Source organism: Nymphaea colorata, chromosome 8, assembly GCF_008831285.2.
Source record: "Nymphaea colorata isolate Beijing-Zhang1983 chromosome 8, ASM883128v2, whole genome shotgun sequence".
In the NCBI taxonomy this organism is placed as follows: Eukaryota; Viridiplantae; Streptophyta; class Magnoliopsida; order Nymphaeales; family Nymphaeaceae; genus Nymphaea; species Nymphaea colorata.
The window spans coordinates 13,754,153-13,824,425 of record NC_045145.1 but is presented as its reverse complement, the minus strand read 5'-3'; the positions used below and the strand labels follow the sequence as shown (position 1 = coordinate 13,824,425).

The 70,273-nt window shown below is 39.7% G+C and overlaps 6 protein-coding genes across 7 annotated transcripts; 3 read left to right on the top strand and 3 right to left on the bottom strand.

The window, feature by feature from the left end:
* The first annotated feature begins 10,876 nt into the window (after positions 1–10,876).
* On the top strand, positions 10,877–25,040 carry LOC116258997 (ferrochelatase-2, chloroplastic). The gene is made up of 11 exons (XM_031636573.2): positions 10,877–11,085; positions 11,956–12,064; positions 12,632–12,953; positions 14,033–14,176; positions 15,993–16,094; positions 16,343–16,446; positions 16,551–16,677; positions 17,418–17,570; positions 23,684–23,784; positions 23,924–24,125; positions 24,640–25,040. Exons 1-11 carry the CDS (start codon positions 11,037–11,039, stop codon positions 24,862–24,864), a joined length of 1,638 nt encoding a protein of 545 aa, XP_031492433.1. The 5' UTR covers positions 10,877–11,036; the 3' UTR covers positions 24,865–25,040.
* A 642-nt stretch (positions 25,041–25,682) lies between these two features.
* On the bottom strand, positions 25,683–29,144 carry LOC116258466 (uncharacterized). The gene is made up of 7 exons (XM_031635633.2): positions 28,930–29,144; positions 28,790–28,853; positions 27,782–27,919; positions 26,876–27,106; positions 26,308–26,347; positions 26,136–26,233; positions 25,683–26,047 (listed from the first exon to the last, which is right to left on the bottom strand). The coding sequence occupies exons 1-7, from the start codon at positions 28,977–28,979 to the stop codon at positions 26,030–26,032; spliced, it is 639 nt and encodes a 212-aa protein (XP_031491493.1). The 5' UTR covers positions 28,980–29,144; the 3' UTR covers positions 25,683–26,029.
* Positions 29,145–30,309: 1,165 nt separating this feature from the next.
* On the top strand, positions 30,310–36,127 carry LOC116259309 (protein WEAK CHLOROPLAST MOVEMENT UNDER BLUE LIGHT 1-like). 2 transcript variants are annotated; one of them, XM_031637060.2, is made up of 4 exons: positions 30,310–30,467; positions 32,799–32,880; positions 33,046–33,766; positions 33,975–36,127. In XM_031637060.2, exons 3-4 carry the CDS (start codon positions 33,089–33,091, stop codon positions 35,808–35,810), a joined length of 2,514 nt encoding a protein of 837 aa, XP_031492920.1. In that variant the 5' UTR covers positions 30,310–30,467; positions 32,799–32,880; positions 33,046–33,088; the 3' UTR covers positions 35,811–36,127. The 2 variants fall into 2 exon arrangements, with proteins under 2 accessions (XP_031492920.1, XP_031492919.1); XM_031637059.2 differs by lacking the exon at positions 32,799–32,880.
* A 4,895-nt stretch (positions 36,128–41,022) lies between these two features.
* On the top strand, positions 41,023–50,737 carry LOC116258907 (uncharacterized). The gene is made up of 7 exons (XM_031636356.2): positions 41,023–46,878; positions 46,998–47,269; positions 47,343–47,484; positions 47,884–48,085; positions 48,165–48,509; positions 48,611–49,308; positions 49,590–50,737. Exons 1-7 carry the CDS (start codon positions 41,647–41,649, stop codon positions 50,271–50,273), a joined length of 7,575 nt encoding a protein of 2,524 aa, XP_031492216.1. The 5' UTR covers positions 41,023–41,646; the 3' UTR covers positions 50,274–50,737.
* Positions 50,738–51,462: 725 nt separating this feature from the next.
* LOC116258959 (photosystem I chlorophyll a/b-binding protein 5, chloroplastic-like) lies at positions 51,463–53,388 on the bottom strand. The gene is made up of 6 exons (XM_031636491.2): positions 53,107–53,388; positions 52,843–52,975; positions 52,223–52,335; positions 52,045–52,149; positions 51,838–51,926; positions 51,463–51,760 (listed from the first exon to the last, which is right to left on the bottom strand). Exons 1-6 carry the CDS (start codon positions 53,307–53,309, stop codon positions 51,618–51,620), a joined length of 786 nt encoding a protein of 261 aa, XP_031492351.1. The 5' UTR covers positions 53,310–53,388; the 3' UTR covers positions 51,463–51,617.
* A 1,024-nt stretch (positions 53,389–54,412) lies between these two features.
* On the bottom strand, positions 54,413–58,136 carry LOC116258958 (protein CYPRO4-like). The gene is made up of 2 exons (XM_031636490.2): positions 56,111–58,136; positions 54,413–54,920 (listed from the first exon to the last, which is right to left on the bottom strand). Exons 1-2 carry the CDS (start codon positions 57,734–57,736, stop codon positions 54,639–54,641), a joined length of 1,908 nt encoding a protein of 635 aa, XP_031492350.1. The 5' UTR covers positions 57,737–58,136; the 3' UTR covers positions 54,413–54,638.
* Between the last annotated feature and the right edge of the window lie 12,137 nt (positions 58,137–70,273).

Here is a 70,273-nt window from a genome sequence, read left to right as displayed (position 1 = left end):
GATTACCATGTACCTATACAAAGCCTGCCTAATTAATATTTGGCTTAACTATTACATATGTAAACCCCTCTATATCAAAGAACACAGAAGAAAATATGAACAAGTATACCTGATAGCGTCTGGTAAATCACATGCATCGTCTTCCTTAGTTTGGTTTTGAAATGTAGGCGTATTGATTGCTATGATCAGTACATTCGACAAAACGTACAAATTCAATATACATTTGTTTAAGAGAGCGAGATCGTGTGCTGGACACGTATCATTATTTCATTATGCACTTGAGTTATTTTAAATTCAACTCAAGAACTTAGTGATTTTAGGTGAAGGAGGATAATTAGGCAAAATAATAACTAGATGGCCTATGGTAATAGTAAAGGAGGTTGATTAGACAACAATAATTAGAGGAATCTTTTCATTCGCTTAAATTGTACTGACCAGCTGGCCTCATGGGGCTCACGATCGAGCACCGCCTCTTTCGTGTTTTTGGGGCCCGAGAGAATTTTGGACTCGTGTTTGTTATCCATGTTCATCAAACTAGATGCATTGGAAACAATAATGTGATTGAATTGTCCTTGATGTTATATATGTGTGTGTGTGTGTGGAGAGGGGGGGGGGGGACCCATTTGGCCCAACATAACAAATCGGACTCCATGTCAAGTGGACCCTGGTTTGGAGCCAACATGTTGGCTAGTACTGAGCGTGGAATAATACGAACCTCCGATCCTGTTCCAACAATAATTTTGGCCAGGGCCTTGGGTAACACTGCATCTAGTCATGCTCTTGGCAGTCAGCAGGACGCAAAATGATGATCTCCCTGCACCAAACGCGTGATTGATGATGGCGATTTGGCAGATCATTTGATCTATCTAGCTAGTACTTCTCAGTCTCGATCGGCTCATTGGTATCTCGTCTCACCCTGCGTGTGAAGAATCTGCTTTCTTTCTGTGTTCAAAAACAGGAATATCCAACTGTGTGGTGCAGATCTGAACAGGAAGCAATGATCTCATATCACAGCCTCCGGAGACTTGAACGAAAAATATCCAAGCTCATACGATGTGATTGCACCCCCAGGAACAGAGTTTGCTAAGGCGATGACATAATAACGTGAACGGTGATCCACCAATTGACAATATGATGATCTACCATACCCTCCAACTTTTTTTAGGTTTTTTAGATTGTTCTCTGGATCTACAACAAAGGCAGCAGCCAGTATCTCATCTAGAAGGTAACTATAGTTATCAGGAAATTAATCTGCTTCCTTTCCCACAATTTTTGGCTTTCCTGCTTTCGAAGTACATAAAGTTTTCTGCTTCATGACTCTGCTTTTTGGAATCCTGCACAGGTGGGTTAGAAAATTGACTTGTATTTTTTAGATGCTTGTTTACAAGGTTTGAGAAACCTTTCGCCTTCTGGCCGTTCGTGGCCTCTGAATCTCATCATCTGTTCTGGACAAATGGGTTACAGACATTATTTTCATAAACCTAGGTCGACATCCTCTCGGGCCATACTCGTCAACCAAAATATATGTACAGCTTAGAGAACTTAATTAACAAAATAATCTTTTGGTGACATGATATATCATATTAGCTATTCACTCAAAGAGTTAAAGTAATGGACATTCTAGGGAAGTGAAAAGTTCAGCTTGTTGTTGTGATTAATTATAAGGAACCAAGGATACGTAACTTCTTAGAGAGGAAAGTGAAGGCTTTTGAGTTTATGGATCTGAATTGATCTTTGCATTTCTGTCGTCTGAACTTTCCTTTTACGATGAAGTCCTCGTCATGAGGCTCGGTATTCAGAGGTTAACCTCACAAAAATAGTTATTTGAAACGATATAGGAAAAGCAAATAGAGAAGAAAAAACGGAGCTGCTTTTAATTCCATGGTTTTGGAAGAACATATCGAACTGAACCATCTTTATGTGTTCCAACCAATTTCTCTAAGGCTCTTCCTTTCCGCTAATTTTTGTCCATTGCTTTCAGATGACAAAATATAGTGAACGATGAATGCTTTTTCGCCAATTCAAACGACGACAGAATGGCTCTGCTTTTAGCTCAATCTACTTAATCAGACATGCTGTCTGTTAGGAGCAGTCAAACTCCTTCTTTCCTATATATATCCAGAAAATAAAAATTAAAGACCGCCTAAGTTGTCCTGCTCCTGCAGTGAATCTCAGTAAGTGTTACATATAGATATATATACACAGACAGACACGGAACGGAAACATTATTTTCAAACATGGAGTTACACATATACATGATACTTATTCCCTTGTTGCCGCTTTACAATAATTTTATCATGTAAAACATTTTCAGTTGTTACCTGGATGGTTGTGTATATATACGAACACGGACAAGTTGAACTCGTGTTTTCCCCATCCGTTTTTCAAAACACGGAGTAACATATCCACCTTAAGAAGAGGAAATTAAAATTCCTTTCTACCCAAGTATTACGTTCAAGAGAAATGCGTATGTTGGAATGATCAAATTAAGGTTTAATTATTTCCATAAATACTATGGAAAAACTTGATATCCAATCCATTTCACGCCTAATTCGATCCAAACTGAGGGTTTATTAAGCTCTTTGATCAACAAATTCCATATTCATCGTAATATCTTATAATTCGGACAATTAAGGCAAAATCAACAGAACTAAGGTCACCAAAATTTATTGAGTAAATCAAAAGGTGAAAAAGAATAAGAAAAGAGCAAAAGTAATTATGTTCTACAGAGTTCAGTTACCAGTATTAGAAAGATTTGTGCCATCAACTGTTTTAAAACAAAAAATCGCAAAGTTATTAGGAAGAGACTATAAATGTGACTATAATAGTCACTAAAGAAGAATATGATAGAAAAAGGCACTAAGGCCACTTGAAATATATCAATCTTATTGAATGAATGTCAAATGGATGGCTGTGTAAAACAGCATACTTTGTACTAGAGGCAGCCCAAGAATATATATAACCAATTAGAGTGAAGGAGAGAAGGAAGAGAGGGCTGTTCTAGCCGTTGGAGGTTCCAACGGCTCATAAAGGAGCCGTTGGAACTCCCAACGGCTAGAACAAAGGGGAAACAAAAAGAAAAAGAAAAGGAAAAATAAAAGAAAAGAAAAAGAAAAGAAAAGAAAAGAAAAAGAAAAGGAAAATAAAAGAAAAGAAAAAGAAAAATAAAAGAAATAATAAAATACATAAAAATGAAAATAAAATGTAAAAAATGTAAAACCTAATCTAGCTATGATATCAACAAGATATCTTATTTCCTAACACCCCCCCTTAAACTTACGGTGCTAACACCGAAAGTTTATCTAAAAGAAAGTTGAATCTGGGAGAACATAGAGGCTTCGTGAAGAAATCAGCCAACTGGAACTCGGAGGAGACATATGGAAGTTTGATTGTCTTGTTCAAAAATTCTTCACGAACATAGTGACAATCCATCTCTATATGCTTTGTTCGTTCATGAAATGTTTGATTCTTGGCAATGTAGATAGAACTCTTGTTATCGCAGCACAAATCAGTAGGTTCTTCTATTCTTGTTCCCATATCAAGAAGCATTTGACGAAGCCACACAATTTCCATAGTTGTAGAAGCCATGGCTCGATATTCAGCTTCAGTAGAGGATAGAGAGACTTTCTGTTGTTTCTTGCACTTCCATGAGATGAGTGATTCTCCTAAAAAAACACAAAAACCAGTAGTTGAGTGTCTATCATTTGGATCTCCTCCCCAATCAGCATCAGTATAAGCAATCAAGTTTAAAGGGGAAGAGGAAGACATAAATACTCCCTTATTTATTGTTCCCTTGATATATCTAATGATACGAAGAACAGCTCCCATATGAACGGTTGATGGAGCATGTTGGAATGAAATCACAGTATGAACTGCATGAGTAATGTCAGGCCGAGTGATGCTAAGATACATTAAGGAACCCACAAGTTGTCGGTAAGGAGTGGGATTTGTAAGTGGAACTCAATCATCAATCTTCATTTTGTTTCCTACTGCTTCAGGAGTTTCTATGACCTTATCATCTGTTATGCCTGATTTAGCAATGATCTCTGCAGCAAACTTAGTTTGTGATAAAAAAATATCCTCTAGTATAATATGCAACCTCAATACCCAAGAAATACGTTAGAAAACCTAAATCTTTCATTTCAAAAGTTCTTTGTAACAATTTTTTACATTCTCTAATACCTTCCTTATCACTACCTGTAATGATCATGTCATCAACATACAGTAGGAGGATTATGATACCTGCATTAGTATTCTTAACAAACAAGGCAGTGTCAGTTAAACATGAATGAAATCCATAATCAGAAATAACAGAGTAGAAACGGTCAAACCAAGCTTTAGGAGCTTGTTTGAAGCCATAAAGAGCCTTATTAAGTATAAGAACTTTTCCTTGAGGAACTGACAACCCTGGTGGTACTTCCATGTAAACTTCTTCCATAAGATCTCCATTTAAAAATGCATTTTTAACGTCCATTTGGTAGATATTCCAGTTTTTAATAGATGCTAAAGCAATAAGGGTCCTAACAGTAGTCATTCTAGCTACAAGAGCAAAGGTTTCCTCATAGTCAATACCATATTCTTGAGCGTAACCTTTGGCAACAAGTCTGGCTTTATATCTTTCTAAAGATCCGTCACTTCTAGTCTTCACCTTGTAAACCCACTTGCATCCAATAGTCTTTTTTTCCTATAGGTAGGTCTTGTATTTCCCAAGTTTGGGCTTTTCTCAAGGCATCTAATTCTTCTATCATGGCATTCTTCCATTCAATATATTTAGAGGCTTCATTAAAAGTAGAAGGTTCAAAGTGAGAGTGAATGACATTAATTCTAACTCTATGAGTTGGAGTGAAAGTTTCATATGACACAAACCTATTGGGTTGTCTTACATTTCTAATAGATCTTCTAAGGTTTTCTTCACTTTGTGGAGTTGGTTGGAGATCAATAGTCTCATGATGTTCTCCTTCATCAACATCTTGTTGCCGGTTTCTTCTATAATATGTGATTATATCCTTGGCTACTACGTTATCGTTATCATCAGTGTTACTATCATCAACATCATGCATTTCATCATCACATTGAGAGAGATACTTAAATAAAAATGAATAATCATTGTTGTGTTGTGATTTTTCACAAATTTTGAATCCATTTTCGTCTTCACAAAACTTTACATTTCTTGAAACTATGATCTTGTCTTTGACTGGATCATAACATTTGTAGCCTTTTTGTGTTTCAGAATAACCAATAAAAACACACTCAATAACCTTTGAACTTAGTTTATCAGCCTTGTCATTAAGAACAAAACATTTGCAACAAAAAACACGAAGCCTTTTCAAATCAGGTTCATATTTGAATAATTTTTCAAAAGGGGTTGTATTATTTAAAGCTTTTGAAGGCATTCTATTGATGAGATATACAGATGCTAGGGTTGTTTCGGCCCAAAAGTTTTTAGGCACATTTTTGGCAATAAGAAGAGTTCTAGTTGTTTCAACTATGTGCATATGTTTTCTTTCAGAAAGTCCATTTTGTTGAGGTGTTCTTGGACAAGATTTTTGATGGACTATTCCATAGTTTTCTAAATATCTTTTGAACTCATTTGAAATGTATTCGCCTCCAGAATCAGTCCTTAGGATTTTTAATTTAGCATTAAACTGTGTTTGTACTAAGTTGTGAAAATTTTTGAACATCTCAAAAACCTCAGATTTGTATCTTAAGAAATATATCCAACAATATCTAGTGAAATCATCAACAAATATCACATAATATGATAGCCCTCCTTTTGACATGATAGGAGAGGGTCCCCACACATCGGAATGAACAAGTTCAAAGGGAAAAGAGGAAAAGAAGCTTCTTTGTCCAAAAGATAAGGATTTCATTTTTCCATGTATACAATCATTACATTTGAAATTCTCAATACAAACGTCCTTGGTAGGACTCATCATAGACAATTTTCTAATGTTTGGATGACCTAATCTTTGATGCCAAACATTAATGTCCACATTTTTCACATAGTGACAAAACTTTTCCTTGGGGATGCATAAATTGTCCATGTAGTAAAGGTCCCCTTTTCTAAAACCTTCCCCAATCAATCTCCCGGTTTGGTGATCCTGCACCAAACATTTATTTGATGAGAAAACGATGTCAAAACCAAGATCTGAAATTTGAGATACAGAAAGTAAGTTAAGATTAAGTCTAGGGACATAACTAACTTTTGGAACAAAGAACTTTTGTTTTCCAAATTCTTTTTCAAAATCCCCGATCCCTTTAACATTCAAAGATGTTCCATCGGCAGTAACTACATTAGATTCTTTTCTTGCTTGTTCAAAATTGGTCAAAGATAATATATTTGGTGTCATATGAAAAGATGCACCGGAATCTAAAAGCCAAGAAAACATACCGGGAGTGTTGGAGGTAGATGCCGTTGTTGCTAGTGCTCCGGGATTCGACTCTTTGATCATAGGTTGAAGCACCGACATGATTTGATTCAACGTTGTGGAGATTGAAGAGAGATCACATCCTTCATTTGCAACATTTGCAACCCTCCTTTGGTCAAATTGTCTATTATTGTATTGCCCACCTTGTGAATATGAAGTTCCACTTCCACGGTTGTGTTGCCCTCCTTGAGGATATGAAGCTCCTCCTTTGAAAAGATTTCCTCCATAGTTTTGTGGTTGTCCTTCATTGTTATTCAACTTTGGACAACTAGGTTTAATGTGACCCGGTTCATGACAAAAGTGGCAAACAACCTTAAATTCCCCTCTATTTTGATTTTTAAAGTGAGGAGGTCTAAAAGATTTGATGTTGTTCCCGGGTCTAGAGGCGGCTAAAACTTTTTCTTCTTGTTTGGAAATAAGAACACTATCTAATTCTTTGGATAATTTCATTCTAGTTTCTTCACCGCTTAACTTCGTAAGAAGTTCATGAATGGGTGGAGGAGAGGCTAAAGAAAGTAGGGCTGACCTAATTTGTTCAAATTCGGGTCGTAGACCTTGAAGAAATTGAAAAAACTTAAATTCATCGATTTCTTCACTTCTAATCTCATGACATTTACAATCTAATCCTAGTTTGGGAGTAAGTTGATCTAACTCATTCCATACACTAGAGATTTCCATAAAATAATCTCTAACATTATTCTCACCTTGCTTGATACTTTGGGCTTTTTGAATCAAGAGATATTTACGGGCCATATCTTTTTGGGTAAACATTCCCTTGAGATATTCCCAAACTTCACTTGCTCTTTCATAATACATGAGATTTTGGGCAATTCTAGGTTCTATACTTCCGTAAATCCATTCTTTAATTCTAGAGTTTTTGGCCTCCCAATCATCTAATTTTTTATAGTATTCATCCATGGCATTTTTTCTCTCTTCTACATTCAAGTCTTTCTCAACTCCATTTTCAATTTTGGTCAACTTGAGAGAAGGAGGGGTAGACGTACCTCTTATGAAACCCCATAAATATTTCCCTTTGATATGCATCTCCAAGCATTTTGCCCATAGAGTGTAGTTGGTTCCATCAAACTTGTACGGAGCATGATAACTTCCTCCTTCGATCAAGACTTTGGAGTCCTCCATAAGAGCAAGATTTTAAGTAACAATCTCCAAGAGAAACAAAGAGGAAGTCCTCCTAGAAATTTCACCAAACAGTTGGTGAGCAGCAATAATAAGGTCTTCAAGAAATGTTGATCAGCAACAATGGCCTCGTCTGAAAATTTTCTTCAACAGTCCAGTAGCATAAACAGCAAAAAAACAGCTTATAAAAGCTTTCCAACATGCAGCCCAATGGCTCTGATACCATATAAATGTGACTATAATAGTCACTAAAGAAGAATATGATAGAAAAAGGCACTAAGGCCACTTGAAATATATCAATCTTATTGAATGAATGTCAAATGGCTGTGTAAAACAGCATACTTTGTACAAGAGGCAGCCCAAGAATATATATAACCAATTAGAGTGAAGGAGAGAAGGAAGAGAGGGCTGTTCTAGCCGTTGGAGGTTCCAACGGCTCATAAAGGAGCCGTTGGAACTCCCAACGGCTAGAACAAAGGGGAAACAAAAAGAAAAAGAAAAGGAAAAATAAAAGAAAAGAAAAAGAAAAGAAAATAAAAGAAAAAGAAAAGGAAAATAAAAGAAAAGAAAAATAAAAATAAAAGAAATAATAAAATACATAAAAATGAAAATAAAATGTAAAAAATGTAAAACCTAATCTAGCTATGATATCAACAAGATATCTTATATGGAACTTCTCACAGCATATTATAAGAGGTAAATAGAAATCCTAATGTTTGAACAAAAATGAGAAAGGAAAAACATATGGTCTTCATAAAATAAAAGAAAATGTTGGCAGCGATTTACATAAGGATATTGATGGTCCCTAACGTCGTGCCTAAGGAATTCCAATTGAACCGCATCTCTTCCAATCTAGGGCTCTTACAATTTTACAACAATATAAAAGTTATAAATTTTTCTAAAAAACAAATTAAAAAAATAAAGACATTGACCAAAAAAATGGCAAATAGTTCCGTGGAAAATAAAAAAAGGCAACATAGGGGGACAGATATTGTTGATAACATGTTAAAACTAAAAACTTTTTGTTTTTGTGCAATCACCATGGGGTTGATTCCCTCTGGATGTTATAAGACTTGATATACAAAGATATTGCTTGATCTCATGGGATTTTTTAGGCATAGAAATATGTTACAAGAGATTTTACATGACCCGAAGGATAACCATGCATTGATGCCGGCATATGCATACGGATTCTTCACAAGTAGCTGCTCATACAGCAATATTTCCCAAAATGAAACAATATTAAGAATCAACAATAAATCCGCAAGCCTCAATATGTCGCCTGTCATTTTCATTTTACTGGTGGGTATTCGATCCCCAACCGAATTATAAGAAACTTATGGTCTAGCTATTTCGAATTAATTAATTGATCAGCAGGAGTTTTGCACATGGGTCTGGATCCAAGTTCTGAAGCACGCATGGCAAGGTTCCATCCACGGGTCTCCATGTAAACGGGAGATTCCAGTGCTAGTCGGTTCCAGGTCTGTTTACAGGAGATGAGATGCTTGTTCTATCATGGTGACCATGCATTAATTCTGAAGCTGCTGTTTTAAGCTCAAAGATCTGCACCCAATATGTAATTAATGGAACATATATGCGATCAGCTAATGTGATATTTCATATGTGCGACATTGATTTTCTGGTAGTCCTGAATTAGCATCAATCCGAGTTATAGAAATGTGTAAAAAAGGAAGAATTCATTTCCCTAGGAGAGAAACCAACACCAATGTTCCGAAGAAGTTATATAGAACTCAGCCCGTAAAAGAACACTTTTTTTCTTCAGCGATTCGTGAAGATGGGATCATTTCATACTTAGAGGCAGGTCTCAGGTCTGGGATTTGCAACCTAGACGGCGTAACAGGTAACATATCCTTTCCACAGGCTTTCTTGGAGTGAGGGCAGCTCACAGTCGCAACCATTGGGCAGAAAGTACTTTGAACGCCCAATGGGGATTGTTCATAAGGTAGTGTTTGATTGCCCACTTTGATTCGGAGGATGAGCTTCACTGGTTGAAAGTTCCCTTGGTAAAGGGTGGAAGAAGGGGAATTTCACATCTTCCTAACAAATGCTTGGGAAGGACTCCTTAAGGAATGGGGGGAGGCTACTAGTCACCCCATTGTACATTTTGCTTTGAATTATGTAAGAAGAATGGTCAATGTCTCTTTCCCCGGAAAGAGATTATCTTATCCTGTGGAGCGCATACGGAAGAAAGCATTTGATATGGGATAGACGATCATCATCAATCTCCTATCATATGGAGATCAGCGAGGCTGTAGGAACCAGAAAAGGATGGGGATGGATATATTCTGTACTGTGTTTTTCTTCAGAATTTTGTATATTATTATAGTACCTTAGACTTGCCTACTTTTTAAGAAACTTTATCAAATGCAATTAGTAGGTTAGGTTAACAAGGAACCATTTACAGTATTTATCCACCCTCATCAAACGGTGGTAACTCGCCTGAATACCAAGAGATTTGGACTTCTTTGATGGGGGCGGGAGAGACCGTAGTTTTTTCCATCTCATTTACAGTATGCCTTATGAATCTGCCCATCTTTAAGATAATGAAAAACTTACAAATAAGCACTCATGTTTTCAGCCTATAACAAATCCATTCTTAAGTTTTAATGCCTAACAAAGTGGCCCTTAACTTTTATTCATTAGTCACGAACCAGTGAACCACCACCTGTGCTTTTGCATTATTCAAAACAAATGGTGGTTAACGTTAGAAGCAGCACCATAAAAGTAAAGAAAAAAACCCAATCACCTATTTAATTCTGTTGGTCATGAAATCGAACAAAAAAATTAAGTTGTTATATTTCCTTTTTAACAAATTGAAAACAGTTAAAATAAGAAAAAAAAAAAAGCCATAAATAAATATTTCAGAAATAAGAAAAGACGTAAACTAAACTAGGACTCAGAAAAACAAGATGCATCACAGTAAACTAAACTAGGACTCAGGAAAACTATCCACTCGATCAAAAACAAAAAGCAAGAAACAAGACTTCCTTTAGTTGCCTAACTTTATCCAAATTCAATTCATGCCTATTATTGGTTTCTCTGTATTGCATGATGATCCTACTTACTTCTATTGTAATCAAGTACCTATTTTGGACCATAAGATTTACTGTGGAGGACCTTTTATTGCCATCGTATCATCGTATCAAAGCTCTACAACTTAACTTGATATTTTCATATGTCAAATTACAAGTGTAGCCCTCTTAAGGGTATATGTGTAATTGCACCATAAAAGTGCACTCCACCAGTCGTTCAGGATTACTCCCCTGCAGCTATTTAAAGAGCCCGCTTTTCGCCACCCGATCTTTCTTGGGCGCTCGGCTCAGTGCGAGAACGAGAGAAGAGAGAGAGCGAGACAGAGTGTGTCCACTCCTCCGATCTCCCTCTCTCTGGTGCAGGGGCTTAGGGGCAGTTCGATCGCTGAGAGTCTGGGTTGAATAAAAGACGGGCGCAATGGTGGTGGAGGTTCTTGCGCTTTCCCTTCCGGCTCCGGCTTCTCAATGTATGATGATCTTCTTCTTCTTCTCACCCTTCCATTTTTGTGTTGAAACGTCATCTCTTTGTTGATTAATCTCTTTTTCGGCCCTAGTTTCTTTCTCTTGCCATTCACCGTTGCTCTGGCGACTTTATTGTGTGTTTCGTAACTTTTTGGCTTAAACTTATTTCGATCTTTTTTTATGATAGCCAGCTTGTGTTCCTTCGTCTCTTTTTCTCGCTTGATTCGTTTCGTTATTGGTTATTTTTTTAACCATCATTTTGTTGTTCTGATTATGCGTAGTTCTGGGTTGGTACAGTTGAATGTATGATGCGTAATCTTTTATCTTCACTCAAACCAAATTTCTTCGTTGATTGCTGGTGCCTCTACGTTTATGTCCTCTTTTACTCTATGGTGCTTCGCTTGTGGATTAGTTTCTTGGTTTGAACCTCATTTTATCATCTGACTTTCCGTTTTGTCTCTCTTCTCTCTCATTTTGGTTTTGTGTAGTTTTAAGCCAAATTTATTCGTTGATTTCTGCTTTCTCTGCGGTTATGGCTTCTTTGCTCTTGATATTTTTGGTTACAAGTTCCGATTTTTCTTTTTTTGGTCTAAACCTCATTTTACATGTTCGTTGCCCCTCTTGTTTTATTCTTCTTGTACCATATTGTGGTGGCGTTGGTAATTTTTTTTTTTTTTTTAGTATTTTGTTTGCCTTCTAACTGAAACCAATTTTTGTTGACTGCTGGATTCTCTGCGTTTATACCATCTCTTACTTTGGTATGAATTGGTTCCTTTGGTTTGAACATGTTGTCCTTTGATTTTCCGTCTTATTTTCTTCTTCTTGTCCTTCATTATGGCTTTGGAGAGTTACTTTTTTGTTCTGATGAACCATAGGGGAGCGAGTGTCATCGTCACACCAGGCCAGCACTCGAGGAGTGATGGAGATGGCGGCCCCAGAGTTAAGAGTTGGAAATATTGCCTGTCTGGGTTTTTCTAACAACAGGCGAGCTACTTTATTATTATAATTATTTTTAAATGGTTTTCCTCCTTCATATGTTCCTTGCTGGGTATTTGATCATGCTACTAAATCATCATGCTTCTGGGACGACTGGGTGGCTTTTCTGCAACTACGCTACTTTTTGTCAGCAAGGGCCGTGGCTTCTGCCAGCAGACATAAGCTTTAAGTTTCTGTTTTTTTGTTTCTTCTGTTTCCAATCGAGTGTAATTGTAATTCAGAGCTTGAGGTTCTGCATGATTGTATAAATACATGCTCCCTTGCGTGGTTGCATGACATTCAGAATTTGGGCTACTTTTCTAAAAGTTGGAATAGATTACATCCTTGCGGTGGATTCGATGAAAACAATGCACAGCCTCACACACATTATAGACCATGAACCTTGTCATTTCTGATCTGTAAGTTTAGTAGTGAAGTATGATTTTAGATAATGTAGTAATTGAAATCTCCATTCCCAGTAGTTATTGTGGTTTTCCTTCTTTTTTATGATGTAATATATCTTATCAGATAGTGTGGCATGGCTCATCATCTCACAGGAAATATATCCTTTTACAGGTTGTTCCCTCGATTATTATGTACCACAGATAAGCTACTGCAAACTACTGGTTTTCCAAGAGAAAGCCACCAGAGATCCAAGAGTTGCATCAACCACAGACATTGCTCAAGCTGGCTTGAGCCGTATTCTTTGTTTGAAGGAAAGGGGCCACCTGAAAAGTATTCCTCATGTGTGAAGGCATTTGTAGCTACTGGAGCCCAGGATTCAGACAGGAAGCTTTTGGTTGCCAATGAGAAAATTGGAGTTTTGTTGCTTAACCTAGGAGGCCCTGAAACTCTCGATGATGTGCAGCCTTTCTTGTTTAATCTTTTTGCTGACCCAGTAAGAAATCTTCTGTTCTTGTATCTAGTTGGTCCCCTTTCCTGAATTGTGAATACATTTGTGTGACTCATTAAGTGTTACCTTAAAGTTAAACCCGTTAGTTTTTTAAACTAACCAATTTCAAATTATAGCTTGAATTATTATCACCTTTATGATTATGGAATTTTGGGACTTGATATGTGATCAGCTTGCCTCAGCTTCTTTGTTTTTCTGTTTATGTTTTTATGTGGATGTGACCTTTTTCTAGAAGGTGTTTGGGGGCTTGCAATTACCTAAGATGGTTGTGGGATCAGGGAGGCACATGGAAGCAAACTGCATTTGGAGGGCAGGGGTTTTGATTGAACCCTAAGCCATTAATTGAGCCCCTTTCCATAATTTCTTTTTAGGAAAAAAAAATAGAACAGAGGATAGCTTTGGCCCTGAACTTGGCTTGACTGCATCCCACTTGCCGTTTACACAAGTTGTATGTGCGTTGTGAAATGGACAGTTTTGGCCTGGTGTGGCTGACCACACCGGACACACATTGACGGAGGCCAGTGACAAAGGTTAAGCCATACCTCAAGTACATGAAGAATAATTCGCAACTAACCACGTGATAACAGCTTACAAGAAGCATCACAGAAAATGGGACTGAATCCCCAACACACATGCAACAAGAAGGTGGAGAGGCTGTTAGGAACTAGCCAATAGCAAGCTCAACAGAAACAGAGAAAAATGTAAAAAATATATACAAAAATATATATCCCAACAACATGTATATATGTGTATTTTGTATAGACGTAGATACATACACATGTCATGCACACACACTTATATATGTATATGTATATCATATACACATTATATTATAATCCCAGTGCTTGATTCATTATGCTGTTCAGTTTTTTGTTGATAGTTACCCTTTCTAGTTGAAGATCTAGCAAACTACTTAAAAAGTGATATCCTGTTGTTCAATCATAGAATGCCTTCATTCTTAAGAATCCAAACTAATTGAAATCCCTATCAAATACAATTTAATGTTTTTTCTAATGATTGAATGTTTTTGTTTAATGCCTGTAATACTTGTGATCAATATGCAGGATATTATCCGGCTACCACGGTTATTTCGATTCCTCCAAAAACCATTGGCACAGTTTATATCTGTTGTCAGAGCTCCAAAGAGCAAGGAAGGCTATGCTTCTATTGGAGGTGGTTCTCCCTTAAGGAAGATTACAGATGCGCAAGTATGAACTTCTGCATTGTCTCAAACTCTCAGAATCTTCTTCAATGATCTTACAAGAATTTTTCCTTTCGCACTACAAAATTATTCTGGAGCCTGTTTGTTATAAATAACCGTGGCAGGAGCTTTTCTTGTATGCCTGCCAAAAACTGTATCTAGAAATTTTACAAGCACAATGAATTATTTCTTACCATGTGTAAGATATGCCTCCACTGGTGGCTTCTGTTTTTAGCTTTATGGAATCATCTTTTTATTTTATGTCTATGGACGTCTATATCTATGATTTCATTGTAAGAATTCACTTCTTTCTCAAATTTCATTATTATTCACACATTGTAGCCTCCACAATGCATGTCAAAGTGTTTTGATCTTTTGTAGTTTCAAACTTCCGTACACCCAAAGTTGTAAAGGGCATATCGTATGGCAAATTGGTCAGACCAACGTATACACAGTAGTGTAACGTCTCGTAACGTATGACAAACGTATCATAAAATTATTCTTAATTCATAAAAAGTAAAAAAATAGTAAAAATAGATAAAAAATCATAAAAAATGTTTTCTATATAAAAAAAAACCCATCACACATAATGAACATTCATGATTCATCATTCATAACTCATAAGCCATAATATGTTTACAACACATTAAGAATAACTAGATAAGTATAAATTGTTTTAGATCACATCACAACATATAATTTCTCTCTGCAAAATGAGAATTGAAAATATGTTTGTGATTAATATCTTGAATCCATGATTATCATCAATCAATACGTATTGGTCTCCCACACACAAATCTTCCTTCAAAATGGGTGTGTTCTTTCTCAAATCCACAATTTATCACTCAAATAAGTAATTTCTCAAAAACAAGCAAAGACTCCCCCTCCCAATGCTCTAGTAGTGTTTCAAATGGGAGGAACAGTGAGTTGTAAAAAAAAAAAAAAAAAAAAACCCTAGCCCCATATCAGAAAATATGAGGTGTGTCGGCCATATCGTAAGATATGGCCGATACACCACTGATATACTTAAGAAAAGTGTATTGATGGTGTATTGTGCAGGTTTTTTTGACCTATATGATAGCCATATCATATGATATGGATATCACTGATACAGTTTGTGTGCTCTTAGATGTATGTGAGTTCCTTTTGGTGGCATAATCATGTGGTTATCTTATTGGCTATATTGCATGTGCTAATTGGAAACATGTCCTCCTACTCAAATGCGGTGCAGTGTATTTCTCATTCAAACATGACGTGTCACTAGTTGTTGCACTGATGGACTTATCTTTGGACAATCTGCTTTGCATGGCCACCAGCTATTCAAGCTAGGAGAGCGTGTGGTCTTTGATGTTATGGTGGATAGACCCGATACGTTTAGCACTTGCTTTTTATGCTAATGGGCTAGGCTTGTTATCCTTAAAGAGCAAGTTTTTAAGCAATGTGTCGGTGTTGTGTTGTAGATTTTATTTAATTGATATATTAATTCAGGTAATTTTACATGTGGTCTTTTGTAGTTATATACACCTTTTGTGTGCTCTTAGATGTATATGAATTTTTTTTAGTGGCATAATCATGTTGTCTTGTTGCATGTGCTAATTTGGATCATGTCCTCCTACTCAAATAGCATTATAGCACAGATTAGCTTGTGAAAACTGTATGTAGCTTTGCTTTTTTACCTTTGTTTTGCTACTGTTGTGTCTTTGTGGTTGCTTAACACATACTAAGGACATCCGGTCATCTATTGAGGGACACACTTGTATTGAGGATATGTTTATATCTTGTTCTGTCTTGTAAATCTCAATGTTCTCCCCATTGGTTAACAGGCTGAAGAGTTAAGGAAAGCCCTTGAAGCAAAGAACGTCCCTGCAAAGGTGTATGTGGGAATGCGCTATTGGCACCCGTTCACTGAAGAAGCAATTGAACAAGTGAATCTGCCTACCAACTCATATTGTCTTCTCCAAGGCTGAATCATTAGTGTTTGCTTGTTCTGCATGCTAATTCATCTGTTTCAATTGATTGTTCTTTCTGAAACTTCTTTCTGGAATCTGCTTGTGTTGCCAACTGCAAATACTGTTTTCTGCATGAACTAATTTGGTGTTTCTGATAAAAAAATTTCCATCTTCAAGTTTCATTTATTTAATGGAACTGCCATTTGTTTCCATGTTTTCGACAGATCAAGAAAGATGGCATTACCAAACTTGTTGTGCTTCCTTTGTATCCTCAGTTTTCGATCTCAACAAGTGGTTCCAGTCTTAGACTGCTAGAAAGCATATTTAGGTGAAGACAATATTTTTAAATTCTGAGTCTATCTTTTTAATATATCAAAGCTAAATGTCTTATACTCTGTACTTTTATATGTGATTGCTGTCTTCTCTGTTTAGGGAGGATGAGTATCTGGTTAACATGCAGCACACGGTTATACCTTCTTGGTACCAACGGGAAGGATACATCAAGGCCATGGCAAATCTGATTGAGAAGGAACTCCAAAATTTTGAATCCCCTGGAGAGGTATTTTTCTTGATGGGAAGATTATTTACCTGATGCTGAAATTGGCATGATGGAGGTTTTAGCAACAATGAGGCTGAAGTATTTTCTCCGTAAAGCCTTATCTGAGCTCTACTTTATGCCTTCACTGGAGCCACATCATGCTTTTCTACCAACATGTTCCAAGATGTCCATGTTTCTTACAGATCTTACCTTTTCGTTTGTATGCTCTGGTCTACTATTATAATGTTGTTATTCAGACCAAATCAACTGCGCCTGCTTGAAATCTGATATCACAGCTACATCCATGTCAGTGCCACTGCCACATCATAAAGTACCATAAAAATGTAGACTTCTAATAATTAATTAAAAATAAGTGCAAGACAAGGTAGCCATATAAATTGTACATTTTATATGAAAAAGCAAAAGAAGATCTACTCAACATTATCTGTTCTGATATTTGTGTCATGTTAACAAAAAATCTAGGTGAGTCAATCATCCATTATCATTAAAGTTTGCAACTCTGCATCTTTCATTATAAGGGCTCCCAAGTCCCTTTGAGGAATGAACTAAAGCAATCATTGATCTAGTCACATCTGCTTTCAACTAATAAGGGTCTATCTTTTAACCCAAACTTATTTAGTTCATTTGTGACTGGATGTATCATTCCATTGATTACACATTCTGGAGCTGATCCAGTCATTTTTCTTCTTTTGCTCAGTTCAAAAGTTGTATGCACTAATCCCACAGGAACTATGCTGTAGGTAATGATGTTCTTTAGTGCTCATGGAGTACCACTAGCATATGTTGAAGAAGCTGGCGATCCATATAAAGCAGAGATGGAAGAGTGTGTGGATCTGATCATGGAAGAGCTGGAGAGACGGAGAATTAGGAATGCTTATACTCTTGCTTATCAGGTAATCTTGGTATTCATTTAAGACTATTAGATGCCAAATATCTTTTACATTAATATTATATGTATATGGAATCATGAAAGCATGAAAGGTTGTTCATATCCTAGCATTCATTAATATTGACATTGACAGTTTCAAACAACTACTTGTACTATTAGTATGATGGCAATTGGGTTGGCAGCCCCTATTATCGAGTGGTTGAGGACATCTCTCTTTCAAGGAGGCAGTAGCGATTAATTTCTCCTGGTGTCAGCAGTTTTAACTTCAAGATTGTTCTTGGGTTTTTAGCAGTGAAGTTGTAATTTTCAGGAAAAACTCAGAAAATTTTAAAAAATAAAAAAATAGGTATAAATGAAATACATGAGAAAATAACAGGAAAACATAAATAAAACTATATAACGGTGATAAAAGCATTGTCACATAAAATGCATATTATTCGAAAAAAACACGTATAATACCCGAGAAATAAGTCAGTTGTATAAAACGGCAATTAGACGCGTCTTTTTAAAAAAAATGCCAGAAAATAAAAAACTTGAAAAAAACGCGTATTATACGTGTCTTTTTTGTATGTTTTGTTAATTTTATTTTTTATAATTTTCAGGTTTTATTAAATGTTTAAAAATTTTATAAAAATTTGCCAAGATTTTTTCGATATATATAACTTTGCTATATTATACCCGATAAATTCCTCGCCGTATAATACTCATACACGATATATGTGCAATGGATAAAAGGAATGTTCTAATGATAATAAAAATGATGAAAATAATTTAGTTAGTTTATACTTGAATCCATGATAATGTCATTGCTAAAAAATAGTAAAATGTAAAAATCGTGATAAAAACACGATAAATATTTTTTTTCGATTTTTTCAAAATATGGCTATTTTTCCTTTTTTTCGTTTTTCCTATTTTTGGTGTCAATATTGCAATATTGTTGAAAATAAACACGATAAATATTTTTTTTTCGATTTTTTCAAAATATGGCGATTTTTCCTTTTTTTCGTTTTTCTTATTTTTGGTGTCAATATTGCAATATTGTTGAAAATATCACGATATCTGTGACATTGGTTACAAAGAAAGCAAAGTTGACCATGAATTGCCAATAATTTGACAGTTGATTCTTTCTGAGTGAAACTACATTTTGAAGCACAAATCGGAGTTTTAATCTCTGCAGTCCAAAGTTTGGTGATTTTTTTGCTGAGATAGCATGTTCAATCTTCTAGATGGTTTTCCTTTAATGTTGCCTTCAACAAGAGTACCACTATTGTTGATTTATTTTTTCTTCCTTTCTTCACATTTCATACTAAGGATGAAATATTCTCTAATAATACACAAAGAAAGTAGGAAGGGTGCTGATCCTAGATGTTAGGATTGTGTGTGTCTGTGTGTGTGTATATATATGTGTGTGTGTGCCAGTATTGTACGTATCGTACGATACGGGGCCGTATCGTACGATACGTATCGTATCGTTTGCAAAATACGATACGTTACACCCCCTGTATCGCAAATGGGGGTGTATCGTACCCGTATCGTACGATACGGTGCGATACGGGCTGATTTCTAAAAAGGAGACTTGAACCCCATTTTTTCAAGTTTTTCTTTATAAAAACCCACCCCTTCCTCATTTCTAATCTATAGATTGTACCGTTTTAGAGGGAAATCATTGATTTCCATTGTGAAATCATCGATTGTCACCGTGAAATCATCTATTAAACCATGGATTTGTGCATGGGTGGTTGATTCCCATTGAGAGGAAATGGTTTTTTTTTAAACCATGAAGATAAAGATGAAAAAGAATGATATTGTTATGAATTTTGATGTCTATGAAGTATGAATGATGAACCGTGAACGTGTAAGCTTATAAGCATTTAGCAAAATAATAAGTCTATCATTATCTAAAAGACTAAACCATGTTTTCTATGAAGAATTTATTATTTTTAATTTTTTCTGATTTTTTATGAATTTTTTGATTTTTTTTAAATTTTTTCTGATTTATTATTATTATTTTTTTTAAATTTACGATACGGTTATGATACGACGTATCTTAAAGCCCGACCGATACGCCTTACGATACGCTTTTTACAACATTGGTGTGTGCATGTGTGTATGTATGTATGTGTCTAAGCAATGTTCTAAAAGGCGTAGCGTATCTTATATCGGTTGGACCAACTTATACGTCGTATCGTAAAAGTACTGTAACGTATCGTAAAATTTAATTTTTTAATTTTTAAAAAATATTAAAAAATCATAAAAAATATAAAAAATCATACAAATTCCAAAAAAATCCGAAAAAACAAGCAAAAATCAGAAAAAATAAGAAAAATGTATTTAGAGGAACATTCATGTATATGAAGTATGAACAACACATTCCAAAGTAAGAAATCAGACATTCAAAATAACAAAATAAGCATCAGTGTTAGGCTATTAGTCTCTTAGCAGCCGAAGGGAATTAGATTACATCACAATTCATAAGTTCAAAAGTCAAAACATACAGTTATCATCTTTCATGATTCAGCGGTAATCCTCGTCAATCGTCATCTACATCATCATCTTCACTTTCTTCATTAAGTGCTTCTATCCCTTTTGTTGGAAATGGAATGTCACCAACATTCCTTTGCTCCCCAGCCTCTCCTTCTTCAATAATCTCTGTTGCTTCTTCAAGGTTCGAAAAATCAAGATCGGCCTCATCAAGTATTGCAGATGGTTCTTCTTCAACCCAAGAATCTAATATATCAAAATGGTCAATGTTGATAGGATCATATTGAGTGTGATGCTTCCTCATAGATGTTGTTTCTAGTTGCCTAAAGTGTAACAAGAGAAAAAATTAACAAATTGTTAGAAATTAAAATATATATTAGAATTTGCTATTTTGCATAACAAATGTTTACCTTTGTCTTAACTTCATATTATAACGAACGTAAACAAGGTCATTCAACCTTTTATGTTCCAGTCTATTCCTCTTCTTACTGTGGATGTGCTGAAATACACTCCAATTTCTTTCACATCCAGTTGCATTACGTGTTTGGTTGAAGATTCTAATTGCAAGCTTCTTTAATTCAGGGCCATCAACCCCAAACCTATCCCACCACAAATCTAATAACAAATGGAAAGTAAAAAAACGAAATAGAATAAATATATGAGAAGGTAGAAGCTATAAACAACAAATGAAATAACAACCAGAAAGTATAAAGTCCATTTTTCTAATACCTGGATGCATAGATGACCTGCATCTCATTGTTGTGTCTCTCCCCATGCTACCAGAACAAGTATCATATTTATTGATCGACACATGGATAGCTTCTTGTTCTTTATAATCACTTACTAATACCTCAATACAATCCAATATGCCATACTCGATCTCTCTGTCCTTCTTAAAGGTGGGAAGAAATATAATAGCAGGATTTGGGTAGTAGGCTGTTGCATGAAATGGGCGATGAAGTTGTCCAGACCACTTTTCATCTATAATCTTCCATATAGGCATGTACAACTTCTTTTTTCCCTTCATATTATGATGGCCTCCTTTGCTCTGTCCATAGCCTCATATAAATATCCAATAGAAGGTCTATCTTCACTAACTAATCTAAGGACTTTCACTAGAGGTACACAAATCTTCAATAAGTTCACACATGATTCCCAAAAGTCAACATTGAATATGGTATCCACAACTGTCGTAGCCTTTCTTTTATAGGCATGTTATACAGCCCAACCATCACTTGAAAACATCTGCTTGAGAGGATTTTTTTGCTTGACTATACCCTGCACAGTCAAAACATTTGTAGCAAACCTTGTTGTGCGGTCGAATCAATTCAGCCCCATTTCTGAATTTCTTCATCACATTCAAGACATAAGCATGATTATAAATAAACTTCGTGATTTCTTGGCATCTTTGAACTGTCAACTTCATATCATCTCTTTCACCAAGATCCTGAAGCATTAGATTTACACGGTGAGTAGCACATGGGCTCCAATAAAATGTCCTATATCGTGTTGCTAACATTTTACCTGCAGCTTTATAATTTGCTGCATTATCAGTGGTAAATTACACGACATTTTGAGGCCAACTTCTTGTATAACTTGATCAAAAACTTCAAACAAAACATCAGCAATCTTAGGAGTATCAGACAAATCAATAAATTTTAAGAACATTGTACCAAAGGGGCAATATACAAGGAAGTTTACCAATGTTCTGTTCTTGATGTATGTCCACCCATCTGCCATTACACTGCATCCTGTCTCTTTCCAACTTAATTTCAGCTCATCACAATATGCCTTGACATCTCTAACTACATTATTGAGAATTTTACCTTGTAATATGAAAAGAGGGCATTTTATACCCTCGGCTTACAGTAGCAATCACATCTGCTATAGCCTGAAAATGAAAAGAGTTTGCTGCATTGAAGTGAATGGATGCATCATAGAACCACCTTCCTATGGTTTCATTGGTTGCTTCAACAATATCCTTTGAACACATGGTTGTACAAATCTCAGGTTGAGCACCAGCAACAGTAATTGGAAAAAAAATTCTTGATCGAACCAGACCTATTACTCGACCTCATAGTAGATACTCTACCACCACTATTACGACCATGACTCCTGCCACGTCCTCGTAAAACTGTACTTGCACTTGAACCTCTTCTTTTTCTGGTTGCGGTTGAAGAAGAACCACCTGTATGCATGATGCCTTTCCCTTTAGTTGTTCCCAAATTGACACCAACATCTTCTTCTTCGAGCTCAACATCTTCACCTCTGCATCCTTTCTCTTCATATGGGTTCCCATATCCTACATCTACATCTTGCATTTCCTTTTCAATCCTATTTTCTTTCACGGCATTAATAAGCTCCAAACATTAGTGCTTTACATAGGCTGGCAATGGGTTCTCTTGGGAGCCACATCGTTGTGTGTACCAGCTATATGGTGTTTGAAGCGAGAGATCCCTCCTGATATGATTGGCTTACAAAAATTACACTTAACTCTTAACCTATCTTTGGGATTCACCCTTGTACACCAATGCAAGGTCCGACATTATATTTTCACAAAACAAGTAAAAACATACAAATAAATGTAGGAAATAAGAGAAATGAATGATTCAATGGTGAAAATGAGTTATTTCTCAACTTCTTGGTGTTAGAAACCAAAAAACCCTCTTTCTCCAAGCTTCCCACTGTCCCCACTTCCCACTACGAGAAAGAAAGCTTCTTCACCGGTAAAGCTTGATACAAATGGAGAAAATCTCTCCCTCCCACGTCTCTTGCAGTGTTTAGAAACAAGAAAAGAGAGAGAGAGAGAGAGAGGACCGTAGGTTTTAAAAGATCACGCAAAAAAGGGGCCGTCGGGCCCCTTTTTAATTTTTTTTCCCGTATCGTACGATATGGGCGATACGCTTGCGATACACAAGCGTGTTGCATATCGCAAGCGTATCGTATAGGTTTCTTTGACCTATAGGAGTCTTAAGTTTTAGAAACTACTTCACACCTGCACGCATGTCACATTAGGATCTAGTACTTATCCTTTTACAATTTAGGGATCATCAACGGACATGTAGCAGAAGAGCTGAAGCTTTGCTACCCCTCAGGGTTTTCTTATTATCTTATTACCTATGTGCGCTTGATTCTTAGTTTGTTGCCTTCACTTCTTTCAATCATTACTATGTGCGCTTGATTCTTAGTTTGTTGCCTTCACTTCTTTCAATCATACTTTTCACGTGGTTTAGCTATATTATTTTCTATATGAGGAGCAGAGGAGGTGTTCTGACATGAATTGTTACCTGGCTGGCTGCTAACCCTCAACCACACATTCAGATGTGTCTACGTGTATGATATGTATATATATATATATATGTGTGTGTGTGTGTGTGTGTGTGTGTGTGTACATAGAGAGAGACAGAGAGATACAATGCTATTTTGAGTGAATTTGTATTTATCCCACTAAGGAGATGGCTAAATAATGTTCTTTCCTCCACCATAAGGAGTTCTAATGGAAATCCTTTCCTGAGACTGGCCATGTTCTTCCTTTTTTCCCATAGTAGAAAATTTTTACATTGTACTCTGTGCCTTGGCTGCGGATAGATAGGTTGGTGGACCTAACTGTGTCTTTTATCTGAACACTATTGGCAGAGTCGAGTTGGGCCAGTTGAATGGTTAAAGCCTTACACGGATGAGACGATAATAGATCTGGGTCAAAAAGGAATTAAGAGCCTTCTTGCTATTCCCATCAGGTGATGAATTGCTTACTGATTTACCTTGTAAATTTGCTTTTCTAGATATACATCCCTTTGCTTTCCTACATTTGGTTGGCTTATTCAAGGAGGATATTATCTTTTTAGTTTTAGTTAAATTGTTTGTTGGCTTCTGTAGCTTTGTTAGCGAGCACATTGAAACCCTTGAAGAAATCGATGTGGAGTACAAAGAGTTGGCTTTAGAATCTGGTATAGAGAAATTTCGCCGGGTTCCTGCCTTGGGTTGTGAGCCCCTGTTCATTTCGGATTTGGCTGATGCTGTAATAGAGTCTCTGCCATATGTTGGTGCAATGGCAGTCTCTAACCTTGAAGCTCGTCAAGTAAGCCTCAGAGACTTTTACTTCCAATTATAATATGATAAAAACTGTTAATTGTGCAATTGGTTATGTTTCACATACATTGAGCCTTTTTTGTCATAAAATGGTTTGCTCAAAACCAAGTGTTCTGTTTTAGTTTCTTGAAGATCTGATTGAAAAAGTTTCTGTTTATTTGGGGATATCTGTTTGAATGAATAAAGCTTACTTAGGGATGACCCAAATGAAAATGACATCCATATCAGGTTAGGCCTTGTTCATGCTTAGCAATATGGCCCATGCATTGGGTTTTGTCATCCTTGTCGAGGTACTACTAATGGCACACTGACAAGTAAATGGGTGGAGCCTGGTTGCATGTCACCTTATCTAGTAGAAACTACGGGTGACTTGCTCTCCACTAGATAAAGTGCTGTCATTCTTCTAATCACATTCATATCCATGCTAGCTTTCTGGCAGTTATATTAGAACCCTTTATATTTCTTGTTGTCGTAAATTGATTTCCTTTTTTTATTTTTGGCAGTCCCTTGTTCCTCTTGGTAGTGTGGAGGAGCTTTTAGCAACTTATGATTCTCAACGTAGAGAACTTCCACCGCCTGTTGTTGTATGGGAATGGGGTTGGACCAAAAGCGCAGAGACATGGAATGGCAGGGCCGCAATGCTTGCTGTGCTTGTTTTGCTTGTTCTGGAAGTAACCACCGGTGAAGGCTTCTTGCATCAGTGGGGTGTGCTCCCGTCAGTTCATTAAGCAGGTCTTTGTAGTGTAATGCATCTGTTTTTGCTACTTGTCACCATTCCGAATAACAACCATGAACTAATAAATGAAATTTATATGGATACGACTTGCGGAGTGTATATACTATATACTGTATAATTAGTTGAGATACGTATATGGATGTCTCCAGCGAGTTATTAATGTTCTTATATCATTTTGGTAGATTGTTCGTACTCAACTAGCTTCCTGTCTCGTTGGTACAAATAGATTGATGGGACCTATGGGGTAGCTGAAAACTACCATAACTAAATGATCTCAAGTTATACCCTGTGGTACTGCAGCATCCTTGGTTGTTTTGAAACTTGACTATCAAAAACTGACACCAATAAGATCTGTTGCGCACGTGTCTGAAATCATACCGTTAGCATGATGCATGCATAAAATGGTCGAAACGTGGCAATGAAGGGTGCATCTCTTGAGCACTGAATATCCCAGCCAAAGTCATGCCCTGGGAAGTGAGCGCTCGTCGAATATCCTTTTGTCCTTGGACCTTTTTACCGCGAAAGCCACATACAACAAATCTGATGCAGTCGGAGTCTTAAGTTCTATAGAGATGGATGTTTCCTCTACCTAGAGTCACCGTATCCTTCTTTTTTCAGCCATTCATGGCAATTTGTCTCGAGTCCACAGAACTTGTTCAAACAGTCGCCATGTACTATTACTGTACCAGTGTACTTTCCCATTTCTTCGCTTCCATAATTTTTAGTATTTTAAATTTGAAGTTTAAGGTCGACTTTTATAGCCAAGCATGCCTGAGGACCAACTTAGCAGGAAAAAAAAAAATGACGACAGAAACAGAAGCTCACACCAACGGTGAAACTTGAGGCTAATATTCCTGAAAAAGCATATTTTAGTGCATTCCTTGCAGCTTGCCATGAGAAGGGAAAAAAAAAAGAAGGAAAACAATCACGATGAAACATGTGATATCCCACTTAATCCTTCAGCTAAGGAGTAGCAATGACAATAGTACCATCTGGATTGTGCAGCTAGTTTTTGCTAATTCGCGGGTAAATGCAACGAGAGAAAATTTGGAACTTCATTGACAAAATGGTCGTAGCGATTTTCTCGGTCTGTCACAGCTGATCGATAATCCATTTTTCTTCACTGGGTTGTACCTGTCATTCAACTTATTTGTTGCCTACAGAATTTCTGATATCTGCAGAAACAGGATCAACAAGAAATTGATTGAACACTACAGAAAAAAAGAAAAAAGAAAAATCAACGACTACCACCAGAGAACCTACATGTATAGGCATCTCTTCAATGATAATGCCACAACCTTCTTCGATGCTTTTAAGAATCACCACTTCACCTCCAACAACCATATTAATGACAACCCCATCTGCATATCCACATCCTCTCATAAGCTATTCACTGAAACTGATGCAGCAATAAGAAAAGTTGCAAGACTCATACCTGATGGCAAGCAAGTAGATATGCGCCTCAAGTATGTCTCCTGGAAACATTTAGCCGAATTGAGAAGACATTCCATTGACACCGACAGTTTTACGTTTAAACTAGTCACTTCTGTGAAAAAGCTACGTAACGTAACTTCCTCTTTCATTTGCTTATCACTACTTACAGACCAAAATTGCCTAAAAATTAACAAATCACGTTCTCATATGTATAAGAAAAGAAAATTTAATTTACACGTAAGAATAGATTACAACACATATAATCTCAAAAATGCTTCTCCCGTTATACAATTGCTACAACTTCTGCAGTGGAGAGATAGAAGTGGCTTTTTGTAGTAAAAGGTAGCCTTCCTATGAAAAAGGAGCATGGGCTTCTGCTTTACTCATGAACAGGGAAAACCCACTTTCATATGAAAACATGTTGGTTTTGCATGAAGGAATTACAATTCAGACATTTTATTACATACATACCCTTGCTGTATGACAACACACAGTGTTGATTTCTTCAAAAGAACGAAAAATAGAGAATTCTTATTGAAAACAATAGAAAGAGTAATTAGGAGTAGTACCTTCTTTGTTGGTAATTCATAGTTTACCAAAACACGTGCAGAGAATGGGCTTTCTCCAGCTGCAATCAGAGGTAGGCATGCATCTGTTACAACCAAAACAGATGATCTCTGACCTTCAACTTTTGCTTCAACAAGCTCTTCTGGAGCATTGACCTTGTGATTCCAATCAAGAGTTGCTTGACGAAATCTATCGATTGTCAAGGAACGTTCAGATTCTGCCATATCACTGTACTGTAAAAACAAAACACAATCAGGCGTCAGCGATCATCTATGACTTCTTGGAAGAAAGAACCACTAGGGTAAAATAATGCACTTGCATTTATGAGTCTCAAATTGTGCATCACCAATTACAGTCCACAATATTTTAATAGTCTCCAGCACTAGCAGCAAATAAAGCATGTTTATTGCATAAGTTAGAAGATCATTGTTACTGCTCCATTTGATCATGTGTCTCAAGGTAATGATGCTAAACATTACCAAGACGCTGAATTAGAATCTCCATGCAGCAGATACTTTTGACTTTGGTTTCAACACCAAACTAATATCGTTCTAGGAAGTAAAAAATCACGCGCTTCAAAGCTACAGAGCATCAAGAGGAAAGACGAAGAAAAATTAACATCCTTATATGATATTTTGAACAATTAGCCAAAGAATGACAAGCTCACATGACAAAGGAAACTTTAAGACACACATATTTTTCCTACTAATAAATACTACTGGTACTTCCTATAAGTCAATACAAATGTTTAATCTTAATATATGTGGTGGACCACAAGGCATTATAACACACAAACAAGGCGACATATAGATGTAACAGCATGTGCATGTCTAAAAGTATCCTCCATTTCATAGAACACCAAAAAAGATGGTGAAAAAATATTCACACATAACGGAACAAGAAGATACCAATGAGCTCAAGGATATGTATGTCAAATTCGATATGTTAGCACACACTGCATCAAGTTCATCACGAGAACTGCAGCACAATATTACAGGCAAAGAAGATCTTCTGCCGATTACGTCCAACAGGTCAACCAATGTCTCCTGAAAGTAGCAAAAGGATAAGCTAGATGAGCACAGATGTTAAATCATACGCATCCATAGGCAAGAAAGATGCCTGACTATCTACAACTCTACAAAGTTCTCAAACTAAGGAATGAAGGCTTCAAAAGGTAAGTATTGCTGGTAGGCCCAGTGCGGTGCACCCGACCATCTTAAGAATAACCCGATGATTAAATGTTTCTTAACACAGCTCCATTGTTTAGTTCGCACAATAAGACCAGACAAATTGCACAATCGTGTACAAGGTAGTAGTTGATGAAACGAGTGTCCATGTTCAGTACTTTGGACACTAGAAAAACGCCAATGAATCTTGTTAATTCTTATCATTGGAAAAACCAACAGACCTGTTATTCCAGCACATGGCGGACCGCAACCTAAATGGATCAAATCTGCAGTGCTGCATGTTCCCAAACTACCTAGTATTCCCGTTACCAAATTAGCCAACATCATTGAAGTTAACACCCATGACAATATTCTCACATGGAAAGAAAAACACGGTGCTCTTGACCTACAACTACTGAGTGTCCAAATTATAATCAAGTCTAGTAGCTTTAATGTGAGAAATCACTGCTCAACATCTCGCGTCCTTCCATGTCCCAGACAACAACCACCTTAGCACAATTAAGCAATTCATAGAGAACTCGAGTCGGACTCCTAATCAAATATTTATCATACTCTGCTCTTCAGACGTCTAAATGTTATCGAGTAAGAATGCCCAAAGGAAACCCAACTACACATGTACCAGAAGCAACAGTTTCAAGACGTATCGATCATGTCAAAAACCAAATTTATTTTCGACCAATATTGAGATTATTCCATGTCTTGGGAAAAAGGACGATTGAGAGAAATTACCATCTTAAATTGGAGCCTGTCGACGGCGACGTAATACTGACGAATAGCCTCCCCATCTTGGCGCCTACAAGAGAGAGAGAGAGAGAGAGAGAGAGAGAGAGAGAGAGAGGGGCCTGATACGAGAAAGAGGAGCCTGATACCTGAGATGAGAAGACGGTGAGGCTAGGACTTCGCCGGCGTCGATCGCCATCGAACAGCTACCACTCTCTGGCCTTCGACGTTATCGGCTGAAGTCCACGAGCCCCACCAGCATTTCGTGAGCTCTCAGGTCTCAACACGCAGGCTCCGAGTGTGGGCGAGCGGTGGGCTCCAAGGGGGTCGGCGTCTCAAATCTACCTGATGCACAGTTTTTCGCCATCAATCATCAGGTCTGTCAAATGAATGACGCACCCACTCGAGAATGGTCCTAGGCACAGCCACAGTACTCGGTCAGCTTAACCGAGTAAAGTTCTACCAAGTTTTGTCCCTCAAGGGGCTAACCAGAACCAAGTCGGTATAGCCTTTAGCTCAAGCTGACTCTCTAAAGATTTATTTTTATCTCGATTGGTACTATTATCCTTTTGCTGAAGAACCCACCAAGAATCCGAGCCACCTTTTTACGTGAACACCACGACCAATTCAAATATAAAGTTCAACGTTTTGCTTTTGGCAATTAGTTCTTCTATATGCCAAGCATATGCATGTCAAGCAGATGCTCGCCCTGGTACTCGTCAAACATAAAATATGCTCCCTCACAAACCAATCACCAACGTCTCTTTTCAATTTTTATTGAGAGAGAGTCGATAAAATATGAATGCTGAACAAAAAGTTGTTAGATACAAAAGCAAAAGAGAAAAAGAGATTGAATAGACTATATGTTTAATTATAATTTTTTTTACCGTTCGCCCAAAAAAGGGATTTTTTCGAAAATCATAAAGAAATTAAGTCCTTTAAAGAAAAACATGTACTGGAGCATAAAAATGAACATATTCATGAAATTCACGAACCTGTCCTTTTTCATGGTCAACTGTTTTAGCTACCAAGCAACCATTTTTTTTTTTTTTGTCCAACGTATGCAAACCTAACTCAGGTTCATATATCTGAAATTTCATTGCTTTTATGCTAGATTTAGCTCACTTTTTTATACTTATTCTTCAAATAATCCACTTTCTTCTTTATTATTCATATATGTGGAACTTATATAATTGGTTCCAATAACACTGCTTCTGTTATTGGTACCAGATAAGATCTAGGTCTTATTTCCAGCGCAGCTTGGATCTAAAACAAATTAACAAAAAGTACGATAGGTCATAGGGTTCGGATCCGTTTTTGCCAACCCAGATTGAGCGGATGGTGACGTGCAATGGGGAGGCGGGAGAACTCCCTGCGGTATTTACGACAAAAATCGTTAATTATGACCGAAATTAAGCGGGAGGCATAAAAAAAGAGCGAGGCATTACCGTCGTCCACGTTGACAGAGCGATTTTGGTTTAAGTTAATCGAAGACAATAAATAAACAATAAATGAAACGAAGAAGAAAGTCAGATCGTCGCAGCGATTCTGGGACGTTAATAAATTCTGAACCTCCGCTTTCCCCCCTCTCTTGGTCTAATTTGCCATTTCTTTTTGGTTTATTCTTCCGCATGTCGGGTTGTTCCTTGCAGAAATCTTCGACGAGGAACGGTTTCGCTTTCCTCTGGTAAAAATTTCGGGTTATTCCTTCTTTGCCTGCAGTCTTGCTTTTGTGGTTTTTCTCTCTGTCGATGATACCTTCCGATGTAATGACCAAAATGGGAGCTTTTGATTTGCGCACGGATCCAAAAGTCTTCTTTCCTTTTCTTTGTATGCATTTGCTCCGTTGGTTTGTGACGGAAGTTCGATCCGGATTGCGATAGAAGATCCACATTGCAGGATTCTTTCTTCAAATTAGGATTTTAAAATCGAGGAGTTCGACCTTGAGCTTTGTGTTTTCTTGCGAACTTGTGATTGGCACTCGGATGATCAGCATTGTGAGGATAGTCCTTTTTCATGTGCATAAAGCTTTCTGTATCTCTGGAACCTGCAGAAGTTGGTGTCTCTTCCTTTAACTTTCTCGTAGATAGAAGTAAGATGTTTAGGGATTTCGTCCAGCTTCTGGCGGAAAACTTTGATGATCTTCAGGTTTGCTTGTCATTTGGTCTCTCGTTCCATATCTAGGTAACAAAAGTATGGAGCTTTGCATCACATTATGAAGAATTTTGGGTGCTAATGAATGTAGGACGAACGGTTTGTTCCTCCTAATGTTCATAGATTATGGGTTTTTGGAGATGAGAGGCTATCTGTGCGTTTTTCCTTGTGCCATTTGGTTCCTTTGCGTGCTTTGCAATAGTGAATTGGTAAGATGAGCCTTGAAGGTTTAACGAAATTCTTATCGAGATTTAGAAAATTTTGATCCAATCGGAAATGAGGAAGAGGTTTCTTATGTTACAATCAGTCCTCCAGCTAATACTTTTTACTGTCACCAGCCTTCTCTTTTATGTGTTATCCTGGCAGAAACTGTTCTCTTCTGGGTTATTTTGTTTTAGGTTGGTTCTCTCTCACAAATCTCCATCCCTTTGCTGAGCATTTCAAGGGATTTCAGTTTTCCCCAACTTCTTTTGTTAATTTATATATTCTTATAAATTGTAGAAACTAAAAATTTGCTTCGGCTGTTAAAAGCCAAGTTATTGAATTTCTGCCATTTTGCCTAGTTATTTTGCTCATAAGAGATTATGTTAGAAGGTCCGGTAGTGTTTATGAGTTCATGGCTTGAAGCTGGTACCTTTGCAACAGAGTTTCTAGCTTTAATAATATTGTTCCCTCTTGATATCGAGAAGAAACTGAGACTGGCTTATTTCCAATCCTCTGCATGTTTTGATGATAAAAAATACCTTGTAGATGGTAATACTAGCTTCTGCCATGTCCATTGATGGATCCGTATTCAACCTTGTCACCTTACTTGCTATCCATATCTTGGTACGTGAAAGCAATCCAGGAAACTCTGAGCAATAGTTTGATGTTTCTACTATAGGCATCCGACAATGTGATAGACCTGGGGTAAGGCTAGGCAACACTAGAAAACTTCTTTGTACGAACAACCAGACTTTGTTCAATTATAATTTCTGGTAGAATCTATGCTGTAACCAGTATTTAGACAACCCACTTTCCATCAAATTATGAGATTGTCAAAAGTGATGTTTGGGAGTTTCAGCATTTGTTCTACTCATGATGTGTCCCGTGGATGATAATGTTGTCATCTATGTAACAGTGACACAGTCCATTTAAGGAGGCCACCACACCCGTGTCACACCCACACCTGGTGCTAGTGCTGCTCCAACTCACCAAATATAACTGTTACATTTGACAAGTGCTTTCAACTACAGTCATACATCACACAGTAGAATTGGCATGCTCAAGTTTGGTGTTGTTAAGTGAGTCATCTTTTTTGGTCTCATAAACGGTTGTTTTTCACTTATATATATATATATATATATATATATATATATATATAGCCCATCAAAATTGTTCTACTATATCCGCCACTCATTTAATTCCTTTATAAAAATTAAGCTTTGTTCATGACCTGTTATGTAAGAAAAGTTATTGTAGTCACAATGGACAACGGACGTACCTTTTGGATGGCATGTATATGTATGTATATAAGTTCCCGGCGAGCCATAGCAATTGCACCCACTAAGGAAACTAAAAGGATTATAGTAATCAGTTCAAATGGAAGATAAAAATTTATTGATAAATGAATCCCTATCTCTCTGTGTGTGTGTGTGTGTGTGTATATATATAGACCCTGCAGCCAAATTTTTTCAATTTGCCTCACAACAGTCTCCACATCCATATCATATTTGAACATGCCGCTTATGTAACATAGCTTGATAGCCTTGATGCCTTGTTCGCACTGTTGGATTGTTGTCTTGTTATCTTGGCTGCTTACCTTATTCATGATGATAATGGCTCAACTGTTGAAGTATTTTGTACCATTCTGTTTATGCTTCAGGTTTAAGTGTTAGGAATGCTTTTTCACACAATTTATTTCTTAGTTACAAGGAAATGCTGTTTCCTCAGAAGAAAAAGCTTAGGTACAAACATTGCTTTCTTTACTCTATATTTTTACAATTGTCTCTTAGAATTGCCAATTAAAGTATGATGCCCCTAAATAGGAAACCAATTACTGGTTGTCTTCTTTCTATGCCATCAAGTTAGTAGTTAACATGGTGACATCTTGAATTACTTTCAAACTGCAGACGGTGGTAAACTGTTTTCCTTGAAGAGTTCATCGTAAAGGAAATGGAAGAGAAACACACTGAGGAAGAGAGATCTCCAACCAGTGCTTTCATTACCACTTTTTCACCATCTCAAGAATACCCAAGTGATTCTGCTCCTTCAGGCACTCCGTCTCCAGTAACTAATGGTGAAAAAGAGCATGAGGAAGTGACAGTAAAAGAATATGAAGCATCGACTTCAGAAACCACACCTGATGCCATGGTGTTAAGTGATGTTGGAGCTAAGCTGACATCATCGGAAGAACAAACGATGGCTTCAGCTGAGGGCATTGCAGCAGAAAAATCAGAGGTATATGATAGTGTATCTACTCAAGCTTTGGGCAACAATAAACCTGAGGTGTGCAACCATTGGGTGCAACCTGAAGAGGAACGAGATGGGAGTATTGTTGTAACTAGTGTTGATGGAGACACTGATGGGAGACCTATAATCTCGAAAGAGTCAGAAACCATGCAGGATCATTTTGATACAGGGAGCCTACACGAGTTGCCACCCCAAGAAGAGATTTTTGTAAAGCCATCTGAAAGTTCATTAGTCTTCAATCTGTCTGTCAGCAGTCCTAGACAGGTGGAGTCTCACAGGGCTCTTGTTGACACAGCAGCACCTTTTGAATCTGTGAGGGAAGCTGTGACCAAGTTTGGGGAAATTGCTGACTTTAAAGCCCACAAAATGAAGACAATGGAGGTATATGAATCATCATTTTGCTAATTTAATTTGCTTGTTTGCCATGATTTGTGGACTTCTGCTTGAGAGGTCGTTGCTGATTGGTGGTGGCATTTTAATTTTAAACCAAGAGGGAGAGATATCCTAGTTTTTAAATTCCATGTTGTATATACTATGACAATAACTAACTTTTAGATAACTGACAATGGTTTTCGCTTTCATGTGTCAGAGACGGCGGTTTGTGGAGCTTGAACTTGAGAAGGTACAAAAGGGAATTCCAGAATGCAAGAAGGAGCTGGAAATTGCTGAAAATGAAAAGAAACAAGTTCTTCAGGAGCTTGAGAGCACCAAGAGATTCATTGAAGAACTAAAAGTCGGTTTAGAGAAAGCACATACTGAAGAGGAGCAAGCAAAACAAGATTCTCAGTTTGCTCAAATGCGGGTTGAAGAAATTAAACAAGGAATTGCTGATGAAGCTAGCGTTGCTGCCAAAGCTCAGTTGGAGACTGCAAAGGCAAGGCATGAGGCAGCATTAAGCGAGCTGAAGCTAGTGAAGGAAGAAACTGAAGCTCTGAAAAGTGAGTATATTTCGCTGATTGAAGAGAAAGACAAAGCTGTCAAAAAAGCTGAGGATGCAGTATCAGCATCAAAGGAAATAGAAAAGACAGTCGAAGAACTGACCTTAGAATTGATGAGTACAAAAGAATCCCTCGAGTTGGCCCACGCATCCCATTTGGAGGCAGAAGAGTGCAGAGTTTCTGCTGCCTTGGCTAGAAAACAGGAGGACCTCAAGCAGGAAAAGGAAATGAAGGCAGCAGAAGAAGAAACTCAGAAGCTTATAGAACAGCTTTCAGCATCCAAGGATCTCAAGACAAAACTGGAAACAGCATCATCTTTACTGCTTGATTTGAAGGCCGAATTGGCAGCTTATATGGAGGCTAAACTGGATTCTGAAACATCTGGTGCTGAAGAAGAAAAGATCCTCACAGCTGAGCTAGAAGAGGCAAAGAATGCTCAAAGAGCTACACTTATTGCTCTCTCTTCAACCACAAAGGAGCTTGAAGATGTGAGGGCTCAAATAGAAAAATCAAGGAAGGAAGTGGAGTGCCTGAGAATTGCGGCAATATCACTCCAGTCAGAGCTGGAAGAAGAAAAGTCTACACTTACCTCAATGAGGCAGAGGGAGGGAATAGCAAATGTGACAGTTTCAGCTCTTGAAGCAGAACTAACCAAGACATGGTCAGAGGTTGAAGCAGTTCGAACAAGTGAAAAAGAAACAAGAGAGAAAATGGTGGAATTACCCAGGGCACTTCAAGAAGCTGCTCAAGAAGCAGATCAGGCCAAATTATCTGCCGTGTCAGCACGGGAAGACCTATGCAAGGCCAAGGAAGAAGCAGAGTTGGTCAAGGCTGGTGCAAGTACAGTAGAAAGCCGGCTTCGTGCAGCAACAAAAGAGATAGAGGCAGCCAAGGCTTCAGAGAAGCTAGCACTAGCAGCAATCAATGCACTTCATGAGAGCGAAATGGCTTCAAGAATGTTGAATGAGAATGAGCCATCTGGGGTGACTCTATCCTTGGAGCAGTACTATGAACTCAGCAAGAAAGCACATGAGGCAGAGGAGGTTGCTAATGCCAGGGTGGCAGCTGCCATGTTGGAAATAGATGCAGCCAAGGAGGCTGAGATGAGAAGCTTGAAGAATTTGGAGGCAGCAAGCAAAGAGCTGAGTGCAAAAAGGGAGGCATTAGCGGTGGAAAAGGTGAAAGCAGAACATGCCAAAGAAGGAAAATTAGGTGTGGAACAGGAATTAAGGAACTGGAGGGCAGAGCACGAGCAGAGAAGGAAGGCAAATGAGTCTGCTTCTGGGGTTGTAAATCTTGCAGTAGGCAGCCCAAGGAAAAGTACTGAGGAGAGCCAACCTATGCATAACCATGACAAAAATCAAGATTCCAAAGCGTTTTCACTTGAAAATAATGCAGAAAATGTGATCCCTGACCCCAATGCAAAAAAGAAGAAAAAATCTTTGTTCCCTAAGATTATCATGTTATTGGCCAGGAAAAGGAGGTAACCTACTGAGGCAGTTGTAACCTTGTTGTAAATTAATTGTCTTTGCATTTCTGCTTCTCTTGCCCTTCCCCCTCACGGTGTAGAAAATAATTTCCCGTCCTGAATTTTCTTAGGTATTGTTATTTTTCTTTTTATGTAATCAACCACTACTCATGTGCGTCACTGTTTGAATTGTCTTCTACTTGTAAGTAATAATCTGGTTGAAATGATTTTCTGTCATTCGTAAGCATCACAGTCTGGAGTATATTTTTCTTGTAAAAAATAAATGGGATGATCCAGTATCAATAAAATGTTTACGATTTACAATAGTACAGTTTATATCACAAGCAAACCACCATATGCTTTCTTGTTTTGTGCTTTCTTGGTTCATGCCTCATATGTATGTGTGGATTGTATATGTACTGAATTGGCATGTGGCATTACAGCAATTGTATTGGAGATTCTGGTATTTGAAATTGACGGAGACCTCCATTACAGAGCTTCATCATTGTGGAAGCGTCATATTAGTGGCATGGTCATGATTCAGGCCACCTAGTTTTTTTCTGGCAGAATTGCTGGTTTCTGGAGACCGAAGCTGCACTATTGATCCCTTAATGCTCTTGCTAAAATTTCGCCTTGAGGGAAAACCTATGTATAAGTTTTGCTTTTCTTTTGTGGGGGCATGCTTTTCTATGATTTTTCACCCCCAAAACGTCATTTTGGGGTGGGGGCAGATATCTAGAAACTAGGGAACCATCGGTAGCAGGGGTCTTAGGCTTTTAGCATTCTACAGTAGTGTTTGAACAGAAATCCACAAGAGGCTCTGATTTAGCATCGGAGGTGGAAGACCACAACACTGGTGGTTACCTCAATCGACAGTGAAGGGCCTGTGAATGCAACCCATTGGATTAGTGAGATGTTGTAGGGCCTGCAAAGGTCAGTAACAGTGGAAGGTATGTGAACAGTGACATCTTTTGAAGAGATTGAATGTGCATCGCTGGCCTGCAGGTCCATGAAAATGCAATAGTGCTATTTATATGGATGAAGCTGCTGGATGGGATTGGGCATAAGTGAAAGGGTAGTTTGCTGCAAAGGTATTCTTCCTTTTACTTAAGCTACATATCTTTCAACGTATTCTGCCCTTAATGAAAAGCCAGCATTGAAATGATTCATATTATGGAACCAAGTGGGTAAAGGGCCTCCAATGCTTCCCAATAGAACTTTTAATCTTTATTTGGCAAAGGTATGCAATTACGAAGCAACCTACCTGTAGCCAACCTATCTGCTCCTGAAATTTTTGAGGAAAAATGACGAGTTTCTTGGAAAGAAGGCATGTTTTTTTTTTGTCAGTTCCCTAGGTGGTGATGGCTACAAGTGTTAGTTATGCTACGCACTGCTATCCTACTCCAGCTTGTTCCAATCATTTGATTTTGTGTCAAGTTTTTATCGAAAAAAAGAGTGCATCTTCATGCTCTTTGCTATACCATATATGGAATTAGGGTTATGTGTGGTCTGCCTGTTGATGGTAACTTGGAATTAGACTACCCTTTACCTTTTAAGTTTCAACTACTGCATGTTTTCAATATTATCTGTTCGACGGCCACGGTGCATCTCACTGGCAAATCGGCCACAAATAAGCAATCATCCTATGTTTCCCTTGCCCCGATCTTCTTCCCTCTCTCTCATTCGCCCTTCTTCCTCTCCTTCTTCCCTTGTTCGATTCCTGTTTCTGTTTCCGTTTGCTTCTGTCGTGGGTGACCAAATAAAAAAATGGAGGGGAAATATGAAAATAAATCATTTTTTTTTAAACAGAGAAAAGTTGTTGTCTTTAGTAAACTTTGGATTGTATCATCTTCACTTATTATGACAATCCATATTATCCATTTTTTAATTTGTTTTTCCAATCTTTCATTATTAATGTCAATCAGTGTCAAATTTGGTTATTATGTGGGCAAAGTTTATAAAGATTTTTTTTCCCTCCTTTACAAAGCAAAAACTGATTGGTAGGATTGTATATACTAATAAAAATATGGTTATATAATTGGAATACTTGAAAGCAAAGGAGAAGATGATAAAAGGGTATCCTTGTTGTCATGTATCTATTGGGATGCAATTTTCATCAAACCCGAATGAGCTAAACAAAGCTGAATTTGGACGACTTCTGTACTTTGTTTGGCTCGTTGAAGAGCCTAACCCCATTTGGCATGTAGAGATCAACTTATTAACGATTGAAGCTGCAATAATTAACAGGCAATTTCTCTCAATTTACTCTTCTTGAGATCAACACTCTTTTGCGCTGCTTATCTTGACTTAGCATAAATAGACTAATCACTCGAAATGTGATCTACGGAATTGATTCGCTGCACGAGTTAACATAGAACTGAGGTGAAACATTGCAAGGGAATAAAGGGAGCACATGATTAACTAATTTGGTTTGCAAACTTATGTTCGCCTGGTGATGAGTATGATTTAGGAAAATCACGAAGTTTATCAAAACCATAGTGAATGTCGACGCAAGCAGTAGCAGGTGTCAAATATGAAAAATGCTTCTCTGTAAAGCAGGAAATCCATGTAAATATGGTCGGGTAGAATAAGAGCTGTCAAAACGAAATCAAATCAATGATGGAAATTTCGTTACTTCTGTGTCCCCTGAAAGTCTATTTGCTATACATTTTTTTATTCTTTGGCATATAGAAAATTTCCTATATCTTGCTACTGACTTCTTTAAAATATTTCTAATGATGAGATTTGTGCCCCATAAATGCAAAAATGAATATGATTATGCCCGCTGAATGTGCATTCATCTTACACCAAAGCTAAGTTGCACGACATGCCAACTTAGCGAATACGCACAATGCAGTGGTCGGAATTAGGAAACACCATTTTCTCAGAGTAAGGAATGTGACTTAGCCCATGTTTCACTGCACAATGATGCTCCTAATTGAGTTTACACCCATGATGGTGCATTTGCATTTCAAAACCGAGCGTTTGATTGCTTTTCTACAGTGACGAAAAAGGCTACCCTGGCAATTAAACCTGGTTTGGCCTTAAAGTTGCAGATGGGTTTAGGTTAAAGGCAACCGTATACATGAAAAATCAGGTCGGAAGAAACCCATTGCTTGAATGAGGAGAAGGGCAAAGCCCACCAGAGATTTACTGGATAATACCAATTTCTGCCTCTTGATGGAACAGATGCCTCTCGATGTAGCATGACCTAATTAACTTAGGGACTTAGTCTGACCAAGATCCTGGCTGAGTTCACAAATCAAGTAAACTCGTGTACACTACCCAACCGACAACAAAGTTGAGAAAGACTTTTACATCGCCGCACCTATCGACCCTGGCCTGGTGTTGATAGCGTGCCGCATTTCATCACATCTAATGTTGTTCCTCCGCAGAAGTTCGGGCCCGATGGAAGTCAGCCATGTCCCACGGAGAGAGGGAGACGAAAATGGGCCTTCGGCGGAACGGAAAAAGGAATCATGCAAACAGGAGTCGACCCTTGGTTACCCAGACCCAGCAGAAGACGCTCGGCCAGAGCTGTCCTGGCCCGAGCACAGCCCTACTGGAGCTAGGTACCCAACAGTTACCCACTACTACGAAAGATCGTGTGGCATGGATCTCATTACTTATTTACTTAAAATAAAAATCTTAAATTACTGAATCTGAATTACACGCACACATTCTTATAGACGTCAAAGATGGGGGGCTATAATTTTTTGAAACAACAGTTACATTTTCTCTTGAAAAGTATGACTTCCAAGATTATTTTACGGGAGTGCAGAAATGACGTGCAGTTTGATTTTTCTTGAACTCAATGTGCAATTATGTAACATTGGTCTTTAATGCCAAACTATAGTTTCAAAATTTTAACAAGAGCCGATTTAAATTTTTTATATAGAATAAACTAAAATTTATATACAAATTTTTGAATTTTTAAAAATTTGAAGGGGGTGCTTCCGACCTTTGAGAATAAAACATTACAGCGGTGTGTTTTGGTCGCCAAACATTTTAGGGCCTCTGTTTGGATGACATGCCCTCCAAACCTGGTTATGAGTTTGGATGCCAATACAAAAACCAGGTTTTTTCTTTGCAAACATGGTTTTCGTTTGGATGGCAAAAACTTGGATTTTAAGGGTGTCTCTCAAACCAATTTCTGTTGAATATTGAGTACAGTTAATTATTAACAGTTAAACAAATAACAAGAATACATCACATACATGGACTAGTAGATATGGTAAAGAAACACTAAACTGTAAGTTACAAAGTTTTACTTTGTGAGCGAGTAGTGGAGGCCTCTCCTGAGTGATTGGTGAGAGTAATAGAGCCATGACGAAAATCAAGTTAAGTCAGGATTTTCGAACAAGGAAGATGCTCCAATGGACTAAAAACACCACGCGCAATGCAATGGTGTATGGATCGTCATTCCGCACTGCAATTAGACACTCGCTCGTTTGCTAACATCATAAACCAATCTTTTTTGGGAGTGCTAGTTGCTTTAACTTCAAGGTATTCTACAGAGTTAATATGAACCTGAGATTATAAGGATAATCTAGAATCCATGCTTGCTTATTTATCATCAGGAAGTTTTATAACCATCTGACTGGTGAAAACAAATGAGTCAATCTGCTCTTCATTACTTCCAGATTTGGTCATGCTAATGATCATTCACTTAGAGGAAGGGATTGCAGATAATGTAATGAATTCAAACTGTTTGTTTATCTATGACAGGTAACATCACACCAAACGTCTCTGCAAATCTGCAAACACTATGTTTCCTCCTCCTTTCAAACCATTTTTCTTTCCTTCCTTGTGAAATACAAAAATCATCTTCACGCAATGACAGGTAAAATTTGTATGTTTGGTCGAAATTAATATAAGGTCAAGAGATATTCACTTAGTAGTGATATAAAAATAGATATTAATATAAAAAATATAGGTCTCGTATCATTCACTCGTTCACTTAGTAGTGATATAGGTCTCGTAGCTATATTATAAGACTAATTGATTGAAATTTCAAATGGGAAAACAAAGAATCCCCCAATACGAGCCGATTTGGGCTGATGTGTATTGGAGTTACAAATTGTTCTTGGTTTCAAATGAGATGAAATTTGAAGTTACAACATTAAAGAAAAAAGATTATCATCTTTTACATTCCAAGGGAGGGGTAAAATGGGTTCACCTTGTAAGCACTCCGATTCTCCGCTTTATTCTATTCTATTTTTCCAGAGAGAGAGAGAGAGAGAGAGAGAGAGAGAGAGAAGAGAGAGAGAGAGAGGGGCCAGGAAGCCAAGAAAAGGCCCAATTTTTTTTCCTCTCTCTGCGAAGGGCAACGTTGCTTAGGATCATTCCATCCGATCCTCGTCTCCGCTGCCGCCATTTTCCAGAACCCGAAGCAACGTTTTCCTCCAGAGGTACGGCCCTTCCGCTCTCCCCGAAATCCTATTTCCCCTTGCCCCGATCTTCTTCCCTCCCTCTCATTCACCCTTCTGCCTCTCCTTCTTCCCTTGTTCGATTCCTGTTTCTGTTTCCGTTTGCTTCTGTCGTGGGGTTTCTATAGTCGATCCGGTAAGGTTTGATCTTCGCTCCGAAACGCACAACCGAGTCCAAAGTGTCGAGATCCAGAAGGTGCTGTTATTGGTGTGGATTCTCTATTTGGCTGGCTATTTGCAGCTTCGCTTCTGCGTCCTAATTAGGGTTTTAATAGTAGCTTCCAGGGGTTTTTGGTGGTTTGGTCCCTAGATTTAGGGCATAAAGGGGCGGGGTCTATCTATTCATTCGGTTGCGAGGGTGGTCGGGGTAGGCCGGCTTCGCCGTCGGTGATTTTTCATGCTGTGGCGGAGCGCAGCCATCTGCGAATGGCGAACCCGGGCGTTGGGAGCAAGTTCGTCTCTGTGAACCTGAACAAATCTTACGGGAAGCCTAGCTCTTTGAACGGTGGGAATGGGTTGGGCGGCGGTGGTGGAAGAGGGCGACCTTCCGGCCATGGCGGTATGGTTGTTCTTTCCAGGCCCAGAAGCTTGGGTTCCCCCGGGCAAAAGGGCCCTCGCCTCGCGGTACCACCCCCCATGAACCTGCCGTCTTTAAGGAAGGAGCATGAGAAGGCTGATCCATCTTCCAGCAGCCTGGTTGGCGTTGCTGGACCTGGGTTGGGCTCCACTTCATCTAGTATGGGATGGATGAAACCGCATCCTTTACGGAATGGTGAGGGCCAGGCAGGGCCGCTTCCGGAGCCAGGAAAAATCGCATCTGCTGGTTTGCCGGCTGGACATCGCTTGGTGGGTTCCGGAAGGGAGGATGCGAATGGTAGGCCTGGTGTTTACACTCCACCAGGCGCTCGGGCTACTGGAGTTGAGGTGGCGGTTCCTCCTGCTGATGGGCTTCAGATCGTTGAGAAAGCGGTTGTGCTTCGAGGCGAAGACTTTCCTTCACTTCAAGCATCTCTGCCGGGTCAATCCCTCTTGCGGCAGAAGTTGCTGCAGAAGCAGAAGACAAAACAGAATGATGCCGCATCAACGGAGCAGGTTTCGGAGCCCCTTGATGGAGTGTCAGATTTGTCGCTCTCGTTGGCTATGCGCCCCCAGATGAAGCATCGAGCTAATGCTGGTAGCTCAGGTGACAATGGTGGGCCAGATAGGAAGTCGGCAGTTCTGAATGATGTCGTGCAGACAAGGAAGGATGAAGGCGTACTGCCTAGCCCCTTACCGATGGTCAGATTGAGTCACTCTTACGATTGGGCGGATGATGAGCGCGACACCAGTTACCGGCCCGAACACAACCGAGATCATGGTTTCTCAAGAAGCGAGATTCATGGTAGGGAAAGAGAATTTGATGCTCCGTGGCCTGCAATACCCCGTGGTAGTAGTAGCAATGGTGGGTTTGATCTGTACTCGTTTCACAAGGGTAGCTCATTGAATGCATCAGCTTCGGATCGAAATGTTTGGGACACCACTCTTCTTGATGCAGGGAGAGTTGCACCAAGGGACGCAATCAAAGGAGACACGTATGGCAGGGAACTACCGGGCAACAGAAATGGGAGAGACGAATACTTGTGGAAAGGCTTATCTGTTCGAAAAGATGGTCACTCTGCTAGAGATGCACAAGTGGATCAGACTGTAGGGGGTCATACGCAGCCACGGCCACCGCTAACTTCAAGTATCACAAGGGATAAGATTGAGCGAGGGAGGAACTCATTGCAGGCATCAACTAAGGAGAGTGCTTGGGATGGTTCTGGTTTGTCTGCCAATGTGCTCCCGGTTGCTAGGTTAAAAGAGTCTTCTACCACAGGTTCATATGGACAGATTGGTCAGAAGGGGAGCCACTCCACGGAAGCAGTTGGTGGCAGGGGGACTGAACAAGGTTCTCAGAGCAAGCGAACTGATCCTCCCAATTGGCTTAGAGGTTCAACCCGTGCTGCTGTCCAAAATAATATGACGTCTAGGTCCTCTTTTTCTCTGGGAACGAAAGGTTTCCCAATTAATGATCCAATTCTTAGTTTTGGCAAGGAAAAGCGTTTATTTGCACATAATGGGAAATCATATGTTGAGGATTCTTTCATGAAAGATGTTACAAGTTCTACTTTTGATGGTAGAGATCCTTTTGCTCCTGATATAAAAGTAGTCAAGCGGAAGAAGGATGTACTAAAGGCTGCCGACTTTTATGATCCAATTAGGGAGTCATTTGAGGCCGAACTTGAGCGGGTCCAAAAAATGCAAGAGCAGGAGCGCCAGCGGGTGCTTGAGGAGCAGGCAAAGGCCCTGGAGCTTGCAAGAAAAGAAGAAGAGGAGAGGGAGAGGCTTGCTAGGGAAGAAGCAGAAAGGAGAAGAAAGCTTGAAGAAGAGGCCAGGGAAGCTGCTTGGAGAGCAGAGCAGGAGAGGTTGGAAGCTGCTAAAAGAGCTGAGGAGCAGAAGAGAGCTCGTGAGGAGGAAAAGAGGCAGATGTTCCTGGAGGAAGAGAGAAGGAAAGAAGCTGCTAGACAAAAGCTTTTGGAGCTCGAAGCTAGGATGGCAAGGAGGCAAGCTGATCCTTCAAGCAATGGAACATTGAAGACAGCATCTGATAACTGTGTGCCTATTTCATACAAAGAAAAAAAACACTCAAATGCTATTGCTGCAGTTGAGTGGGAAGACAGTGAGAGGGTGGTCGAGAGGCTAACTAGCTCTGCATCTTCTGAGTCATCAAGCCTTAATCGATCCTCTGGTACAGCCTCTAGGCCTCAGTCTTCAAAGAATGGTTATGCTGTTGGCGCAGAGAGAACAAAAAGTGCAGGTTCTTGGAGAAGGGATGTGTATAACAATGGCAGCAATTCATCGTTGTCTGCGCAAGATAGTAGTCTAAATAGCAATGCAGTTCCTGGGGGAAGAAGCATCTCGAGGAGAGAAATACATGGGGGACTTGAGCTTATGCCAGATACTGGACTCTTAAAAGGAGCTGTACCAGAAATGCAGATGACGGATGACATCTCTCAAGTAAAAGGGCAGAGATGGAACTTTGCTCTAGATGATCACTATAATAGGGGTTTGGATAAAGACGTTGAATATATTGGGAATTCATTGGAGAAGTTCGGGGATCTTGGGTATGGACAAAGTCATACTTGCGGTGGCATGCATGGGCCTTACCCAGAAAGAATGTTTCAAAATACTGATATGGATGGGATATCTTTTGGCCGATCACGGCATTCTGTTAGGCAGCCCCGTGTCCTGCCACCTCCGTCACTGTCTTCCATGAATAAAAACTCGTTAGCTATTAATGTTGACCGTCCTAGCTCGTCAACTTCTGTAGATGCCGAGTCCGAGCAACAACTTCTTGCACCACATAAGGATGCCAAATTTTTTGAATCAGATTATGGAGGCAGCACACATCAGAACTCCGACAAATCTGATTTGAAGAGTAGATCACTGGGTGAACCAGTATCCATGAATCAAAATGAGGATAAGAATATGTTGGGTTGCGATTCTCAGTCATCCTTATCTGTTTCAAGTGCACCTAACTCTCCAACCCATCTCTCACACGATGACATAGAGGATGGTGCAGATTCAAATGCTTCTCATGGAGACTATGGACAGATAGTTATTTCTGAGAATGACAATGCCTTTGTATCAGAAGCAGCAGAAAAGGCTGTTTCAGCTGGTTCTGCATCACCAGGTTCAGTATCTCCCGGTGAAGAAGATTGGATAGTTGAAGAGAATGAAGGATCACAGGAACAAGAAGAATATGATGACGTAGGGCATGCCTATCAAGAAGAAGAGGAAGTACATGAAGAAAATGAAGGGACCTTTGCCCTGGCCAAGGATTTCAGAGATCTGCGTCTTGAAGAGCAGATACAAAATACTGTGCTTAATGAACCTGTTTTAGATTTTGAAAATAGTGCTGATGATGGGTTCACAAAGGACAATGATTTCATGGAAGAAAGAGTTGAGTTTCAACAAATTTCTCATGATCTTGCACCAGACTCAAGATTGTCTGAGGTTTCACTTGTAGGAGAGGGTCAAAATACCGAAAACAACCACCAACCAAAGAATGTATCTTCATCGATCTGTGAAACTGAAAAGTCACTTGATGATTTGGTTCCTCAGCCAGTGAGTGTTTCCAATGCACAAGTACCACATGCCAAGCATAGTGATGACAGGATTGGGTCCTCTGATTCTGTCTTATCTGGTCAACAGCTCCGTACATCAGCGGCGACCTCTGCATCTTCTGCCCGAGCAGCAGAGGTGGCTCCATCTGCAGTTTCATCTGTCCAAGGCCAGACGGAGGTCCCTGTTCAGGTGCAGTTTGGTCTTTTTTCTGGGCCTTCCTTGATGCCATCACCATTACCTGCCATTCAAATTGGATCCATTCGGATGCCTCTGCATCTACACCCACAAGTTGGAGCACCTCTTGGTCAGTTGCACCCTTCTCAGCCTCCCATGTTCCAATTTGGTCAGTTAAGTTACCCAGCACCGATAACTCAAGGGGTCTTGCCAATAGTTCCTCAAACGGTATCTTTTGTTCAACCCACTATTCCATCACATTATTCTGTAGGCCAACAGGCGACAGTCTCTCTGCATAGTCAGCCTACTCTTGAGTCTTCACGGAAAACACATTCAACAGATAAAATCCCTGACGATCATCTGGAGAACAAGCAGTCCGTTGCAACAAAGCTTGTGAACTTAAGGCATGGAAATGCAACCAGTGAGAACACCTTGTCACCAAAATTGAATAATATGGAGTCTCTAGGTGATAACCCTCACAGCCATTCTGGCAATTCATTTTTTAATGCCAATAGCTTGCGGTCTGGATTGCTGCCTAATGCAGGGCATCGGGTCAATAAAGATTTAGTCATGAAAAAGGTACATAGAGCTGTTATTAATAACAGAGAGTCCCGAGATCAAATTCACAGGGAGCCTATCCTATCTAATAACTTCTGTGGTGAAAGGGCCACCATCATAAATCCATCTCTAAGCACAGTGTCTAATGATGGAGCAGGAAGAGTTGTCTACAGTGATAAAAATTCTGGTGCTGCTCTCCCATATCCAGTATCCGAAAGTTCTCGTGTGGAAAACAATGGCTTCAAGAGAAGGGGCCAGAGAACCATCCGACGGACAGAGTTCAGAGTGCGGGAGAATGTTGATAGAAGGCAAACAAATGCTTCAGGTTCTTCTGCTAATGCTGGACAAGAAGTGTCGGCATCCACTGTGAGAATTTTCAATACCTCTTCAAAGAGTGGGGGAAGGAAGGATGTTGCACAAAAAGCCACCAAGCTATCAGTTCGATCTGAAACCTCTATGAGTTCAGGCTACACTAGTTACCGAGCTATTGATTCTGAAGGCAAGGTAGGAAGAACAGTGGGTTCAGAAACAGAATCAAAGAGACTTTCTTCAGAGAAGGGTCCTCGTTCTGCAGACAGAAATCTCAAGAGGAACATTGGACATGAGGAGGATGTGCATGCTTCTTTGCAGAGTGGCGTAGTCCGTGTTTTCAAACAGGCAGGTATTGAGACACCTAGTGATGAAGATGATTTCATTGAAGTTAGGTCAAAGAGACAAATGCTAAATGACAGGCGTGAGCAGAGGGAGAAGGAAATCAAGGCAAAGTCTCGAGCTGTGAAGGTAATCTTCCGTTATTGTTTGTCTTATAGAAGCATTGTAATGTGCTTTGGGGATTCTGATCAAGGGTCTTCTTGATCTTCTTGTCCTTTGGCTTAATGTGGACAGTTTCTTTGTTGCAGGGTTCTCGTAAACCTCGATCTGTTTCAAAGAATGATGCAAGGTCATCAAATTCTAATAAGTCCTCTCAATCTTTGGTTGCTGATGGTGGATCATCATCAGCAAATGGGCTTCATGCCGAACCTGCCATCCCTGATGGAAGCAATCTAACTCAAAAAATTGGTGACTTGCCGCTGCCAATCACTAGTCCTGTTGTATCCCAGCATCTGCCTCCAATTGGAACGCCTACACTGCATACTGATGCCCAAGCTGATAAAAGATCCATGAATCCAAAGTATGTTTTAGACCATTCAGCAAACATATTTTGTCAAAGGTTTCTGTTGCTTATTTTCATATTTCTTCTGCAGGTCTCTTCAGTCAAATACTTTCTCAACTATGTCTGGTTGTGGTGGCCTAGTTCCGGGCTTGACATTTGAAAATAATAATGCTGCTCTGGACGACATATCAGCCTCTTTAGGAGCTTGGGGTAATCTGTGTGTTAATCATCATGTAGGTTGTCTGCCCCAATAGCTGTTATTCTTTGGCTTGAGTAAATTATCCTAATGTTTGCAATTGTATTTGATGCTTTGGAGGTATTCCTTTCATATAAGAAACTTGTTTAAGGAGAAACAGTCACCATAAAATGACAGCTCAGAAATTCTCCTAATATTTGCGCTTATATTTGAGCTTTCAGAAAGTCTTCCTTTTATATATAAAAGTTGATTGAGAAAAAGAAATGTCCACCATCTTATTTCTAGCTACTTTTGTATTTATCTTGACATGCTGTTGTTCTATCGTGTATATGGTCTGAAGTTTTTTCCTGCATACTGTGACACACATAAAGCTTCGTCTTGTTGTGATAATTAAGCTGAAGTTTCTTCATCTATCTGATACACACATTTTATTCAGGTCGTGGCTTTGACACAGAACCAACTTGATGAGGCTATGAAGCCTGCAGGTTTTGAGGCTCGGGTGTCTCCCACAGTTGATCATGGTAGCTTGATTTTGGAGGCTAGCAAAGGCTCAACATCGATTCTGGCACAGGATAAATCATTCACTGCCTCAGCAAGCTCTCTTAATTCACTCCTTGCCGGGGAAAAAATTCATTTTGGTAGGCATATTGCTGTGTTACTTCTTATGATTTATCTGCAATGTGGTTATTCAAACTTCTGGAATTTTTTATGATTTAGGTGCTGTAACATCACCCACCATATTGCCTCCTAGCAGCTGTGCTGTCTTGAAGGGTGGTGGTCCTGGTGGACCCCCTGGTTCGTGCATGTCAGATGTACCAATTGAACAAAAGGTGCCTGCGACGGAGGGTGATCATATGAGGTTATTTGACAAAGCAACACATTCTGAGGAGTCCTGTGTGCAGCTCGAGGATCCTGAGGCTGAAGCTGAAGCTGCTGCTTCAGCAGTTGCCGTTGCTGCTATCAGCAGTGACGATCCAGTTGGCAATGGATTAGGTGCAGGTTCTGCATCTGTTGCTGATACAAAAAGCTATGGTGGAGACGTCTCTGCATTGACTGCTGGAGGTATGAGCTCGTTGCTCACTTCATTAAACAAATGAAGTATCTTTGTTAATGCTTGGTAGCAACCTACTGTTCTTTAATGTGTTATTTCCATCTTATTGCAGCGGTTGCTAGCAGTTTGCCATTATCAAGTCAATCGAGAAGTGAAGAATCCTTGTCTGTAGCTCTTCCTGCGGATCTTTCTGTTGAGACTCCATCCTTATGGCCACCTTTACCGAGTCCCCAGAGCTCTTCTAGTCAAATGTTGTCCCACTTTCCTGGGGCACCACATTCTCATTTTCCTTGTTTTGAAATGAACCCAATGTTGCGTGGTCCCATTTTCACCTTTGGTCCACGTGATGAAACAAGTAGTGGCCATCTACAAGCTCAAAAGAGTAATGCATCTGGCTCAGGATCTCTTGGTTCCTGGCAGCAGCAATGCCATTCTGGTGTTGACTCGTTCTATGGCCCTCCAGCCGGCTTCACTGGCCCTTTCATTGGTCCCCCAGGCCCCATTCCAGGTGTTCAAGGTCCCCCCCACATGGTTGTCTACAACCACTTCGCCCCAGTAGGACAGTTTGGGCAGATGGGTTTAAGGTTGATGGGCACTACTTATATCCCATCAGGGAAGCAACCTGATTGGAAGCACATTCCTGCATCTACTGCCTCGTTGGGACATAATGACAGCAGCATCAGCAACCTTAACATGGTGCCTGGTCAGTGTGATCCAAGCATACCTGTGCCAATCCAGCATCTGGGCCCTGGATCTCCACTTGTGCCAATTGCCTCCCCTTTGGGCATGTTTGACATGTCGCCATTTCAGGTGAGTTAGCAGAACCGTAGCGTATTTCGCTTCATATGTTAACTGGATACGTTACATGCTATATTGTTGGAGTTGTTGGACTTCGTGTTCTATAATTCTTCAAGCAATCTGTTAAGTGCTCCTAGTGTAGCTGGTAATAGCTTAAATTTGTCACTTTGGAAATATTGTCCCTACACTGCAAAGGGTCATCCTTCCTTTTGTAAATGTAATGAATGTCTTTATCTTTGAACCTTTTCGTATATATGGAATAGCTGTAATGTGGTAACTGGTTCATGTTACAGCCATCTGCGGACTTGTCGGTGCAAGCTCGTTGGTCTCATATTCCTGCACCACCTGTGCATTCATTTCCTCCAGCTGGCATGTCAATGCCATCACAGCAAGCAGAGGTGCTTCCTCCTCCCCAACAGTTTAACCATGCAACGGCCATGGAGCCAAATGGAAGAAGGTTTGATGAAGACCGGCCATCAAAGCCTTCAGAGGGCAGTAAAACATTTTCAACAAATGATGCAGCATCACAATTCCCTGACGAATTAGGTCTTAATGATGCATCATCTAGCGGTCCTCTTCCAGCCAGCAAGCCCATTTCTTATGGCACTGTCAACATTAAGGTTCAGGGTAATGGCAAAATCTTGTCAAGAACTGGTAATTTTGGTGAGGGCAGTGGTATTCATGACAGCAGCAATAGTAGCAGCGCTGCTTCACATGGAACCCAAAGTCCTACTTCTTTTAGGCCCCAAACTACGCAGCCTCAAACTTCTTCAGCTCAACAATATGTGAATCCGATCGGACACCTAGAACAGAAAGGCAGAGGAGGTACACAGAAAGTGGGTTCAGGTAGTGAATGGTCCCGGAGGCCTGGATTTACTGGTAGGAGCCATGCTGGAGGAGGTGATAAGAACTTCACTGCTAAAATGAAGCAGATCTATGTTGCTAAACCAGCGTCGAATGGTACATCAGGGCTTTGAATTGCCAAATTCTAGAAAAGAAATTTCGTAGAGTTGTCATCCCGCGTTCATATTGAAGTGCTGGCGAAGCATTTTGGTGCGGTTTTCATGTCCTTGAAGAGTAAGGCATGAGTTTTTTTTGGGGATGATTGGCATCATTTATTCAGACGGCACATTGAATGGGTTATACGAGTTCCCTGGTGAATGGGGAAGGGAATGGCGGCTAAACAATTTATTCTCCTATTCCAGTGTACAAGTGTCCTATCCTATCTTCTAGGTTCAAACCTGACAATGCACAGAGCAATCTTCTTGTCGCTTATGCATTTCATTCCTGATAAATCATTTGAAATACGCGAGTGTTCGCTATTTTGGGGCACCATGGATGTCCTTTTATCTAATATCTTACTATTTTGATCTTTATTCAAATAAATATTGTAAGCGACAGCAGATCAATTGTTCATGCAGAAAAGTTTGGAGATTCCATACTTTTGGGGTAGTATTGAATTTGGAAGGTTAGTTCAAGCAAAGACCACCTCTTCTTGTGCCGAAAACAGTGTACGGAGTTTTGTCGTCCTTCCAAGCGTGATGAACATTTACAATTATGTTCAACTTTTTTCTCACACAAAATTGTCATACTTGAGGGGGTTCAGATTCAGATAATCCAGTAAACATCAAGGTCAGCTCGATCTGAATTGTAAGGAGAAGGAAACTAAAGCCGTTGAGCCTAACAAAAAACAACCAATACCAAAATTGTTATTGCCACACTTATTAAGATCAGCGAGCTGAACAGAAGACGCTCGTCCGAAATATAACGGCGTTGTTTTATTTCAAACTCCAAATTCTTCTATATTGCCATTGTGCTTTTCATCATTACCAATGTCCATATCATTAATGTCATCGTCATTTGAGTCGTATACGTATTTTGGCTCTTCGTGTTCGTTTTCTGTTTCTTATTCTGCTTCTCAATATTAATTGCTTTCCTTTGCTTATTAATTATATGTTTGTTGACAAATATTAAAAAATTTAATTTGTATTTATGCAGCAAGTTTGCTTTTAACACTTGACATATTTCTTTATTTCCAGTTGGCGACTTAAAAGTTTTGTAGAACTTTTATAAGCGCATGTATGATTCCTTGGTAACACCATATTCTCTCTCTCATATATATATATATATATATATAAGAGCTAAATCTTTTGGAACTCATGGATATGTACAAATGGCGATTTGAATTTTAAGTGCTCAAGTAGATATCTTCAGTTTGACATCAAAACTTGGGACTGATGGACGTGTACAAGTAGCGAACTGAATGCCAGTGATTATTACAACCGAAACATTGCAAATCTCTCTCTCTCTCTCTCTCACATTTATGATGTCATGGAAGAGAGCGTCTGAACAACAGTTGTATGCCATGGATTTGAGAGGTGGGCTACCAGATTGTCGATGGGACCCGTGTGCGTCACAGAGGCTTGCACAAAAATGCCCAGCATTGCCACCATTGCCAATCTTCCTGTAACGAGGAACAGCATATTTTAGGCAGTAATAAGCGATAATATCTGGTGCATCTACTCTGATCGAGAGACTAACCATTCTTGATTTCTTTGAGCTTCAATTCGTGAGCGTCATCAATATCCTTCGCCAGACCCAGTGGGTTGAGCAGAGGACCCCCTGGATAGCTGTTTCCAGTAGCATAACTATTAATAGATCACAAATGGCAGGCCTTCCTTTTGCTTTTCATCGACGTATGACAAATTTTCTTTCATTCGATTTATGAATGGTCGCCAGAGAACTCACCCTGGTGCTAAACCTTCGAATGCCGCTTCTAGACCGAAGAATGACCCTTCTTTTGCTTGCGATCCAGGGCTAATGAAATCCATGTATCTCTTAGTCTCAACAAATCTACAGAAGGAAAACGGGATTAGACGCCCGAAGTTATTTGACTAGAAGTTCAGAGAGTCTTCAGTCAATCTACCCCATTAGAATCAGTTGAACAATAAACAGTGTTCTTGTGCTTGCGAAATCGAATTTTACTGCTCCAGCTTCATACCAAACTGGTAAATCACTGACTCCCGTTAGACGGAGTAACTGCAAACCACAGGAAGAAGTCAGTCGGCATAATGAAAGAAAAAGATTTGGATACGGCATCAGAAAGGCTTTAAAATTCTTGAGTAACGGAGTAACTGCAAACCTCAGGAAAAAGTCAGTTGGCATAATGTAGGAACACATTTTGGAAAAGACATCAGAATGGCTTAAAAGTTCTTGAACTAATAACTATCGCTCAAACAAGTTTTCCACCAGAGCTCCGACTGCTACTGTGATTGGGTACCTCAACCTCGAGGACAACTTTCCCCATTCTAAAGGTTTAATGTCATTGAATTGGCAACTTCCCTATGGTTCTGCAAAGATGAGCAATCTTCTGAAAGGGGAATTGACAATCTGAAAAGGCGAATTCATTATACTCTCACAGGGAGGTACATCATCAAAAACCACATATTTCTCTATGCTAAATTGAAAAGAATGAAGGGTTACTTCTCTATCCCTCCCTCTCGAGAGGGCCATAATTTCCTCAAAAGCTGTGCCAGGGATACTCACATCAGGAAACAGAATTCCAGCCACACCTGCCATTGCAAAACGAGCGTGCACAAGCTCTGCCTGCACGTACCATCTCAAGGTTTCTGGGTCTTCCCCTAAACCCAGAGGATCAAACCCGAAATCCCCAGCTAGGCTGCACACAAGCAGACCAACATTTGTAAGAAGAACAGCGATGAAGATTTGAAGGAGCGAGCATCTGCACGAAAGGGGCTCAGAGAGTTCTCTTCTCTCATAGGAAGCATTCTGGGGTCATTGGAAACTTACGTGCCATCCAAGTGCGGAGGAGGATCCAAACCAGGAAGCCAGGAGGCCCGCTGGGCTCGAACTGCCGCGAGCGTTCGAGGACGGCTAATGGTAGCAACAGATGTAATGAATAACGGGTGCCGCTGCATAACTCGCTGATTAGATGACGAAGCAGAGAACAGCAGAGAAGAGTAGCGGCAGTTGCAGGCAGATGCCATCGCCATTATTCTTCTTCTCCTTTGGTCCTCACAACTGCCTGCAGCAGAAGCCAGAAATGCAGGGCCACCGGTTTTAGACGGTTCGAGATAGCGAAGCCAGTACCACGCGAAGCCACTTTGCTCACTAACATTAGGACCGAACTATCCCTCGTCGTCAAATTTATTGACTTCGATTCTGATTGACTTTGAAGTTTGAAGCAGAACCCCTTGTTACACCCTGGGTGTTGTTTCAAGCAAGGAGAACGGAAATTTCCGTTCCGGATCTCTTTTGCGAGAAAAACAAGCTCCAATCAAAATGGTTCCCTGTGGGTGACAAGAGCGTAGGATTGAAATGTCTCATTTGTTGCAGATTACTTGTTTTTGTTGCCACCACAGGTGGAAACAGATACCTCAGATAAGGTAATTCAGTCTTGTAGCTTCTCAATATAAAAGGTAATTCAGTGTTGTAGAAATTCAGGATCATCTTAAATCCTTGTTACAAGTCTGGTCACCCTTGGATTCAAAGTGTACACTTAAAAGTGTAACAGATTCTTTCGTGTGCAGTCGATGAGGGCCTGACTAGTAAAAAATGGGTATTTGGGCTTATTGAACAAAGTCAATTGCATTTCAAGCAGTGTGTGCACTTCAATCTTTCCAAATTCCACGTGCTGATCCATCTACAGGAAGGATGGAAAAGGAAACGAAAACTGTTGCCTTCATACCCGACCTATCCCTCTGAATAATAGCACCATTACCAGAACTCCTGCTAGTTCAGATTTTTCATGACGTCCATTAGTTGGTCATACACGGTACTAAAATGAAATGACAATTGTATAAGCCTTTTCAACTTTTACTTTTTAGTTAAGCCAGGTTACAGCACTTCGATGGAAAACCACAACAAAGTCAATCCACCTAAATTGGCCGCCTCTCGAATTGCTCAATACTACAGGGTGAGGAAGATGAACACGCACCACTGTGGGCCAGACGAAAAGATCGCAAAATAAATTTTGAAACGATGAGACGTGGGAAGAATTGAATGTACCCAAGTTACTGCTAATCGCAAGTCCTCAGGAGAAGTCCAACTTTCTTTTTACCGGATATCATCTGCTTCTGCAAGATGAAAAGTAGCATACACGGAACAAACATATAACATGCAAATTTGAAGCACAATCTTTTACAAAAACACAACATTCACAAATTAAACAAAAACAAAAAAAACTGTCTTTCAAAGGGGAAACATACAAACTTCTAAACAAATACATCCAGAATTTAGAATCATGAGTTCCAATGCATGCTGTGGATATCATTGCTAGCCTGAACTTGAAAATGCATGAAGAAGATTCACCATCCAATGAATCATCTTCTATTTGAAATGCTGAAAGAACTAACTTTCAATGGTGTGGCAACTACAAGTGGAGCTTCTGGAGAATTAGTTACAGCAAACTTGTCATGCATGAAGCGACTTTCTACAATTGATTGATCCTTGAGAACAATCTTGTAGCAATAGCAGCTTTTTAGGCCTTCTTGGTTACGGTAACACTCATGCGAACTGTTCTTCACCTGATGGAAGTTCCATATAACACTGAATTTGCCAACACTTGCAACAAGATGCCGTTCTTGTTTTCCGCCCTCTGTGACCTGCATAAACTCCGTAGAAGTCAGGGATCCTCTTTCACCTATCCATCACAATATATGCCGTAACGCATCCTTACAATAAAAGTAAACTAGCTTTTGGGCTATTTTTTTTTATGGAAATAGCAACTGCAACCAGGCATAGAGCGTACACCAGGAACAAAGATTCAGTAGCGTAGCTACAACAGATATGTTAACAAAATGTAGCACTAATTTTCTTCTGTAAAATCCATCCGAAAGGATATGCATAGTATGTTCTGATCACTTCCAGCGATATATGAGCAGCTAAACTGAATGGTGATATAAGGGAGCTTGAAATCACTGCAATTGCAGAGAGCTCCTTTCAGTAGTTTCTACATGAAGAATAACTCCTTCTACCTAAATCAATATGATTGATATCTTTCCAAAGTGAAGAATTAATGATGCCAATGAAATGACGCCTTTTCTAATTTATGGAGTAAGCAATCGATGCATAAATTACAGAACAACTTAAAGTTCTGTGAATTTTTAAGATCAAAACTGCAGAACAAAGAAGAAGACTAACGAGATCTGCCTTGTTTATTTTGAATAATTTAATTGAATCATGAACGCTGAGGAAGGACAACTTCAAATATTAAAAGGCTAAACCATATGGGTAAAGGGCTGCAGGCAATACCATCTAATGCATGCTTCTATGCTTAACAGAATTACAGAAGCACATAAGACAAGGACACAAGAATCAAGGGTTACGTTACCTAGTAACAGATAAATGGGTTAAACACATTGAGATTCGGAAAACACTAGATACATGGGCAGAAAAACAAACTGCCTCCTTGGGCAAGAACTTGTTTTGCTTGACGCTCCAACAGGAACAAAACTTGGGATGCCAGTACGTCAGAGTAGGCATTAAAAATGTTAGTTTTGTATTCCTAATGATAAAAATAAGATTGTCATAGTAGAAGCCTTTACATTGATTGCGTGTTTACTGCACTATCTGATACCCTATTCCAGCGCTGAACGCCTACCAGAAAATTTTTCACATGAACTTGGTTTTAGCATCTAGAGTAGAATATTTTAGTAGAACCTCATCTCGACTCACTGGTGCTTGAAAGTAGAACAAAAGGCAGAGATGCTCAATTCTTTAGATATCATGAAACTATAGAACGGCATACTCAAAACTAGCTTAAGAAACTTTTAGGAAAAAAGGAAGCTCTTACCCAGGAGAACTGGCCTCCATGGAACTTGTTATTCTGGCCAGCCAAATTTGAATCCAGCGGCGTCAGTTTTAGCAACCGTGGAGCAGCAATTTTGTTACCCATACGGCCAGTGAAGCCCGTTTTGGTCTTTCCGTCTTTGTCAGTGAACAATGTGCAAATGAGAATCAAGTAAGTATCTGTTGTTCCTAATATCCACTTGCCATCGTAAGTCACGTCGACATGAGTTATCGGAGATCCGAGCCCTGGAAATGCCGTCTTCGCCATCCTCATTGAGCGGTCAGAGTACAGACGGATCTTCCCATCTGCCGAACCAACCACAATGCAGCCATCACCAGTTGTAGCAAAACACAGGAATTTGGTGTTACTAGCAAATTGATGCCCATCTGCCCAGTTTAGAACAGGCCCATCCAGCTCTTGCACCACCCCTTTCCGATCACGCATATCCCACCTGCAGAGCCTCCTATCGTCTAGCCCCAAGAACGTCGATCCGGATGGATCTAATTGCGCGCCCTTGCTGTCATTCGTTATATCTCGCATTGTTATCTGGGTATTATCCTTCGCAAACTTCCATTCCGTGACTACCTTCCCTGTCTCTATATCCAATTGATGAAGCCCGGTTGCATGTGGTCTCCCTTCGGCGGCCGGACTCATTAGAAGCATATTGGTCTCCGCCCTCATCAACAAAGCCTTCTTAGGGGTTTCAAAGGAAGAAGGAGAGTCCAACCCACCAAACCTACTCTTGCCATTGTTGAATTTCACGGAGACCCCTTTCCCATGAATGCCGTGGCTCAAGTTCTTCACGGCTTCAATGCCCGAATCACTAACCAAAAAGCTGTAGTCGAGCGCACCCATTGCGATACCCTGAATCCCACCATTTGCGGCCTCTTCCAACTCTTCCAAGAGATCGTGCCTGTCTCTCACCGGAGTATAAGCCTCCTTGAAGCTCTCTTCAGCATCCTCCCACATCGAATCGTCTGCCTCCTTCGGGTCAAACCAGCCTTTGAAGTCCTTGCCATACACATCCTCCTTGTTCGACGCCTCTGTCTCGTACAGGTTTTCAAACAAACAGTTCTGAAACTCCGCAAGGAAGACTTTGTAGTCCTCTGGCGTGAAGAACTTGAGCGCCCAGACGCCGTCACAGACGAAATCAACGCGCCTCTGGTCGTCAAACATCTTCATCTGCATCGACGGCGACACCAGCCCTCGGACCTTCGAACCCACCTTCAGGAGCCACCTCCGCTGGAACTTGGGCTTGCCCTTGACCTTGACGTGCCCCTCTCCCCCATTTTCGTTCTCGTCTACGAACTCGTACGTAGTGAGCTTCTCGGAGATGACCCATTTGGCATTGGAGGTGTTCCCTCCGATGTGCAAGTAGAGCTTCACGGCGTTCTTGACTGAGGGCACGTTGGCGTACTTGAGCTGAAGGGCCTTGAGAGTGGCGTTGATCTCGTCCAGGGACGAAGGCGGCGGCGAATTAGGGTTTGGGGTTCTGAAGGAAGCAGGAGTTCGTTGTTCCCTGCCCTCTTCCTCCTCCTCTTCCGTCTGCACTTCTTCCTCCTCCTCTTCTTCTTCCTCCTCGTCTTCTGAATCGCAGAGATTTCCCTCCCGACTCTGAGAACCTCCCATGCTGGACAGCGAGAGAGAGAGTTTGTGTGTGCAGGGAACCCTAGATTGAGACTTTTGCCGCTGCTTCTTCCTCAGCGAGTAGACGCGAATTCAAAAAATTAGGACTCGGAGTTCAAAACCAGGGATTTTATAGTCACCGGAGAATACCGGTTGACGAGGGGGCGAAAACCGGCTGCCTCCACCCTGCGCTGCGGCTGCGAGGGAAAACACAATGAACCGACGACGGGTCATGTGGTGAGCAAATCACATTCTAAAAAGTTCAAGAATCTCCACCCTCCACTTTAGAGATGGACGGTCACTCCCACGATCGGTTGTTCGTTCTTGTCCTTGATGAAGATCTTGGGTGCTCTCTCTTATTTGAAGAAGATACTAAACTAGAAAACCTACCAAACCTGAATCTAGTTTCATTTGATAGTGAAGATCTTCAGAGATTTTTGCTTTGGGCCAACCATGCATAAGAATATAGTCGAAAACCTGCCTTCCATCTCCCCAGCAAGTACTCTGCCTGCCATGAGGTGGGTTTGCTACGATTCTTCAGGTCGAAAAAGATCACAGTTCAGTACTTGCATACTTTTTTTAGAGGGTGTTCGATCACTCTGAAAAATATTTCAGGGTGTGTTGAATGGTTGAAGTGCCATGTGTTCATACAGATATATCCTCAGTCCAAACAAGCGTGAAATTTGAATTTGCCACATCAAATTCCAAACCCTTATTTCACTGCTTTCTTTAAGATTTTAAGGAGAAAAATAAGTTGGCATCGAAGAGGTCAAACTATTTTCCTTACACTAATTTTTCATATAGGTGAACAATATTTGCCTGGAAAAAAGCTTCTGAAGATCAAATGCCTCCATATAGTAGGCCATTCTCAGAAAATGTTTATGTTGCAGAGTTGTACCAAGTCACCCATGGTCCAAATTTATTGCATTCGAAAAGAGTGGGTAACTTGATTTTTCGTTTTTTGTTATTGTAGTCAGACTTCACATCAAGCGCCGTTTTGCATGTTAGAATTACTGTAAAATTTGCATGTCAGAAAGTATCGACCCTTTAACATTAAAAACTACTAATTATGACTGGCAAAACCACAGCTCATCATCAGAATCAATTTGCATTTACAAGGACAATGGTATGAATTATAAGCGAAAGGGCTCCAAAAATGTCGAAGATCCACAGCTGATATTCAAGTATGCACACATCAACTTTATGGTCCCCTGTCTACTTCCTGCATTCTTCTACAGAAACACCAGAAAATCAAGGCTCTTGCAAAACAGGTCCATTCATCAAAGGAAAAATAAAAGGGGAGCAGATGCGAACCCAAATCAAGCGCACCAGATAATTAACAAACAAAGGACAAACAAAACCCATATGGCCTGTGTGGCCAACAATGAGAAATGAGGAAAGCCACTAAACGAACTGCTAATCAAATAGCAGCCCCCACTAATTTAACCCACTTGGAATTACATGTTTCCTTTCGAGAGTCCCATCTTCTATAAAGTTTTGATCAATTCTAAGATTCATAAAATTTACATTAAGTCATGAAATTATGATCATTGTTAATAAGAAACTGCAATAAGCATTTGAGGACTTTAGTTTTTAAAACACCAAATTGTTGACCTATAAAAGTCCCAAGTTAGAAGAGAAGTACAGGAATGCGAAGAAGAACGATGATCCAAGAAGGACGATATTCGTATTCCATATACAGGCGTTGCATGAAAATCCTCAAAGCCTGTCCAAGTAAATAAAAAGAGGGACAATAGCAAGCTTTTTCAGTGAAAATGTCACTTTTTAGCCAGTACCCAAGCCGAACATTAGAAAGCCCCAAAACTAAAAGAAATCAACATTTCTTTCTTCAATCTTGCAAACAAAAGCCGGAAGATAGACTAGAAAAGTGGCGTGACCAATTTTTTAGTCAACTTCCCAAGCTAAAGGACGAAAATATTGAAAGGCATGGGTTTTGTCAGAGCAATTGGGGAAGCGCGTTTTATTTTGAGGTGCGGAATTGTGGCTAAAAGGCTACAACTTAGAGAAAAGGAACGAACAAAAGAAGAAGAAGAAGAAGAAGAAGAAGAAGAAGAAGAAGAAGAGTGTCCATTTACTTGTTTCCAAGAGCACTTTTAGTTTATCACTGAAAACGATGGATATTCACTGATCTGCTCTCAAACATGCCTTTTGATGGGAGAACCACTTTCTTTCTAAAAGTTTTTCATGCACTTTTCCAAGTGTGGATTCGTGCGCTTTTTCAAGGATGGACTTATCTTCTCGAGTTGCTGGAAACATGGAACCTAATGTACTCGTTGATATTTATCATCTGGGTAGTGTTTGAGACAAAACAAAGCACGGGAAATTTTCTAGGTTAAACATCGGAAGGAGGAATCTTTTCAGAGAGAGAGAGAGAGAGAGAGATAATTTCACCGTTTGGGTCGATACTCATATTTAACTTGAAAGATTTTCACCATAGTTCAAATTAAAGGCGAGGTAATTTTTTTTCCACCAATAAATGAAGTTCCCCACATGTTTGATGAAAAATTGCAAAACAAATATAGTGTCTCCCTTCAATTTTATACTAATTAAAGTGAAGATAAATCAAGTTTTTCGGCCAAAAGATTTAGAAACGACTGCAGTAAGATGAACCAACCAGCTAAAGTGCTTTTCTCCGGAAACTCAAACATGTTGCAATATCTGAATAGAAAATATGGGAAAGACACCCATCGGGACACTTTTCACCCAATCTGAACTGGAATATCGGAACCATGACTACTCTCACTAGAAAAATTTACAGGCTAGCCATGTACAGTAACCGGCAAACCGCGGTCCAGTTTCCGGTCCATCTTTGAAGAAATTCAATGTTGATTGGGAGAGAGAGAGAGAGAGAGAGAGAGAGAGAGAGATCAAGCAGATGTAAAGCACCAGAATGGAATAGTTCCACCCAGTCTTCATTAATTCATCGACATCTTGCATTCATATGGCTTGCTAGGAATAAAATTAAAAACAGCAGCAATTTCCATTACATGTATTTATCTGTCATAACAATAAACAATTGATCAGGAACGAGGCAAACAAAGCCCACTAACAGTTCTTCTGAAGTAAACCTTTCTTTGAAACATAAGCAATCATATCTAGCCTCCTTTAGAATTTAACAGGCAAGAAATCAGAATTCTACAACAAATACAGAAAGCTAATTGATGACTGTGGAAAATTCTCTGCCAGCCAAATCTACACATGAAGCACGCAACACAGGCATGATCTTCAAATTACCACAAATTAAACTTCCAAAACTATCACACCAGGGAAAATTCTCTCCGAGCTACCAAAAACAAAATGCGATCGTGGCAACATATATTGGTGAAGTTACAAAACATAATAGGTAAGTTAGAGCAAAAGAATGGTGCTCAAGGTTTCCAACATCTCACCCTGTTAACATGTCAGCGGCAGCCATATATAGGATGACACCGATAAGTGTTCACCAGTTCGGGGCAGTTTCAACTACCATGCACCTAATTAAACATGCCTATCTGGTGATTTCATGTGAGATGATACATAGTGGTCGGATTTTAACAAGCAACACAAATTTTGGGAATTGACCGTTGAAAAATTAAAAGAACTACTGGCAACATTTAAAGCGTGTCAACTTATTCATATCAAAAAAGAAAAACTGGAAACACGTTTAATTATGACGTCACGTTCTATAGGAAGAGTAGCCAACAATAAGACCATGGGGAATGTAACGACCCCATCCCTCACAATCTTTAATATGAGACTAAATTTTTTGAGGGGTTACAGGAAATTATTGTTTTCATAGTCCTTTTTAAAGTAGTAAAAAAGATCAACTGCATTTCGACATCGCATCTTACATTGAAACAGTAACAATCAAGAATAGAATGCAAGGGCCCCAGTTCGAGAGGCGATGATAACCCGTTCCAATTCATTTAGTCGGATCTGGTAAAGGAATCTGCATCTAATTACTAATTGGATGTAGGTTCTTTTTTCCATTTGTTGTATGTCCTGACGCTCTTGAACACTGAAATTATCTTTGATATGCACCTTTACCATGGATTCGCCAACAAGAATGATTCGATATCGGATCGTGCTGCCCGATAGAACCAAATTGTTTTCGTCGACCACATATATTTTACCTGTTATGTTACCGACGGGTTGCTGACAAACGTGAATAGTTGCTTCTTAACAAGAAACGCTGATTCTTTCACGTTGGCAAACAGATGTTCTTGTCTGCAACTCAACCAAATTGGAATTGCTTGAGTCAAAGACAAACAACTTCTTTGTCATGCATTTAGCATTTCCATTGGGTCTTGCATCTCCTTGAGTGCACTCTAGAAAGGGATGAAGAAAATTGTCACCTTCTTCCTGTCTCAATTTATTCTCCAAATTCCAATTTTCTGCAGGAGATCATCAGCTCCCTTGCTAGGTGATTCTCTTAAGGGGAAACGCGTCTTAGGAAGCAACCAGCATCCCTGGCTAGTTTACTTTCATTCTCCTACTATTGCGACGAAGACACTAGGACCGTTCTCTCTCTCTCTCTCTCTCTCCTTTTCAGGTTAACTAGCGAGGAAGGAGATGATCCTGACGTTCAAGCCTTAATTCGCTGTAGAGTATACTTACCAGTAAACATAAGTACAGCAGGTTACATCAACATGGTTAGGTTTCCCACCGCTTCCGAGTGTTTCTTATTGGAGTCCACTTGACGAAGAAAATTTGGAAGATAATTGGATGCGGTTTAGTCTTTCTATGTCTAAGATATGCCATAATTTAAAGTAAAGATTAACAAAAAGAAAAAAATATTTTGCTCCAAAATTAGTTTGTGGCTAAAATCCAAAGTAAATGTGCAGCTTCTACTTTTGCTAACTCATGTTTAGTTCCTTTATTTTGCAGTCATGTCTGGCGTTTTCTGAAATTTTCAGATAGTTTTACCGTAGGTTGGTAGTTGTGCACTTCTGGTTCCCTTGATGATGATAACGTAGCGCTCAAATGTTTACCACTTTCTGCTCAAAATATGCGGCCCGGAACGCATGTGGTCGGCAAAGTCATGGCATTTTGTGCGCCTTTCACCGAAGCGACATTCCTGATCGAGCTGTTGTAATAACTAATAAAGGATATGGTTGGATTTATGGATACAATTCCTCAGATTACATCTCTGGCCACATTCAATTGGCCATTTATTTATATGGGCGATCACTTTTGTTCCCCTCCAGTTTTGGCTTCTTCATGTACGCGTCAATTTTTGTCTGAACCTTCTTATGTAGTAGCGTGCGTGCTAATAGAAGGTACCTCGCAGGACGGTGGTCAAATCAAATAACTGCTTTAATGGAACTGGACGGCGGCAAGGCGACTCATACGAAAGGCATGTTTGGTTCAAATTCCATGTCATTGACATTCTCTGGTGCAACATTATTTCTTCGTAAAGGTGACAAGCAATCTGATTTGAGTTGAATGTTATAAAAATCAATTTCTCCTAAAAAAATATATAAAGTGACAATTGATTTTATGTTACATACCCAAGCAATCCTGAGCTTGGTAGAAGTGAACCGATAGAAGTCGATAATATCAAAATCGCCGCTCATGCGCGAGGGAGAGAGGGAACAAGTTCCCCGCTAGCATGTCATTCGAGGAGAGAATGGACACGTATATCCCCACTAGCGTGTCTGGGCTTATTTGCAGTGATTATGACAAATTAACGCATCTTATTAATATGGGTGTGCATGTAACCAGATTCGCCTTTTTAGTGGGTCATACATCCAACTTCTTCTTCATCAATCAGGTAGCAAGCAACATTTTTATTAGCCGGCGTCCAAACAGCCAGATCTGAATACATATGTGTGACTACTACCTCTTGGTTATTTTATACACACACGTATACATTTATAAAGTACTTGATTTTCGACACTCTATGATCCGTTCATTTTCCGTTTGCCTAAGAAAATACTTGTGAGCAAGGAAATGTTTGGTTTTGGTCTATTTCGTAAAATCATTTAATAGCAGGTTAGATTAATTACAAAACGTTCAAATATATTAAAAGAAGGCCCGGCAAGGAGTTATTCTCGGATAGAAACCTACACGCACACACATAGACTTTCGTCTCGGATGTAAACCTACACGGTAAGCATGTTAAACCATAAATAAAAACAAACCAAGCGAGTCTTTGATGTGACGAATGGTTTGTCCGGGGGCGAAGATTCATATAAAGCTGTTACAAGAGTCAAACATGGAAGACAACAGAAGAAGCAAGCAAGCAACGGCATCCACGCCCATCCCACCCTTTGAGGGGACCCTTCTCCTTGAAAATTCTTTCCATCTTTCCACATCCCAACCGCTTTTCTCATAGTCGAAATATTCCATACACTGGTAAAGCGTTCGCTGGGGGGCTGGATCTCTGAACATGTGAAACACATGATTCTTTATTCTCTTGGGTTGCTCATTCTACCAAGGATTGGATCATTAAACAAGTGAACCATATAGAGTAACCTGGCGGCAAAAGTGTTTTAGCTCTTGAAGCTACTGCGTTCGTTCCCCTTCTATCATTATTGTTCTCCTTCTGAAGCTTTGGGGATCTGATACAAGCTTCACTGGTTTAAGCAAATGGAGCATGCCCATCAACTCGTTCTTGCTGTGGCTGCGATTCGAGGTGCTGCTCTTGCTGCTGCTGCACGTGGAATTCGGCAGTGAGCACCAGTTTGATACTGATCAGCTGCATCATGTCTCCAGTAAATTGGCAAAGGTGGAATTGCAAATTGAAAATCAAGGGGCGTAGTGAAGCCACCGAGTGCACATGGTGATGCACTTCTTGGTGGTTGCATGCGGACGACTGGAGCTGATCCAAGTCTTCATCAGAGAGACGGTGCCAGAAGTCGGGATCATCTGCATTGATGCTCCAAACCGGAGCTGGGTCGAAAGGGAATAGGTAAATTACGGCAACAATGGATTGTACAATGATGTCCAAGATTTTGAACATACGCTAATGGGACAGCTGCACAGTTTAATAAACAGTCTGCACAACCTGATATGTGCTACCCACATCCAACGCAATAAGGAACTTTTGGCAACAGAATGAATAAAAAGTTCATTCTGCACCTTGCTCTTTCTACTGACAGCAGAATGAACAAAAAATTTCTGTAGAATGGGTGTTGAAGCTGGTTATATGCAGCTCCTTTTTAATGACCAAAATACCCTTGATCAGTAAAAATGAAATTTTTTATGAGGACAATTTAAAAACTTAAAAGACTAAAAAGAACATTAAAAAAAAAAAAAAAACAAACAAATCTCCAAATTAAGTACCCTAACCTCTACCTTTTTTCTTTTTTTTTTGTTCATATCATTTGTTGTGTGCACAGAATTGTGCACGCAACTCACTCTCGCTACCAACACTCACCCCGTTAACTACCATGCATCTAATTAAACACGCCTCTCTAGTGATTTATGTGAGATAATAATGACTGGTGCCTACACATAGTAATCTAATTTTAATAATAATGAAGACAAATTTTAGAGAATTGACCTGTCAACGAAAAATAAAAAGAAGTGCTGACATTTAATGTGTGTCAATTCATTCATAAAAAATGATCCAAAAATGCAAACACCTTTAATTATCACATCGACTTCTTTTGGATGAGTAGCCACGTTATTCACACCTGAGTTGTAGACTGGATTAAAAGGACCCTAAAATTTGGGTTTTGAGTTGAATTTTCTCTCCGATGGCATAATAGATTCGCAGGTTCTGCGTTGGTGACGACTCTATCAGTGGTAGGGACGATGACGGGTTTCCAATTCATTTGGGCGAGCTCTGGTAAAAGAATTTGGATGTGCGTAATTACTCATAATTGGATTTAGGTTCAGTTCGTAGTTTCATGAGGGAGACTGAATCTGAACCCTATACATGATTCGCCGGATTATGTACAACTTAACATCGAACCTTAATTATGCTAGTCGCATCCAAATTTGGTTTTAAAAATAAAGTCAAAGTATAATCTGAAGCAGAATGTAAATTTGGTTACACATATAGCTCTTTATGCTAAATCCAATTTGGTAGAGGGTGAATTTAATTTTAGCCCATACCTAAACTGTTTACCTCATCACATCGAAGTTGGTACTACCCATAAGATTCAAACAAAGTGTGCGCATCCGTATGAAGGCCGAGGCCCCACCTCACTTTGCTAGGTCACCATTTCTCCTGTCTTACCTATTCTTTCTTTTGATTCTATTCATTTTTTCACGAAAGCTGCCACCAGCCACCATATGATCTTTGCGCGTTATAATACTTGTCTGTCAGCTGGTGATTCGGCTCTCCTGCTTCTGATTGCTGCATTAGAGCCATTCCGTTGGCTTGGTTCATGGTTTATTATTCAAGCTAGCAATCTACAAAATAAAGCGCATGATCTTGCTGAAAATTTTGCAGATGTCGCATCAATGGGTTCCTAATTGCTGACAAAGGTGATCCCTTCACGTTGGCAAGCAAATGTTCTTTGTCTGCAACTCAACCCAATTGCGTATGGTTTGAGTCAAGGACAAACAAGTTCTTTGTCATGGATTCAACATTTTTATGGGTCTTATATTTACTTGAGAGCACTCTAGAAATAGGATAAAGCAAATTGCCACCTTCTTTATGTTACAATATAATCTGGAAATGCCATTGTCAGCAGGTGCGAATGGATAGGAGATAAGATCACCTAGTAGGTGATTCTCTTTAAGGTCAAAACGCCTGTTAAGAAGCAACCGGCATCCCTGGCTTACTTTCCCACGCGAGAAGGACACGTACAAGAATTTTTTTCTTTTTTCATGGTTATTCGCCTGGATGAAGATCCTAGAGGTTCAAGCCTTTTGCTTTAGAGTTTTATACTGACCAGAACATCATACGTACAGCAGACGCGGTTAGGTTTCCCACCGCAAGAGTGGTTTCTGAGCAATGGCAGTGTCTACGCCGTTGAGAAAAATCCGAGTCAGTCTAACAGGAAAACAATCGGGGCGCGGTTTGGTCATACAAGGCTAAGATATTATGTCATATATATTTCAAAGTAAAAGTGACAAAAAGAAAAAGATGTGCTCCAACCCAAAGTAAATCTGCAGGTTCTACTTTTGCTAAGCGTTGTTTAGTTCCTTTATCTACGGGTAATTACTTCCAGCGTTTTCTAATTTTTTCAGATGGTTTTACCATGAGCGTGGAACTTAATTTATTATCGCAGGGACGTTCGGGAGCGTCCCCGGCGCTTCTGCTTATGCCGTCGAGAAGTCGCACGACACTACTTGCGAACCATTAGAAAGAATCATCACAAACATGAAGAAGCGGCCGTGCCGTGGCAGATGGAAACCTAATCAAAATAACTTCTGGATCCATGAGCAGCTGACCTAGGATATTGAAGATTGGCGTCATTGTTTCATGCAATTACTGTACAAGTCGTGATACGGACTAAAGGGGGTCAGAAGGTTAATTGCTTGAGTCCATGATCAACATAGATGAGCATGGAATTAAGATGCGTTACTAAAAGTACGCACGGACTTCTGGCAGAATTTACATCCGTATTAAACTGATAATTGACCTTGTTAATGGCACAATTTAGCATTGGATCCCGTCAAGCCCATCGCCAGGAAACAACAATATTCCGAGGAAACATATGCTCCTAGCCAGGAATCCTTCTACGCCGGATCCTTTTGTCATCACATACTTGCAAGACATTTTAAGAAGATTTCCATAAGAAACTTTTTGAGATCTGTCAATCATATTGAGGGCCGACAGATAATTACTCCTTTCCCTCTCTTGCACCGGCCACCTCCCTCTCTATCCTCCAAACACGTGCTCCGCTGCTGTTTTCAAGATCATTGCCTTCTGATCAGCTATGCTAGCCCTCAGTACCTACCAATATATACTACGTCCTTATATGGAGGAATCCAAGTTTCTCTAGTCTTCCATCCAAGCACCACCACCGGATTCTGACAGTCCCAAGCCTGGATGTTAATGCTTCTCTTTATCTCTTTCATATTCACAGACAACAGCTAATCCGCCTCTCGTGCTAGTTTGCATGTTACTAAGTTCACTTGCTTAATTAAACATTTTGAGACCAGAAGGTGACTAGAGACCGGTGGTAATTAGGCCAGAAACCTGAACTAGGGTCACGAATGGTGGTGGAATCTGAATACAGTACTGGCAATTAATTAAGAGCAGCATATATATATATATATACACACATGCATTAGAATACATATGCACACACAGTGTTACATACATACATTGTACATATACAAATACATACACATACAGACAAGGATCCTTAAGCACTTATAAATAAAGCACCCCAGTATGGATGACCACAAATAATCCGTTCAATATAATCGCAAGAAGGCGGCATACAATGATGGATGGCGCTCCATCGTCACCAGAAAACTGTCTACAAAGATGAGGTATATATGCCGTTTTAGAATGCAAATTTTTAGCCTCCAACTTTGGTGACGAACGACTCATTGCAGCTTGCGGTGTTGCTGTAAAGAACCCACCTCATGAGCTGAGAAGGGGCAAGTTTCCAATCTCTGATATTGCCAATTTCCTGGATCTTTAATTTTCTTGCAACGTCACATCGCAAACGTACGGCTTGTGAGCTCGCTTTGAGGTCATGGATGTAAAGCTCAGGGGCGAAGCTAGGATTTTCTTTAAGGGCGGCCCGACAGTCCTATCTTTGGATCCAAGTAGGGCAAAACTGAATTTTAATACAAAAAATATATTACGTAATTAAAAAATATTATTTTTTTCAATGTATAAAAAAAAAATTTCATTGGTTGGGGTGGGGCCATGGCCTAGGCGGCCCCCCTTCCCTCCGCCCGGTGGATCACACATCACGCATGGATCTTCAACCACTTTATGTTCATCATGTAGGTAAGTTCAGGTTTAAATTCTTCCTTCTTTTCAACTTCCTTTTTTGTTCAGTTCATACCAATTAAGTTTGGCACGATGTTGTCCTGCTGCACCACAAAAGTAACTTTTTAATATCACTTGGATACCGATAATTAAAACTCCAAGTACCAAACGTCATTGATAGTTGGATAGTAATTCAAAAACACACTTGCCAAAAAAAAAAAAAAATCCTCCATCGTCGATCTTTCCTGTACTTGTGTAGCTTCATGTGAAAGTGAGGTCGCGAGGGGCCGAGGCCGGCAGCAAAGCATGAATTAGAGAAACAAGGTGTGGGGAATGTCAATGGTTGACGCCTGAACTAGTTGAAATTCAGTATAAAAATTGACATATAGTCTGTAACCTGGCTTGGCTTGAATTTGGAGCAAGATGTCTCTTACCAAATTTAATGAATACCCAATTTTGCCGCAGTTCAAATCTTAGTAAATAAGAACCTTGTTATGGTACTGAATTCCGTATGTCCAAGTTCAAACCTGCCCGACACAGAAGCCAGCCGTGTTCAAGATCCGATTAGTCGGAACATATGGTAATATAGTTAACTATATATACCTGCTTTACGAATCGACGCATCAACGTACAACGCGGCCAATTCATTATTTTTTTACAAGAAGAAACAGAAAGAGAGACAGGTAGTACATGACAATGAATACGCGGCCGCTGTAAAAGGACGTAGGCCCTCAAATCGTTCACCATTTTCTGCGACAGAATACGCGGCCGATCCTCATGTGTCGGCAAAGGGATGGCGTTTTGTACGCCGTCCTCGACATTCATGAATGTTCTGATGCAGCCGGGAGGTAGGTGATTAGTTGTCGCTTTTCTTCGTCTCAAAATTCTACCGGCCAACCAGGTGACAATTACTTTTTATGTCGTAGACAAAGCGATCTGGATGAGATAATTCAATTCAAGGATACTCATGAATAAACCCCCACACTACCTTATGCCAAACAAGGTTGTTCTCCATGCCGCACTTGTTTTATGCATTTGCTAAAAATTAAAAATGGAATTTTGAAACACTATAATACAAATGTTTTATAAACTTACCTCAAATTATGAAATAATAACGACCTATTATGGTTAGGTCTGGGCACCGGGCGGAACCCGAACCTCTACCGAGTACCCAACCTGACTCAGGCCCGGGCTCAAGCGTGACCCGAACAGGCCCAACTTGTTATTATAGCAGGCTTAATTATAGTTACTAAATAGCGTCTTTGGAAGGCCACGAAGGGCTAAAAACGTGTTTGGCACAAACAGGCGACAAAAAGACGCGCATAAATAACTTGACTACGCAAGCCGTGGCAGTGAGAATGACAAATTAAGGCACGTTTTTCATATCTCCAACTTCTCCCCAGCCGCAGAATTTACATCACGTCAGCAGCAATTTTCAAAGTCAAGGTCAGCGATCCAATTTGAGAGAGTACCTTTACTACCACGGACGGACCTCAGCAGATTTTTTTTTTTTTTTTTTGCCGGCGTTCAAACACACGCACGCACACAAACATATATATATAAACTGGTTGACTTTTGACATGTAAGTTGTTGCAATAGTATGGTCCGTTCATTTTCTATTTGATTAAGAAAATATTACATGTGACCATGAAAATGATTTGTCTTAATATGCATGTTCATTAGATCAT

Excerpts from the sequence above, each read along its gene's own strand:
- LOC116259309 (XM_031637059.2), top strand. The coding sequence starts at position 33,089 with ATGGAAGAGAAACACACTGAGGAAGAGAGATCTCCAACCAGTGCTTTC. Across the intron at positions 33,767-33,974 it reads ACAAAATGAAGACAATGGAG|AGACGGCGGTTTGTGGAGCT; the intron begins GTATATGAATCA and ends TTCATGTGTCAG.
- LOC116258466 (XM_031635633.2), bottom strand. The coding sequence starts at position 28,979 with ATGGCGATCGACGCCGGCGAAGTCCTAGCCTCACCGTCTTCTCATCTC. Across the intron at positions 28,854-28,929 it reads TCACCGTCTTCTCATCTCAG|GCGCCAAGATGGGGAGGCTA; the intron begins GTATCAGGCTCC and ends TCTCTCTTGTAG. Across the intron at positions 26,348-26,875 it reads ATGAATTACCAACAAAGAAG|GAGACATACTTGAGGCGCAT; the intron begins GTACTACTCCTA and ends AAATGTTTCCAG.
- LOC116258959 (XM_031636491.2), bottom strand. The coding sequence starts at position 53,309 with ATGGCGATGGCATCTGCCTGCAACTGCCGCTACTCTTCTCTGCTGTTC. Across the intron at positions 52,976-53,106 it reads CCTCCGCACTTGGATGGCAC|CCTAGCTGGGGATTTCGGGT; the intron begins GTAAGTTTCCAA and ends GCTTGTGTGCAG. Across the intron at positions 52,150-52,222 it reads GTTCAACTGATTCTAATGGG|ATTTGTTGAGACTAAGAGAT; the intron begins GTAGATTGACTG and ends TTCCTTCTGTAG.
- LOC116258997 (XM_031636573.2), top strand. The coding sequence starts at position 11,037 with ATGGTGGTGGAGGTTCTTGCGCTTTCCCTTCCGGCTCCGGCTTCTCAA. Across the intron at positions 12,065-12,631 it reads CTGGGTTTTTCTAACAACAG|GTTGTTCCCTCGATTATTAT; the intron begins GCGAGCTACTTT and ends ATCCTTTTACAG. Across the intron at positions 24,126-24,639 it reads CTAACCTTGAAGCTCGTCAA|TCCCTTGTTCCTCTTGGTAG; the intron begins GTAAGCCTCAGA and ends TATTTTTGGCAG.
- LOC116258958 (XM_031636490.2), bottom strand. The coding sequence starts at position 57,736 with ATGGGAGGTTCTCAGAGTCGGGAGGGAAATCTCTGCGATTCAGAAGAC. Across the intron at positions 54,921-56,110 it reads ATGGAGGCCAGTTCTCCTGG|GTCACAGAGGGCGGAAAACA; the intron begins GTAAGAGCTTCC and ends GAGTTTATGCAG.
- LOC116258907 (XM_031636356.2), top strand. The coding sequence starts at position 41,647 with ATGGCGAACCCGGGCGTTGGGAGCAAGTTCGTCTCTGTGAACCTGAAC. Across the intron at positions 47,270-47,342 it reads AAAAGATCCATGAATCCAAA|GTCTCTTCAGTCAAATACTT; the intron begins GTATGTTTTAGA and ends TTTCTTCTGCAG. Across the intron at positions 47,485-47,883 it reads ATCTGTGTGTTAATCATCAT|GTCGTGGCTTTGACACAGAA; the intron begins GTAGGTTGTCTG and ends CATTTTATTCAG.